The sequence below is a fragment of the Oncorhynchus keta genome, chromosome 14, assembly GCF_023373465.1.
Source record: "Oncorhynchus keta strain PuntledgeMale-10-30-2019 chromosome 14, Oket_V2, whole genome shotgun sequence".
Taxonomy (NCBI): Eukaryota; Metazoa; Chordata; class Actinopteri; order Salmoniformes; family Salmonidae; genus Oncorhynchus; species Oncorhynchus keta.
In genome coordinates, this window is record NC_068434.1 from 35,595,251 (window position 1) to 35,664,516 (window position 69,266).

Consider the following 69,266-nt stretch of genomic DNA (forward strand, 5'->3'; position numbering starts at 1 on the left):
GACAAGGTTAGAAATAATGATTTTTGAAAAATTGAAATAATAATTGTGTTCTTCAAACTTTGCTTTTGTCAAAGAATACTCCATTTGCAGCCATTACAGCCTTGCAGACCTTTGGCATTCCAGTTGTCAATTTGTTGAGGTAATCTGAAGAGATTTTACCCCATGCTTCCTGAAACACCGCCCACAAATTGGATTGGCTTGATTAGCACTTCTTACGTACCGTACCATACGGTCAAGCTGCTCCCACAACAGCTCAATAGGGTTGAGATCCGGTGACTGCTGGCCACTCCATTATAGACAGAATACCAGCTGACTGCTGCTTCCCGAAATAGTTCTTGCACAGTTTGGAGCTGTGCTTTGGGTCGTTGTCCACAGGGTATGGCATGGCGTTGTAAAATGGAGTGATAGCATTCCTTCTTCAAGATCCCTTTTACCCTGTACAAATCTCCCACTTTACCACCACCAAAGCACCTCCAGACCATCACATTGCCTCCACCATTCTTGACAGATGGCGTTAAGTACTCCTCTAGCATCTTTGATTTTTTTTTTGCTTTTCACTAATGTTCTTCTTTGTGATCCGAACACCTCAACTTTGATTCGTCTGTCCATAACACTTTTTTCCAATCTTCCTTTGGCAAAAGAACACAGACACTGGACAATATTTTATTTTTATTGGCCAGTCTGAGATATGGCTTTTTCTTTGCAACTCTGCATATAGAAGGCCAGCATCCCGGAGTTGCCTCTTCGCTGTTGAGGATGAGACTGGTGTTTTGCGGGTACTTTTTAATGAACTGCCAGTTGAGGACTCAAACTAGACACTGTAATGTACTTGTCCTCTTGCTCAGTTGTGAACTGGGGCCTCCCACTCTTTCTATTCTGGTTAGGGCCAGTTTGCACATTTCTGTGAAGGGAGTAGCACACAGCGTTTTACGAGATCTTCAGTTCCTTGGCAATTTGTCTCATGGAATAGCCTTTATTTCTCAGAACAAGAATAGACCGATGCGTTTCGGAAGAAAGTGCTTTGTTTCTGGCCATTTTGAGCCTGTAATCGAACCCACATATACTGATGCTCCAGATACTCAACTAGTCTAAAGAAGGCCCGTTTCGTTTTATTGCTTCTTTAATCAAAACAACAGTTTTCAGTTCTGCTAACATAATTGCGAAGGGTTTTCTAATGATCAATTAGCCTTTTAAAATGATAAACTTGGATTATCTAACACACCGTGCCATTGGAACACAAGAGTGATGGTTGCTGATAATGGGCCTCTACGCCTATGTAGATTTTCCATAAAAAAAATCTTCCGTTTCCAGCTACAATAGTCATTTACAACATTAACAATGTCTACACTCTATTTTTGATCAATTTTATGTTATTTTAATGTACAATTTTTTTTGCTATTCTTTAAAAAACAAGGACATTTCTAAGTGACCCCACACTACCGTTCAAAAGTTTGTCGACGGAGTTCTCTCTGAATATGTTGATGGCCTGTGAAAGCTAATTTTATTTTAATGTACTTGCAACTACACAAAAGGGGTGGACATTGCTAATGGTTATTATGGGAGTATGTGTCTGTGTGTGTTAACATCTTGTGTGTTCCCCCTGCCTGCAGGGACCTGATGGACCGGCTGGTGGACGAGGCGGAGGGCCTGGCAGTAGACGGCTCCTCCTCTGTGTGCTCAGGCGGAGGAGGAGGGGTGAGGATGGAGCCCACCACAGAGCAGCAGCTCAGCCTGCTCAACTCCATCACTGCCAGCGACCTCACAGGTTAGTCAACAGGGTCTCAGACTCTCAACATGGTATGTAGCACAAACTGACCCTCTCCTTCCTTGATAGGCTTGAGAAAAATAGTTACTCTAACTTCAGATATGGCGTTCGGTATTACATTACACAGATTATACACAACAATACAACTTTATGCATTCAACACAAGTCCTAAAAACAATACATAAGAAATCCACAGATAACCAAGTAGTTTATTTATGTTTTCCCATCCCTCAGCCCTGAGTAACAGCGTGGCCACAGTGTGCAGCCCAGCGGAGGTGAGCTGCCTGGACTCGTACGGTTTCCCCCCTCTGGAGAGCCTCCACCGGGGGTCCCTGGCACAGGAAGAGCCCCTGGGCTTCCCCTCCAACGGAGGAGATCCCGACTGTCTCAACATGCTGGATGCTGGCTTCTACCACTCAGACCTGGGCCAGCGGGGAGGGGTGTACGGGGGCAAGGACTGCGAGCGGCCTTCTAAGAGGCTCAAGTTGGCGCTGCCCGACTCTTTCATCAACGACGTTTCTGTGGGTAACCTCGGAGTGGATTTTGAGGGGCGGCGGAACACGGCACACCACCGCATCACCGGCGCCAAGATGGCGGTGTCCGTCACGGACTTTGGGGGCTTGGCGGGCAGTGGGGAGCCCAATGGGTTTATGGGAGCACATGCACGACGTCACAGCACAGCGCTCCAGTCAGAGTGACCACCCCCGCCCCCAGAATCCCTCTTTTAAATCCACCATCCCATGTGTACATAAGACTCACTCACTGGAGATTTTTGTTTAATAATTATATATACACATCTATTTCGTTTTTGATTTTATTTGTGAAATATGACATCAGTGATGTCTTTATCGTATAGAACAAAAAATCTTGATTTCTCAAGAGTTTATATAGCCATTTATTTTCCGCGGCCCTGAGATGTCAGTGTCCATGTAGTGTGGGGCCCAGCCCAGCCTGTCCCGGAGGCTGCGGATAGACAGTTGTGTTTTGTTCCTCATCCCTCACACCTACATCTACAGACGACTTCTTCAAAGCTACGTAATCCTGCCACTCATATACAGTTGCCAAACCAGCTTTGTTCTGGTTTACTAAGTTTGTTCATTATTAAAGTGGTATTTTTGATTAACAATCAGTGTTTACAGGTACTTGCAGAAACCAAGCTTGGTCAAATGTGTTTTGTCCGAGAGGAGCCTGGGTTTTGTACTCAATGCAACGCTCGTTGGTGTTGAGGCAGTGTAGATTTTAACTAGGAGCATATCAGTTGCTAGGATGTTTTTCTCTCCCTCTCGCCTTTGTTTTTGTTCCTGTGGAAGCTTCTTTTGTACTCGGCTTGCTTTTTTCAGACTTTTAACAGTCTGAAGTGGCCAAACCAGAGGAGAATGTTCTAGACTTTTAACAAAATATTATATGATGATTTTCCTCAGTGTTCAGCTGTGACAGAGCTTGCCAAAACATTTTAAACATTTTAAATCTGCCAATTTTATTAGCGGAGTCAAGTGATCAATGTAAAGACTAAAAGGCTGGGTCTGACACCCAACTAATCTGGGCAGTTTTATCTGTCCATCATATTAACTGAAACATGCCTTTATAAATCTGTCTCTTATTGCCCCAGAAATTAGCCAATATCATGACAATATTTTACATTATGACAGAACAGTTTTTGGATTGGCATTATAGCGTTGCACTGAGATGTCATGTGTTCAGCTCCAGTAATGTATATAGTTTCTGCCCTATACTCTTAGCACAACAAGTATTTCTTCATAAATCTATTTGGCCCCAGTTGAGTGCTAATTGTGCTGTTTGCATGTTCATCATGGAGCTTGATCAATCTGCAAAAGTTAGGGTTTATTTTTTTCCCTCTACTGTATTGTTCATTATTGAAACTACTTAAAAGGCCCGCATAAGCTTGTTAGCAGTATTATTTCTTTATTTAAAGCCACTTTTTGTCCTTTTCTGCAACTTCCACTGTACTGACTGGAGGATGCCTTGTATTAACCAGTCCATAATTTAATGTCCAGTTGCAGTCTAACAGAGATTCTATTTCTCTAGACTGAACTAATTGTGAATTGTTGCGTGTTGGGGGGGGGGGTTCATCATTGTCTTTTTAATGTATGCAGTAGTGATTTCTTAATTTACCTATGCATTGTGAATTTGATAATTAGTTGGTTTCAGGGGTGTATATATACTGAACAAAAATATAAACATAACAATTTCAACAATTTTACAGAGTTACAGTTTACAGAAGGAAATCAGTCAATTGAAATAAATGAATTAGGCCCTAATCTATGTATTTCACATGACTGGGCAAGGGCTCACCCGCTGGGTGCCAGGCCAATCAGAATTAGTTTTTCCTCACAAAAGGTCTTCATTTCAGACAGAAATACTCTTCCCCCCAGACTATCCCACAGGTCTGGCAACAGTTCTGGTGGACATTCCTGCAGTCAGCATGCCAATTGCACGCTCCCTCAACTTGAGACATCTGTGGTGTTATGTGTCAAAACTGCACATTTATTGTCCCCAGTACAAGGTGCACCTGTGTATTGACCGTGCTGTTTAATCAGCTTCTTGATATGCCACACTTGTCAGGTGGATGGATTATCTTGGCAAAGGAGAAATTCTTACTAACAAGGATGTAAACACATTTGTGCACAAAATTTAGAGAAATAAGCTTTTTGTGCTTATGGAACATTTCTGGGATCTTTTATTTCAGCCCATGAAACATGGGACCAACACTTTACATGTTGCATTTATAGTTTTGTTCAGTATAATTCTGAATGTCACCCACAAAAGTCCATATATTTCTTACATAAGCATTTACCATACAATAATTCACTATCCTGCGTATGTACAGACGGGTTTTTTGCATTGGTTTTACCTAGCTAGGTGTTATCTAGTTATTCTGTTTCTATGGCAGACATTGGAGTCAGCTGTTTGTTCACCTTGCATTATTTCCCCAAATGTGGACAGTTTCATGTAAATAATTAACTAATAGCCTTAAATGTCTTCATTGACCTCTTTACACTTGTGAATCTGTGTTGATACAAATACTTAAAATTAGATTCCTTGTCAAAAGGCAATAATGTGTCTATGTACTGACATTACGTGTTTTTACATTTTACTGATTGGCTTTTGGTGTTTGGATATTTGGGGGGTTCCCTTGGCAGTGGGAGACAGCAAAACAATGCATGCTAGCTGTGTGACAGTTCTCGAAAATGTACCAACTTAAAAAGGCTTTACCTAAGACGTATTAATATATTATTCAATGTTTCATTTTGAAGTTGCAATCATAATGTACAAATCTCATTTTATTACTCTTCATTTATTTCCTTTACACATTTCTGTCTTTGTCTTGGTGAAAGGGATGGCTTCTGTAGTCAGTATGTTGAAAGCTGCGTCTGGTTCAGAATCAAGCCCTCGTCCCTTAGGTACTTTCATAGATTTGGGCCGTATCCACAAAGGCTCTTATTCATTGTGATCTAAAAGGCCAAACTGATCCTAGATCAGCACTCCTACTCTGAGACGCTTTGTGAATACGGTTGGATAGATGGAACCAAAATGGCAGATGAACTACTACCATATTGCTTATACCTATCCAATGCTTTCAGATACATCAAGTGCCTAGGGGTATGTACCAGACCATTGTTACTCACCATCATCAAAAGTGCAGATGTCGTGGGTGTCTCCAGGCTCTCTCTAGCTTTAGCAGTGCAGTGGTATTTATTTCACCCTATGGTTTGGTATAAAGACTCAGAAATACTGTCTGAATGTAAAGGCCATTGACTAGTAGATTCATATTTTGATTTTACAACCCTGTCCTGAAATCTCATAATGTGATATTTTTTGGAAATCTCTGGAGAGACTTGTGTGTAAGAAAGCACTAATTTCTTTTTATATTTTGTATTGTGTTTTGAAGTTTAATAGTATAAAAAGATATAGCAGTTGTGGTTGTTTAAAAAAATATCTAGTTCTTTGAAGTAAAGAAAACACCTTTTTGTGAATAAAACATGTATATCCAGAAATATAGACAATCAACATATTTACTATCGAATGTTCAAGAGAAACTCGCTTTTGTTTAAGAATTGTACATAGACACTGAATTGTTTTTTTTCTTTGGGATTTGTTAAACATTTTGTATTTTCTGTTCTTTAATACCTGATGTACAGATCCAGAAATAAAGCTCTGGAAAAGGTCTCAAGATTTCTGCTTTACTCAGTTTTATGTGCATTAACTTGTGTGACAGCACAAGTGAATTTCTGCTTTTTGTGGTGGATCTCTCCCCAAAATTGGTCGCCGTCCCATAATAGCCTAATCCCTACACTTGAGCCAAAATTTGCCTTTTGGGCCTTAATATCTTAACAATGTTACAACGTTATAAATGTTGGACACATTACATTTGTCGAACCTGTTAAAGTGCTGCCGTTTCATGGGTTTGTCATTAGGCCTACAGAAATGGCGTGGTTAAATCTTGTTTATTCTGTTGCTTGTGAAATGTCAACTGTCATTGACGTGTTCAAATGGTGGTGAAACGTATTACATTGCAATAGGCTTTTGCACATTTGCAGAGACGTGGCTAGCAGACAGACATTTTTCACAAAGAAAGGGTGAGAGATTGGCTATATCGAACATTCAGAATGACCAGCGCGCGCGTCTTCGGCTTCAAGGGATGTTGGAATCTGCTCAATGCAAAAGATTTCCTTTTCGATTGCAATGGTGTGATATGCCACGGAGAAAAGCCAATAACCGGGGCGTTCCTTGATCAAACACGGCAAAAGAAATGCAATAACCGGTGAGTTCTTTGATCAAACACAGCACTAGGCCACGGGAGAATTACGTGACAAATTCTACCGCCTGGGCTTTGATGTAACGCAAGAGCAGATATTCAGCTCTTATTGTTCAGCACTTTACCTGAGAGATGTCTATAAGGTGCAAGGCAAGGTGTTTGTCATAGGCTGAGGGGGTGTGTAATGAATTGAGAGGCTGGCATTCATTTTGTTGATGAAGATGACCGCACTATATTTAACTGGACATTGGCCTCAGATGTCAAAGCGGTTCTTGTTGGAATTGACAAGTTGACCTTCCTTAAAGGTCAAAGCCTCCTGCAATCTGCGGGATCCAGAGTGAAGGATCAGGGGCGCCGCCAGGGATTTTGGACCCCATGAAAATATATCACATTGGACGCCACCATCACAGGCCACACCAATTGCTGTAAACACAGACCCCCAGAACCCAATCAACCCAACTCCAACTTGGCCAAGATAAAGCAAAGCAGTGCGACAAAAACAACAACACAGAGTTACACATGGGATAAACAAATGTACAGTCAATAACACAATAGAAAAATATGTATACAGTGTGTGCAAATTAAATAAGGAGGTAAAGCAATTAATAGGCCAATAGTGGCGAAGTAATTACAATTTAGCAAATTATACTGGAGTGATACATGTGCAGTTGAGGATGTCCAAGTAGAAATACTGGTGTGCAAAAGAGCAGAAAAACAAAATACGGGGATGAGGTACGTAGTTGGTTGGATGGGCTATTTACAGATGGGCTGTGTACAGCTGCAGCAATCGGTAAGCTGTTCTGACCGCTGAAGCTTAAAGTTAGTGAGGGAGATATGTCTCCAACTTCAGTGATCTTTGCAATTCGGTCCAGTCATTGGCAGCAGAGAACTGGAAGGAAAGGCGGCCAAAATAGGTGTTGGCTTTGGGGATGACCAGTGAAATATACCTGCTGGAGTGCGTGCTATAGGTGGGTGTTGCTATGGTGACCAGTGAGCTGAGATAAGGTGGAGCTTTACCTAGCAAAGGCTTATAGATGACCTGGAGCCAGTGGGTTTGGCCAAGAATATGTAGCGAGGACCAGCCAACGAGAGCATACAGGTCGCATTGGTGGGTAGTACATGGGGCTTTGGTGACAAAACGGATGGCACCGTGATAGACTGCATACAATGTCCTGAGTAGAGTGTTGGAGGCTATTTTGTAAATGACATCGCTGAAGTCAAGAATCGGTAGGATAGTCATTTTTACAAGGGTATGTTTGGCAACATTAGTGAAAGAAGATTTGTTGCGAAATAGGAAGATTTAACTTTGGATTGGAGATGCTTTATGTGAGTCTGGAAGAATAGTTTACAGTCTAGCCAGACACCTAGGTATTTATTGTTGTCCACATATTCTAAGTCAGAACCGTCCAGAGGAGTGATGCTGGGCGGGTGCGAGCAGCGATCGGTTGAAGAGCATGCATTCCATTTTACTAGCATTTAAGAGCAGTTGGAGGCCACAGAAGGAGTGTTGTATATGGTGTTGAAGCTCATTTGGAGGTTTGTTAACACAGTGTCCAAAGAAGGGCCAGATGTATACAGAATGGTGTCGTATGCGTATAGGTGGATCAAAGAATCACCCGCAGAGCAAGAGCGACATCATTGATATTTACAGAGAAAAGAGTCGGTCCGAGAATTGAACCCTGTGTCACCCCCATAGAGACTGCCAGAGGTCCGGACAACAGGCCCTCCGATTTGACACACTGTACTCTATCTGAGAAGTAGTTAGTGAACCAGGCGAGGCCGTCATTAGAGACACCAAGGCTGTTGAGTCTGCTGATAAGAATATGGTGATTGACTGAGTCGGAAGCCTTGGCCAGGTCGATGAAGATGACTGCACAGTACTGTCTTTTATCGATGGCGATTATGATATCGTTTAGGACCTTGAGCGTGGCTGAGGTGCACCTGTGACCAGCTCGGAAACCATGGTTGGTGATCTGTTTGTTCACTTGGCTTTTGAAGACTTTAGAAAGGTTGCTGCGGGGGGTGCAAAGCTGTTGGCCGGGGTTGGGGTAGCCAGGTGGAAAGCATGGCCAGTCGTAGAGAAATGCTTATCGAAATTCTCGGTTATCGTGGATTTATCATTGGTGACAGTGTTTCTTAGTCTCAGTGCAGTGGGCAGCTGGGAGGTGGTACTCTTATTCTCCATGGATTTTAGTGTCCCAAAACTTTTTGGAATTAGCCTTTGCTTTCCTAACTGACTGTGTATTGGTTCCTGACTTCCCAGAAAAGTTGCATATTGCGGGGACTATTCGAAGCTAGTGCAGTACACCACAGGGTGTTTTTGTGCTGGTCAAGGGCAGTCAATTCTGTAGTGAACCAAGGGCTATATCTGTTCTTAGTTCTACATTTTTTGAAAGGGGCATGCTTATTTAAGATGGTGAGGAAAGCACGTTTAAAGAACAACCAGGCAAATGTGCTAAAATCAACAGCAGATTTTTGAACTAAGTACCAATTAGAAAATAAGCAGCTGGGAAAGTGGAAATGGAAAACAAAATGGAAATGGAACGGTCTGATGGTGGCGCTAGGGGAAAGGTCAAGTTGTCACCAAATCAATAGGGTTCTTCCACTTGGGGTCTTGATTGTGCACAACAAATGTTATGGCAATCCAGCCATTACTTTGAGATATATCTTGTTCTCCGTCTGTTCTGTCTTGTTCTCAGCCTGTGGGCATCATGCGTGTTGTGATTCAATATCCAAAGCGATGCCATTTAATAACAGTTGTCACTGGCCCTTGCTCAGCCTTACTCACCAAGAGTCCAGCGTTGAGCCTTCTTGCTAGCAAAGTCACTGATCAAGTCTTTGAAGTCCAGCTTTCTAGCTAACTGACTTTCAATGGACAGCATAGCAAGACTGCAAAGCCTGTCCATAGTGGACCTCAAATAGTTTGTAAAAAATCAGTTGTAGCTTACTGAAAGCTCTCTCACCACCAGCAACAGTCACAGGCAGTGTGCAAAATATACGTAAAGCAATGCACACTTCTCCAACAATGCTTTGCAGCTGCATCATACAAATTGCGTTCAGGAGACCAAGAGGGGAAAGTGGCAGCATATACAGTGTTCAGGTGTCTTACTTCATTTTGAAACTCAGGTGTGAGACCTCTGAAATACATGATCAGTGGTTGGCACACAGAAGGGACTTTATCCTCACGAATCTGCCCAACTTTCAGAACAGCAGAAAAGGATTCTACAATGTTTGCAGTGGTGTGGAACCTAGTGTCCAAGTCACTTATGATGTTGTCCATAGCAGTAAAAAACACTGTGTTCGGAAACACCATTGCTGCACTGCCCTGAGCTGTCGCCTCTTCAGAGGTGTCATCATGGAATCTCTTCCTTTTCCTCTGGTGGCTGTGTTCCTAAATTGAGGTGCAACATTCATTTGCGTAGCAATCAGTGTTGCCTCAGACAGGAGAGACCCCCATCCATCTCTAAGAGACTGCATCTCTTCCTTTACGGCTCTGATATTGGCTGCATCTGTGTCAAGTGAGATTTTTCCTGTGAGATTCCCATCCTCAATGTATTGCAGTACCTGCAATTATGCCAATTGACATGTCACTCAACACAATGCTGCTCACCTCCTTCTTCGGTTGGGAGTTGGGCTGGTTCAGGGGGATGGGGAGACAGAGCTGGTTCAGGGGTATGGGGATGGGGAGACAGGGCTGGTTCAGGGGTATGGGGATGGGGAGACAGGGCTGGTTCAGGGGGATGGGGAGACAGGGCTGGTTCAGGGGTATGGGGCGATAGGGCTGCTGAGCCTGAAGCTGCATCTGTTGGGCCTGGCACCAGGCAGGGACAACTGATTTAGTATGAATAGCTTGGTTCGCCTGCATTGATTAAATGTTGGCTAAAAGAGGAGCGAAATGTAAACACTCAGAATTTTCTGTGAAGATATTAAGTAACTAACTAGGGGAGCAAGAGTAGCCTATTTCAATACAGAGGCTCTCTGGGTGTTTACTTTTTAATTTTTTACAGACAGACAAGACAGACGGACGGACGGACGGACGGACGGACAGACAGATTTGGTTTGCTTAATAAGACATTTTAAATGATTTTTACTTAAGTATATTTTTTTAGCAGTTACATTTACTTTTGATATTTAAGTATATTTTAAACCAAGTACTTTTAGACTTTAACTCAAGTAGTATCTTACTGGGGGTCTACTTTTACTTGAGTCATGTTCTATTAAGGTACATTTATGTAAGTATGAACATTGGGTACTTTCTCCACCACTGTTTTTACAGGATTCCTTTGAATTGGTACAGACTTGACAGGCTGGACGGACTCATTCCCAGACAAACAAAAAGGAGAATCAATATTTTCTCTGGTAGGTACAACCTACCTGGCACCCCGATCAAAAAACAACCAAGTCAAAACCGTTACATAAAAAATGGTTTAAATTCAACTAATGCAAGAGCCTTTAACTTCCATCATCAACTAAGTAAAATACATTGGCCTAAAGCCAACTAATAAAAATGTATGTTCTTTCAATCACAATCTCTCTACTTCACCTGTCTGCCTCCCTTTCTATCTGTCTTGACTTGAGCTGGTGAAGTATCAACTAGCCTATTCCGGGCCCTCAATTTCCTGTGCCAGTGAGCTCGGGACAGACGGCAGTTTTTTAATGACATTTCCACTGGATACATGGAATCATCAGATCATGATAAACAGACTTCGTTGACTTACTGTGTGGGGTGAAGAAAAAAATCACTGAGAAGCTCAGCTTATTAGTGGTGGACGTGGCGAGTTAAATCAATCAGAATCTCCAAATGGGCACTTTCCTACATTTGTGTGCAGCAGGCTAACTTTATCAGGACAAAGAACCCAGACACAAGCACATTGCTCACATGGAGCATTCCAAACAAAAGACAATGAAACAAATTACAAAACTCGTAAATGATGGTTATGAAATAAACCAAAAGTTGTTTCTTACAAGTGTAGTAGGTTGTGAACTCTGCAAACAACGTTTACATTTACTAGGCCTTTTGAGTCATTTAGCAGATGCTCTTATCCAGAGCGACTTGGAGTTAGTGGATTCATCTTAAGATAACTAGGTGGGACAATCACATATCACAGGCATAGAAAGTACATTTTTCCTCAATGTAGCTGTCAGAGCTAGGTGGGAAGATGGGCAGGCACTCTGCTGTACTAGCTTCAGGGGGAAGCTGGTTCCACCATTGGACAGATAAAAGCTTGGACTGGGCTGAGTCGGAGCTGCCCTTCCGTTGGGGTGGAAGGGCCGAGAGACTTGAGGTGGCAGAACGGAGTGCTCGGGTCAGGGTGTAGGGTTTGAGCATAGCCTGAAGGTAGGGAGGGGCAGTTCCTCCTGCTGTTCCGTAGGTAAGCACCATGGTCTTGTAGTGGATGCGAGCTTCAACTGGAAGCCAGTGGAGTGTGCGGAGGAGAGGGGTGACATGAGAGAACTTGGGAAGGTTGAAAACCAGGCGGGTTGCAGCGTTCTGGATAAGTTGCAGGGGTTTGATAGCACAAGTGGGGAGACCAGCCAACAGCGAGTTGCAGTAGTCCAGACGGGAGAGGACAAGTACCTGGATTAGACCCTGCGCCACTTCCTGTGTGAGGGGAAAGGTCGTACTCTACGGATGTTGTAGAGCATGAACCTGCAGGAGCGAGTCACTGCTTTGATATTTCCAGAAAACAACAGGGTGTTGTCCAGGGTCACGTCAAGGTTCTTTGCACTCTGGGAGGGCGACACTGTAGAGTTGTCAACTGTGATGGAGGTCTTTGAGCGTGCAGGCCTTCCCTGGGAGGAAGAGCAGCTCCATCTTGTCGAGGTCGAGCTTGAGGTGGTGGGCCGACATCCAAGCTGACATATCTGCTAGACACGCAGAGATGCGTTTCGCCACCTGGGTGTCAGAAGGGGGAAGGAGAAAAGTAGTTCAGTGTCATCCGTATAACAATGATAGGAGTGACTTGTGTATAGAGATAAGCCAAGTGACTTGTGTATAGAGAGAATAGAGGGCCTAGAACCGAGCACTAGGGGAACCAGTAGTGAGAGTACGTGGTGCAGACAGATCCTCTACACGTCAACTGGTAGGAGCGGCTTGCCAGGTAGGATGCAATCCAAGTGTGCATAGCCTTAGACACCCAGCCCTGAGAGGGTGGAGAGGAGTATCTGGTGGTTCACGGTGTCAACGGCAGCAGATGGATCTTGGAGGAAGAGAACAGAGAAGAGAGTCAGCTTTGGCAGTGCAGAAAGCCTCCGAGACACAGAGAAGAGCAGTCTTGGTTGAGTGACCCGTCTTGAAGCCTGACTGGTGTGGGTCAAGAAATTTGTTCTGAGAGATGAGAAAGCTGATCAGACTGCAGTGTTTTGGAAAGAAAATAAACAATGTAATGGGAAATTTATCAAAATAACAACATTATCTTGACACATATTGACACTTTTCACTGACAGCTGCAAGTCAGCTAGTTCTATTGCCGCTCACGCTGCCCAAATTGGAGGCTTCTCAAATAGGCATTTTTTATAAGAAGCTAATGATCCTCTGTGGCTAAGTCATGCTCCCTGGTGAAGTATTTTGAATGTTTTTATTTAGAATTACATAATTTTGGCAAAACATCCATTTACTCTAGAGGAAGCCAGCATCCGAACAGTGCACTGTGCCCCTGCCAACTTTCCTTTCCAATTCGCAAGTAGCTGAAACCAGAGATCTGTATATAATGACCAGATGCTCATGTCTCCATCCTAACAATGTTAATCTTTGTCCCAAAGTTGGTTGGCGCGCAAGTCCTTTCACTTCACCACCCCTGCTGAAACTAGCGAGCGAAACGGCACCCCTCTGTCTCACTATATGTAGTACATGTATCTGAAGCTGTATAGTATGACATGCCATAATCTTTTTGTCAAGACACATATTGAGAGGCACCACTTCACTCACACAGATGTTTCATCTGACATTGATGAGTCTTACGGTCAAATAAATTATCATTATTTTGGACGGGCAAGCATGTACGGTAGGGAGGGCCAGGCCCCTAATGGCCCGTCCATAATGCCAACCCTGACTGAAGGGGCAAGGAAAGAAAAGAGCCCTTGATTTTCTACATTCTAGGGGTGAAATTCAGTCTGGTCCTTGTTTGGATGTGGTATCATAAAAATGCAGAGCAAAATGTGCAACTAAGAAAGCAGCTTTGAATATGGACAACAATAGTGTAGAGATGGGAAAACTTACTGGTCAATTACAAACTAATGTACAGTGGATCATGCCAACATTCACATCAACCTTAAAGGATTTAATTAAGTGAAGGTGTGAAATAATGGGCAATGAATGAGGTGGGTGCTGAACAAATAAATTGTGATATAATTGAGATTTACTGTAATTGCTTTTCTTCAAAGACATACAAATTAAAAATGTCCATTGAAATAAATATCTACACAATCACATCTTTAAAAATATACTTTATTTGTACAGTTTCAGTTATTATAGTATTATTCTGTGTCTGATGAGGTGTGGCAGCAGGTCCTCTCTTGTTGGGGAACAAAATTAGGCAAAAACACAAACTGATTTCCACAGGTAAGGACTTAACATCACTCTGGTCCACCACGCTGGAAAAGATAAAACAAAAGAGTTGGTGGTTAGTGAGATCTTCCCTGTATTGCAAGACTCGGGTAACAACAGTTAATGCACTTTGAGTACTCAGAATGCCTTCTCTAAAACTATGGGGTAAACCAAAAGCAGAGATCTAATTAATGTACAGGCCCAACCCATGAGTGTAACTGCACGTCACAAAAATATCACCCCTTTCAGTATTTGTATGAACACTTTTTAAAATAAAAAAATACAAGAATTACAGCACTTCTTCAGTGCCCCAGCTAGGCACTCACCTGAATATAGTCCATCTCATCTGTTTCCAATGCCCTCCTGCGGTATCTCTGGGGAAGTTCCTTCACTGTGGCCACACTGTCTGGGGTTCCAGAGAGTAAAGTGACAGGTCTGGGGGGTCTCGATAACAGCGGCGGTGCTACAACTGGAGGTGAACTAGGAGAGCCGACTGCTAATGTTTTAAGAGTCTCTTGGACTGAAACAGAGGAAAAGGTTGTTTTAAAACATTAGCCGAATAGGTAGCTTTAAATCAGTGATGTTATTGTTTTAGACATCCAGTGTTTATCCTACAACTATTTCCAGCAGTGGCAAATTAAGTGTGTGTGTGTGTGGGGGGGGGGGGGACAGTTTAAGGCCACCCTCTTTGTCACAGAGACAATTCTTGTTTTAAAGCCAATTTCCTGCAATTCTACACATTTGTCATGGGCCTGAAATAAAAATAGCAGTTTCAAATCAAATTTCCTGCAATTACACACATTTTGCCATGGCTTATTCTATCTGTGACTCAAAATCAATGGGGGCCCCATGCCATACTATATTTGGAATTTCAGATTCTTCTCAACGGTCTCATTTTTATTTGGGTGATCGTTCGTTCTCAGGGATTCTTATTTAAAAAATATTACTCCATTATCCTTTCTGAATACTTTCTGGTTCTAGTCATTTAAGTATACACTGAAAGTTCCCATCCAGTGCACCGCTGCTAAATGCATAGAGGTGAAACACTGGACATCCTTTGTGTTATGTCATTTTATTCATTACTCATATCACTATTTTATAATGAAATTGGAAAGGACTAAAACAACCCCTTACTAAAATACTGGGGTTGACAAAAAAGGGAAAACAAGTCAGTGTTTCCATCTTTGATTTGAAAAGTGCCTGAAAACAATACCCAGGTTTTTCAACAACAAAATGTCAAACCGATAGAGGAAAACGTTTTTTAAGACAGAGAGCTACAGAGAAATAATTACAATTGTACATTGTTTTACGCAGTTTCTACCGTCTATCGAGTTCAAGTTAATACAACCAAAACAATATTCAACCAACAGGCTACATTTTGACTAACAACGCACAATTGCATACAGTAGAGTTGTCCCTTAACAGACAACGGGTGGAATGTCCTCTTCAATAGGGTTAGCACTACCCATGGACGAAAAAAATAACAATAGGTAATGCAACATCACACTGGCAAGTTCTTACTCACCACTCAGCCTGGGGACCCCCTCTCTGCTGGGAAACTTCATTAGCGGAGCATGAGGTTTCACAGCCTGAAAGGTAGTCGAAAGAAAACAGACAAGTTACTCAATCACTTCAAGACTTCTCTTTTGCAGCCAGACAATTCTATATTGCTACCATATAGCAGTAGGCGAACAAAATGTTTATCATTGCCTTGAATAAACTGCCAGATAAGTTGGGTAGCTAGAGTAGACACTGACAGTGAGAACTACTGATCAGCGAACGTGCTATTTCTAGCCTTAGTTCAACGACTAACCGTGTATGACTATGGCAGTTAACATGGCATTAGTTCGTTTGAACTGAGTGAGTAGACAGTTACGAACATGTACATGATAGTTAGTAGCTAGCTACGTGCTCAAGCTTTTGAATTGCATGCAGACCAACAAGGGCATTAGCATGGGTAGCTAGCTCGTTAGTTTGGGGATGCACAGCAAGAACAAAGCGAAAACAAATGTCGTTGACTTCTGAACTCGGAAATCGCAACTTGCATTGACTATTGAACTTTTAAAAGTACTCACTTGAGTTACAAGTGTTGTTGCAGAGCGATAAATATCCAAGTTTGACAAGCGTACCTGTACCACCCGTCCAACTGCAGCCATTGTGCTACTGACTTTGCCACCCATGTCCTCGCGGGTCTTCTTCCGGGTGAAAACAATCCTCAGTTCCTAAAAGTACCAGAAGAGGGAGTTGTCATGTGAAAATGGAAAACGACTATGTCCGCAGTATATAAACCATAGGTTTAGAACAACGGTATGTGATAGGAGACATTCTACTGCATGGATGCTAATGTGAGCTATCAAAAATGTAACGGGGCATCGGAGGATAACACCATCCCATTCAGAGTAAAATACACAATAAAACATATCTTAGACATGTATACGAATTTCAAACCCGGCCAGATCAGATCTAATGTCTTAAAAAGTTGAGTTAATTGTCTGTAACATACAATGTCTTACCTTTGGCTTGATGCTGTCAGCTGAAAGTAGGTTATATTATTCGAAAACAAAATAAACGTTCAGGTCAGTTTCCCAGGCCATTACTGTCAAACCATGACGTTTGTTTCCACCGAGTTGATTTCTAAGAATAGCACAAGAAAACCGTTCTTAATCGGATAAAATGCTGGTAGCAGACAAATTCCATCAACCAATTTGAGCTATTCAGTGCCCATTGAAAATGAACCTCGTTTTACATGTTAAAATAAGCACTATAGACAATGGTGAACCAAATGACAAACGCAGCTAGCAAAGGCATATAACCTTCATATCTATCGTTCAGTCAGCCTAGAGATTGCTGAAGGGGGCGGGGGGGTTGCTGAATAATTATCTGGTCACGTGATTAGTGGTAACTTCCGAGCGGTACATTCAAAGGTCGCACCAAGAGCCTATCATACAGCCTAACATGGACTATATAGGGAATAGGGTGCCATTTGACACAGCCACTGTTTTATCAAACAGCTCCTCCTAAACTGGCTTTGAGGAGAAAAACAAATATTATTAGCACTACCCATTGATCTACTTTGGGATAGATTTCAATGCGTTTGCATTGTTTGTCAAAAATGTCAGTCACACAAACCAGAAATGGGTATCAGTTGGTTACCCACTGATGTTGTAATTACACTGCACCTGCCAATGGAAAAAAAAACATGTAAATGCATGTTTTAAGCACAACTTGATGTATAGAGTGGGGACTGTATTTTGTTTCCCAGAGCAATGAGGGAACTGACCAATCGTAGCCTAGACCTTTGTTCAAAGATGAAGACACTTCAGCAGGTGGGTGCATCTGTTATCAATATTGTTTGACAATGGATGTTTTCACCAATCTGTGTGACCGTAACTAACAACATAAATTAGAACAGAATGTTTATTGCTTTCATCATAAAAATGATGGTCATTGGCTTGGTTCTGCTGCTGTATTGTGTTACCAACTGTTGTGGATTTATGGAATGTTATTTCTGACCTCTTGTTTGCTTTGTCAACAGGAATCATGAGCTTCAGGACCAAATCACAGACCTACAAAAAGCAGAGGCTAGGTATTTCATCATCCACACTATGGATGCTTTACCATGGAGGATATGCAGGAATTCACAAAATGTTATTGAAGATATTCAATCACCTTTTAGTTCATGTTTTCATACTTTGCCCTGTAGTTCAGGTGGAGCAGAGAACTTAATAAAAAAATGAAACTCCTTCACACATATTTAAATAGTTTGCATTTTATTTTTCTCCTCTGCAGATCCAAAGCGTCTCACGCATGAGAAGATGGATGAGTTGAAGAGGGAGCCGCCCTGAGGCGAAGTACAGAAACATCCTGCAGAAATACCAGAAGATGGCCACCATCACACAGAATGTCCTGCGGGTAAATGGGCATTTTTCTATCTTTAAGAATACATGTATTTTTATTCTTAAGATGTGTCCCAATCTCTTTTTTTCTGAAGTGTGCACTCATTCACTTCTTCTCACAAGTCTAAAAGCATTGGATTGGTGGAGTCATGGGCTAGTGGGAATTTCCACCATATTTCTTATGCCAGTCGTTTCCTTTCGAACCAGTAAAGGGAAGTGAACTACTGCACACTTCGGGAGGAAGAGGATATCATTGGGACACAGTCTTAGTGCAAAGAGAATGACAGCATATGACAGCACCTGTTTTTGTTATGTCAAAATCATGTTGCGATGTTTTCTCCAGGGGATAATCATTGCCAGCAAAGTGAACTGGCGAGATGACCCCAAACTGAGAGCCATCGCCATGACGTTGGAGGACATTCCCATCTTTGAGGAATGAGCAGTCAGCATGGAAGGAAAATAAATTGTAACATTGTTTAAGCATAATGTGTACAGTTATCAGAAGCTGTAGTGAGAGAGAAGGAACAAAGTGTTGATATCACAGTAATGTAAAATCTTAAAAATCTGATCTTAAGAGCACTTAGTAAAATACATACATAATACACTACATCAGAGATGGACATTTGTACTGCAGTTGCACTGCATTTTGTATTGACCTTAACTTGAGTTTTTATGAATAAATCTACTAATCACCTGTTTGAAATATAATAGTTATTCTATTGAAATTATGGAAAATAAATTATGCATGATGAAACCACAGGAGTATGGCTCTGCCAGTAGGTGCAGTACAAACTAAATCGGCCACCGTCTCTACCATTCTAATTACTGCAGAAGTAAAACGATTTCCTGTAGACTTGACACTCAAGTTACAGTTCATATAATGAAATCAGTCAATTGAAATAAATTCCTTATGCCCTAATCTATGGATTTCACATGACTGGGAATACAGATACCTTTTTTAAAAAATGGGCCGCACAATGGGACTCGGGATCTCGTCACGGCATTTCTGTGCATTCAAATTGCCATTGATAAAATGCAATTGTGATGGTTGTCCATAGTTTATGCCTGTCCGTACTATAACTCCACCGCCACCATGGGGCACTCTTTTCACAACGGCGACATCAGCAAATCGCTCCAAATCAGATGCCGATTGACCATGCAGTCTCTTTTAGAGGAAATCATCTGCGTTTCGGTTCGACGCACTAGCATGTTTTTACTGAAACACATTCATTTTCCATTCTAAATTCAAATCTGCTGCTATTGGAGCTTACGAGTTGGGCCTCTGAGTTGGATCTGTCTTCGTGTGTGTGGAAATGGTATACAGTGCCTTCGGAAAATATTCAGACCCTTTCATTTTTCGACAAAATATTAAATATTTTTTCCCTAGTCAATCTACACACCTTACCCCATCGTGACAAAGCAAAGTCAGGTTTTAGACTTATGCTAATTTATACAAATAAAATATCATTTAAATAAGTATTCAGACCATTTACTCTGTACTTTGTTGAAGCACCTTTGGCAGTGATTACAACCTCAAGTCTTCTTGGGTATGACGCTACAAGCTTGGCACACCTGTATTTGGGGATTTTCTCCCATTCTTCTCTGCAGATCCTCTCAAGCTCTGTCAGGTTGGATGGGGATTTTTGCTGCACAGCTATTTTCAGGTCTCTCTAGAGATGTTTGATCGGGTTCAAGACCGGGCTCTGGCTGAGCCCCTCAACAACATTCAGAGATTTGCCCCGAAGCCACTCATGCGTGGTAATGGCTGTGTGCTTAGTGTCCTTGTCCTGTTGGCAGGTGAACCTTCGCCCTAGTCTGAGGCCCTGAGAGCTATGGAGCAGGTTTTCATCAAGGATCTCTCTGTACTTTACTGCATTCATCTTTGCCTCGATTCTGCCTGGTCTCCCAGTCCCTGAAAAACATCCCCACAGCATGATGCTGCCACCACCATGCTTCACCATAGGGATGGTGCCAGGTTTCCTCCAGACGTGACACTTGGCATTCAGGCCAAAGCGTTCAATCTTGGTTTCATTAGACCAGAGAATCTTGTGTCTCATGGTCTGAGAGTCTTTAAGTGCCCTTTGGCAAACTCCAAGCAGGCTGTCATGTGTCTTTTACTGAGGAGTGGCTTCCGTCTGGCCTCTCTACCATAAAGGCCTGATTGGTGGAGTGCTGCAGAGATGGGTGTCCTTCTGGAAGGTTATCCCATCTCCACAGATGAACTCTAGAGCTCTGTCAGAGTGACCATCGGGTTCTTGGTCACCTCCCTGACCAAGGCCCTTCTCCCCCGATTGCTCAGTTTGCTCAGACGGCCAGCTCTAGGAAGAGTCTGGGTGCTTCCAAACTTCTTCCATTTAAGAATGATGGAGGCCATTGTGTTCTTGGGGACCTTCAATGCTGCATATATGTTTTGGTACCCTTCACCAGATCTGTGCCTCGACACAATCCTGTCTTGGAGCGCTACGGACAATTCCTTCCACCTCATGGCTTGGTTTTTGATCTGACAACTGTGGGACCTTATAAAGACTTGTGTGTGGCTTTCCAAATCATGTCCAATCAATTTAATTGACCACAGGTGGACTCCAAATCACATTGATTAACGGAAACAGGATGCACCTGAGCTCAATTTCGAGTCTCAGACCAAAGGGTCTGGATAGATATGTAATTAAGGTGTTTTTTTATTTTTAATAAATCAACAATAATGTCAACCTGTTTTTGCTTTGTCATTATGGTGTATTGTGTGTAGATTGCTGAGGATATTTTTTTATGTACTCCATTTTAGAATAAGATTAACGTAATAAAGTGGAAAAGGTCAAGGGGTCTGACTACTTTCCGAAGGCACTGTATAGACAGTGTGTTTAATTCAAATCAACTATATATGCACTGAGCTTGCTTTATGCAAAAACATTGCAGCCTGCACATAGAAAATATCCTGATAAAAATAAATATCCTATAAATCACATTGTATCAACTATTAACTTACAACATTCTATAAAATAATTCTGGGCCCTCAGTTTCCTGCACCAGTGAGCTCGGGACAGACACAGCTGTAAGCTATTTGCGCAAGGAATAAGAAGTAATCAGGTAGGCCTATTTTAAGATGTTTCAACTGGATCAGAGCATGACATTTTTCCCTTTCCTGTTGAGTTATCGAAAAGGAGAGTGCTGTAAAGATTTTTCAAATACACTGAGGAATTAGTCATTCTCAATGGATGTCAAAACCAGATCTGGCCAAAGCCAGAGTGTTCTGCAGAAGATATTGTTCAGTGAGAAGTGAGCCAGGAGCATAGACAGACGACTTCATGGTGTAAGTGGAGCTGGACTATTCTACTTATGAGGGCGTTATATTTTGTTTTAATGTTACGTTAACTAGTGATTCTTCATGTCATAACCTTCATAATGTCTTCTGTCCAGACTTCACGTATTCAACTCTGCTGGGATCCACTTATCCTAAGCAGACGTTACTGCTGAGGACTTGGTGCAGGAAAGTAATATTGTGGAAACCTATCTAATTTTTAAACCTCCAGTGCTCTTTAAGGAATGGCAACTGGAAGCTGTTATGGACTGTTGGATGATGACAACACTCATTGGCGAGATCAATGCAGCAAAACACCATACTGGCTTACCCCTCTGGACTACCTTCGTTATGCCTTTTCAGTGAAATGTACATATTTATTAAGTGGTTACGTGTATAGCTACCCAAACTCCTTGGTCCGGCCAAACGCTACGCCACACCCGTGGTCGTTAACCTTCTTCTCCGTAACGAGTCTGGGTCTGAGTACCTCGCAAATTTCGCAAACACATTCTAACCGTTCTGATTGGATCCAGAAAGTGGTGGGTTGGGCCAGAACACATGGGTAAAGCAGCGTTTAGAAAATGAGTCATTGGCTTTGATACTCTGATTGGTTAGAGATGACGCAATCGCTGATTACTTTTTGAATAACACCACTCATTTTGACTTCAATGATGGCAGTCTGACTGAAGTATGTAGTGAACAGAGCAGCGTAATAATTCTGTTAAGAGTCATCAGGCAAGTGTACAGCTAACACTCATACATAAAATAGATGCACTACAATGTAGTTGGTCATCCCTAAGTATCAGTTGAACCTGACACGTGCTTGGTTGTAATGGACAGGTTGAAAAAAATATTTTGTCAGCTGTCTGACTTTCAGGGTTGTTGAAGAGCCTTGAGATAAGAGTTTTTGAAACAGTGTTGGTGTATTTCAAGAAGATCAGCAATTTATGACTTCTTTACCACCACAAAACAATACATACTGACTTACTGTATATCTCTATCTTAAAGATGTAGCTACAACTACGACAATATTCAAACTGGGCCATTGCTACGCTGTAGGATCCCCCCTGGTGTCTCCCTGTGCGGACTGTCCTCACGATGAAGCTGAAGTCTGCCTCTAGATGGCGCTGCTGGTGTCACTGACTACACTACTGCTGAGTGACAGGGCCAGAGTCACCACAGTCTCCCTTCCTGGCAACTTTTGCTGTCTCTCTGGGCCCTACAAACACAGAACATCACACTGCTTACTAAGCAGACAAATGTAAAGCCTATCATTATCAACCACTGTCAGAGCCTTTACTACCTATGTATGAAGACTGAAAAACAAACATTTTCATCATACACACAGGGCTAGTCAGCCCTGTCATACCAGACCTACATCCTTTGTCGTATTTTGACCACATGCATTTCTTTCAGAGCTCAAGGGAAGACTAGAGGTTCTAATGCCATATAAAGAATTCAACGTCACCACACGTCAATTCATTGGTGCAGGTCAAAGTTCAAATCAAAACAGGTGGTTCTTTATTGAGCCAATGTTACATCTGGTGCAAACACTGAGTAACATATGCAGCAGTAGGTCAGTGGTTTTTACTATACATTTGTTAGTGGTTTTATTTTTATTTTTTTACAAAGTGAGTGAAAAATGACTTCACAGTATAAAAGTAAAAGGGGTAACAAATTAACTGGGGTCGCCACAAAACATGAACACAACTGAATCAAACTAGACTGTTCTTTGAGGAAAAAACATGGATACAAGAGGGAGGAAAGACAACATGAGAAGCACAGCTTGATTTGACACCTCTCAATTTCAGAGGAGCAAGAGAAAGACTGGTCCTACAGAGTAACATCTATATGCTGTAGAGTGTTAACTGAGGAGTGACCCAGCCACATGCATGATGGAGGCCAACAAACAGAGTGGCACACACCAGAATCCAAAACACTGGTATCGTAGAACCCTAAAGCACAACCAACATGGAGAGGTCTATGATGAAGCAAAGTCAACGGCCGTTCAATTGAAAGAAATACGGGAAAAAAGATAAGTAAATAAATAAAATAGAACAGGAAAAAAACAGAACATTTTAAATCAGGAAAAAAAAGGGATCCCAGGTTGCATTCCCCTCCAGTTGTTTCTGGTGGCATCCGTGACCCTGATTTGGAAAACAAATGAGTCCTTTCCTTTGTCTTTTCACAGGCGGTTGTGACAGGGTGAGACAGCTGTGTTAAGTACACTACAATGCAAAAAGTATGTGGACACCTGATCGTCAAACATCTCATTCTAAAATCATGGGCATTAACATGGAGTTGGTCCCCCTTTGTCATGCTGAAACAGGAAAGGGCCTTCCCCAAACTGTTGCCACAAAGTTGGAAGCACAGAATCGTATAAAATATCATTGTTTGCTGTAGCGTTAAAATTCACTGGAACTAAGGGGCCTCGCCGGAACCACTAAAAACAGCCCCAAACCATTATTCCACCTCCAAACTTTACTGTTGGCACTATGCATTGGGGCAGGTAACGTTCACCTGGCATCCGGCAAACCATTTACGTTCGTCAGACTGCCAGATGGTGAAGAGTGATTCATCACTCCAGAGAACACGTTTCCAATACTCCAGAGTATGATCTTAGGCTTGTGTGCGTGCGGCTGCTCGGCCATGGAAACCCATTTCATGAAGCTCCCGACGAACAGTTCTATTACTGACGTTGCTTCCAGAGGTCGTTTGGAACTCGGTAGCGAGTGTTGCAACAGAGGACAGATGATTTTTTACACGCTTCAGCACTCAGCGGGTCTGTTCTGTGAGCTTGTGGCCTACCACTTGGCGGCTGAGCCGTTGTTGCTTTTAAATGCTTCACAAGAACAGCACTTACAGTTGACCGGGGCAGCTCTAGCAGGGTAGAAATTTAACAAACTGACTTGTTGGAAAAGGTGGCATCCTATGACGATGCCACATTGAAAGTCATTGAGCTCTTCAGTAAGTCCACAAATCCACTAATTTGAAGGGGTGTCATTACTTTTGTATATATAGTGCATCTAGTGTATATGTTCCTGTATGTGCTACTGCCCCTCCACACACCCCTCCCTGGCCTGGTCTACAGCAGGGCACGCGGCCTCTTAGGATTGATCTGCTTACTGGCTTGTTCTTCTTCCTGGAGTGACGAGCGGAACGACTTGACTTTATCTGAGGAAAGAGGAGCACAGACAGTGGATTAGATATTATTGTTTATCAAAAAATACCATGATTCACATTAATAAAAGTGAACCTACGAATAAATGTCAACAGTGATCTGCATAGAGACAAACCAACAAAAGATTGAAAAAGAACCTCAGGAGGTAAATAATACAAATGCTGTCTTGCATAGGCCAGGAGTTCAAATTCTCGCTCATCCCTAAGAGATTTTCTTCCATCAGACAAACGGTACCATATCACTAATAACATTTATGTCCATGCCTACCTCTGAGCTCCGTGAGGATGTCAATCTTCTGATCCAGGATCTGCTCCAGCTGAGTGGCGTAAGAGTCCACATCATAGTCCACTTCCTCAGTCATCTCCAGCAGAACCTTCTCATCCTCCAGCCACCGGATAGACTCCTGCAACACACACATTAGCATCTCACTTACTCATCTCATCTTCCCACTGAAACATATTCCTTAATCAATTATTTTGCTCCTATAGAGTCAGCATCACATTAGTTTGAAGAACCTGATTTAGAGCATTTCATGGATAGTGGCGCCACACTTCACAGGACCTCAAGCTTGCAGATTCATTCATCTCAGAGTTCGAGCCTCCTCACTAACTATATGTGAAAGGATCTAAGAGGAGCCAGTTATTAATGTAGCCTGACCTGGAAGACAGCTCTGTGGTCCTCCAGCACCTGTTCCTCCATCTCCACCATCTGAGAGACAGCCTCATGGAAGGTTAAGAGCTGGGGGGACACCTCCTCCAGCTGGGGAGAGAAAACAGTCAAGACACACAACCAGCATCACCAGACACAACACCTCTATTGGGGAAATGGATGCAAATGCATGCACACAGTAAGAAAACCATTGAGGATAAATGCTGTGTGTGAGCATAGGAGTGCATTAAGAGTGTAGCTTACGTTCTGCTCACAGAGCAGTTTGAGGTCATCTCTCTGGGGGGAGCTTCCCAGGTGGTCCCAGTCATCATCCAGCTGGTCCACCACATGGATGTTGGGCCGGACCCCCTCTATCACCTGATTAGTGTCCACCGTCAGCTCCTTCACTCTGTGGGTCAATCAACACCTTCGGTCAGCTAACAAACTGCTGCTCAGCCCAGTTAAGTACACTACACTCAACATGGGCATCTTCACTAAGGGCCCAACATTCAGAATGATGCAGGTAGTCACAGTCATTTCTAAGTATATTAAGTCATGCAAGTTCTATGCAATACATTTCTGACTGAATGTTTTGGCCCATTGAAAAGATGCCAAGACACCATCATGACACCATGCACAGCCAACGGGATTCCATCTGTGTCTTATTGGTTGCCTTTAACTCTAGCCAGCAGAAAGACACTCCATTTTAGTACACAGTGAAACTGTGCCTTTTATTTTTTCCCTTGATGAAACCAAATTAAGCAATATGAGAATAGCTACGGTTAGTCAAATTCGGAGTGCTTGTTCAGTTGTTCCCCACTAAAGTATCTCTAACTGATAATGCTATAGAACCTGTTTCAACGGGGCTCTTGCATGTTAGCCATGTTTTGCACGAGAATGAGTGACAAGGAGTTGGCATGATAGCACAAATATACTAGTACTCAGGCTACTTGCATGTAGAGCACAATGAGTGCTGTGGACAGTCCATAAGGCCAGGCCTGTTTACACTGCTAGAATCTGGGCTTGTATTTAATGAGGTGTGACTGAGCTGATAAGGTCCAGTACAGTGAAAATGACCTTATTGACCTGTGTCTGACCCATTGACTGACTGGGTGGGGACTGGGATTACTACTGTAGCAGTGGGAGGTGGAACAAACCGGCTGGTCTCATTGCATCTGTGGCATGTATGTACTTAGCCACGGCATTATCCTCTAACACAGTATAAACTGATCAGTCAAATATTAGGTGTTAACCCATAAGAGTCTAAGCCCTGTAAGCCGGGGGAGGGTACTACTAAGCTATATGGAATTGTTTTAAGGTCATACCAAGGATCACATTGCTTTTGGATTTTGAATTTTAAGACTCCTTGAAGTATCAAAAATATATACAAAATATTTATGGGAAAATATTTTTGGCCTGCTATTAGTGCATACAATCGCATTTAATAACAGATTCACTACATTGAACAGATAGTCTCCCCAAAAAGTCTAAAGGAAGTTTGTTCTGAAGTGTCTGCCCAATATCTGAGAGTTAAGACATTTCAGGAAAAAAAAAAAAAAAAACATTTTTACTACTAAGCTATATGGAATTGTTTTAAGTAAGTCATACTTATTATGGATTGAGAGTGTTACCCATCTAATAGAAAGTTGTTTTTGTTAATGGGAGCTTCTCTCATGCAAATTCAGTTGAGTATGGTGTACCGCAGGGCAGCCGGCTAGGGCTAGTATTGTTTGTTTTTACAAATTATCTTCAACTGACCTTGAATAAAGCCTGTGTGTCTACAGTTGAAGTCGGAAGTTTACATACACCTTAGCCAATACATTTAAACTCAGTTTTTCACAATTCCTGACATTTAATCCTACCACTTTATTTTAAGAAGGCGAAATGTCAGAATACTAGTAGAGACAATGATTTATTCCAGATTAGATTTTTTTCATCACATTCCCAGTGGGTCACACTCAATTAGGATTTGGTAACATTGACTTTAAATTATTGAACTTGGGCCAAACGTTTCAGGTGGCCTTCCACAAGCTTTTCACAATAAGTCGGGTGAATTTTGGCCCATTCCTCCTGACCGAACTGGTGTAACTGAGTCAGGTTTGTAGGCCTCCTTGCTCGAACACGCTTTTTCAGTTCTGCCCACAAATTTTCTATAGGATTGAGGTTAGGGCTTTGACATAAGAAACTAGCTCCCTGGTATTCAGAAAATACCCGAGCTCAGAAGCAAGCTTCCAGAAAATTGGAACTGAAATGGCACCACACCAAACTGGAAGTCTTCCGACTAGCTTGAAAAGGCAGTACAGTGCAGTATCGTAGAGCCCTCACTGCTGCTCGATCATTCTATTTTTCCAACTGAATTGAGGAAAAGAATCCAAAATGTATTTTTGATACTGTCACAAAGCTAACTAAAAAGCAGCATTCCCCAAGAGGATGGATTTCACTTCAGCAGTAATAAATTCATGAACTTCTTTGAGGAAAAGATCATGATCATTATTAGAAAGCAAATGACAGATTCCTCTTTATATCTGCGTATTCCTCCAAAGCTCAGTTGTCCTGAGTCTGCACAACTCTGCCAGGACCTAGGATCAAGGGAGACACTCAAGTGTTTTAGTACTATATCTCTTGACACAATGATGAAAATAATCATGGCCTTTAAATCTTCAAGCTGCATACCGGACCCTATTCCAACTAAACTAATGAAAGAGCTTCTTCCTGTGCTTGTCCCTCCTATGTTGAACAGAATAAATGTCTCTCTATCCACCGGATGTGTAGCAAACTCACTAAAAGTGGCAGTAATAAAGCCTCCCTTGAAAAAGCCAAACCGTGACCCAGAAAATATAAAAAAACTATCGACCTATATCGAATCTCCCATTCCTCTCAACAAATTTTGAAAAAGCTGTTGCGCAGCAACTCACTGCCTTTCTGAAGACAAACAATGTATACAAAATGCTTCAGTCTGGTTTTAGACCCCATCATAGCACTGAGACTGCACTTGTGAAGGTGGTAAATGACCTTTTAATGGCGTCAGACCAAGGCTCTGCATCTGTCCTCATGCGCCAAGACCTTAGTGCTGCTTTTGATACCATTGATCACCACATTCTTTTGGAGACTGGAAACCCAAATTGGTCTACACGGACAAGTTCTGGCCTGGTTTATCTTATCTGTTTGTCTCTGTGAATGGTTTGTCCTCTGACAAATCAACTGTAAATTTCAGTGATCCTCAAGGTTACGTTTTAGGACCACTATTGTTTTCACTATATATATTTTACCTCTTGGGGATGTCATTCGAAAACATAATGTTAACTTTCACTGCTATGCAGATGACACACAGCTGTACATTTCAATGAAACATGGTGAAGCTCCAAAATTGCCCTCGCTGGAAGCATGTGTTTCAGACATAAGGAAGTGGATGGCTGCAAACGTTCTACTTTTAAACTCGGACAAAACAGAGATGCTTGTTCTAGGTCCCAAGAAACAAAGAGATCTTCTGCTGAATCTGACAATTAATCTTGATGGTTGTACCGTCATCTCAAATAAAACCGTGAAGGACCTCTGCGTTACTCTGGAACCTGATCTCTTTTGACTTACATATCAAGACTGTTTCAAGGACAGTTTTCCCCATTTACATAACATTGCAAAAATCTGAAATTTTCGGTCCAAAAATGATGCAGAAAAATGTATCCATGCTTTTGTTACTTCTAGGTTAGACTACTGCAATGCTCTACTTTCCGGCTACCCGGATAAAACAGTAAATAAACTTCAGGTAGTGCTAAATATGGCTGCTAGAATCCTGACTAGAACCAAAGAAAATGGATCATATTACTCCAGTGTTAGCCTCCTTACACTGGCTTCCTGTTAAGGCAAGGGCTGATTTCAAGTTTTACTGCTAACCTACAAAGCATTACATGGACTTGCTCCTACCCATCTTTCCGATTTGGTCCTGCCGTACATACCTACACGTACGCTACGGTCACAAGACGCAGGCCTCCTAATTCTCCCTAGAATTTCCACGCAAACAGCTTGAGGCAGGGCTTTCTCCTATAGAGGTCCATTTTTATAGAATGGTCTGCCTACCCATGTGAGAGACGCAGACTCGGTCTCGACCTTTAAGTCTTTAATGAAGACTCATCTCTTCAGTAGGTCCTATGATTGAGTGTAGTCTGGCTCAGGAGTGTGAAGGTGAACGGAAAGGCACTGGAGCAACGAACCAACCTTGCTGTCTCTGCCTGGCCGGTTCCCCTCTCTCCACTGAGATTCTCTGCCTCTAACCCTATTACAGGGGCTGAGTCACTGGCTTACTGGTGCTCTTCCATGCCGTCCCTAGGAGGGGTGCGTCACTTCAATGGGTTGAGTCACTGACGTGGTCTTCCTGTCTGGGTTGGCGCCCCCCCCTTGGGTTGTGCCGTGGTGGAGATCTTTGTGGGCTATACTCGGCCTTGTCTCAGGATGGTAAGTTGGTGGTTGAAGATATCCCTCTAGTGGTGTGGGGGCTTTGCTTTGACAAAGTGGGTGGGGTTATATCCTGCCTGTTTGGCCCTGTCTGGGGGTATCATCGGATGGGGCCACATTGTCTCCTGACCCCTCCTGTCTCAGCCTCCAGTATTTATGCTGCAGTAGTTTGTGTCGGGGGGCTAGGGTCAGTTTGTTATATCTGGAGTATTTCTCCTGTCTTATCCGGTGTCCTGTGTGAATTTAAGTATGCTCTCTCTAATTCTCTCTTTCTTTCTCTCTCTCGGAAGACCTGAGCCCTAGGACCACGCCTCAGGACTACCTGGCATGATGACTCGTTGTCCCCAGTCCACCTGGCCATGCTGCTGCTCCAGTTTCAACTGTTCTGCCTGCGGCTATGGAACCCTAACCTGTTCACTGTTTTACTATTATTTGGACATGCTAGTCATTTATGAACATCTTGGCCATGTTCTGTTATAATCTCCACCCGCCACAGCCAGAAGTGGACTGGCCACCTCTCATAGCCTGGTTCCTCTCTAGGTTTCTTCCTAGGTTTTGGCCTTTCTAGGGAGTTTTTCCTAGCCACCGTGCTTCTACGCCTGCATTGCTTGATTTTTGGGGTTTCAGGCTGGGTTTCTGTACAGCACGTTGGTACCCATTTCCTCCAGCATCTTCACAAGGTCCTTTGCTGCTGTTCTGGGATTGATTTGCACGTTTCACACCAAAGTACTTTAATCTCTAGGAGACAGAACGCATCTCCTTCCTGAGTGATATGACAGCTGCGTGGTCCCATGTTTATACTTGCGTACTATTGTTTGTACAGATGAACGTGGTACCTTCAGGCGTTTGGAAATTGCTCCCAAGGATGAACCAGACTTGTGGAGGTCTACAATATTTTTTCTGAAGTCTTGGCTGATTTCTTTTGATTTTCCCATGATGTCAAGCAAAGAGGCAATGAGTTTGAAGGTAGGCCTTGAAATACATCCACAGGTACACCTCCAATTGACTCAAATGATGTCAATTAGCCTATCAGAAGCTTCTAAAGCCATGACACCATTTTCTGGAATTTTCCAATCTGTTTAAAAGGCAGTCAACTTAGTGTATGTAAACTTCTGACCCACTTGAATTGTGATACAGTGAATTATAAGTGAAATAATCTGTCTGTAAACAATTGTTGGAAAAATGACTTGTGTCATGCACAAAGTGGATGTAACCGACTTGCCAACACAATAGTTTAACAAGAAATTTGTGGAGTGGTTGAAAAACAAGTTTTATTGACTAACCTAAGCATATGAAAACTTCAGACTTCAACTGTATATACGCTGATGACTCAACCGTATACATGTCGGCTGCAACAGTAAAATAAATAACAGACACTTAACATAGAGCTCCAGTCAGTTTTAGAATGGTTAACTAGTAATAGGCTTGTGCTAAATATCTCAAAACCCAAAAACCTTTTTTTGGGACAAATCACTTGCTCAACGCTAAACCTCGTTTAGATCTAATATTGAAAAATGTGGCTATTGAGCAAGTTAAGGAGACTAAACTGGGTGTAACCCTAGATAGAAAGCTGTCATGGTCAAAACAGACTCAATGGTTGCTAAAATGGGAAAAGGTCTGTCCATGATGGGGCATTCCTCTGCCTTCTTGACATCTCAATTGACCAGACAGGTCCTACAGGCCCTAGTTTTATTGCACCCGGAGTACTGCCCAGCTGTGTGGACATGTGCGGCAGAGAAGGACATGGGTGAATTGCAGTTGGTCCAGAACAAAGCAGCATGTATCGCACTTAGATGTACGTTGAGGGAAAGTGTCAGTAATATGCATTTCAGTCTCTCCTTGCTCAAAGAGGAGAGATTGACTGCATCACTATTGGTCTTTGTGCAACGGATTGATCTGTTGAATGTACCGAACAGTCTGTTCAAGCAGTTGGCACATAGTTCAGATACTCATCGGTACAACACAAGACATGCAACCAGAGGTCTCTTCACAGTCCCAAGGTCCAGAACAGAGGCTGGGTAACACACACTATTAAATAGAGCCATGACTACCCATTTTTTTTAATCAATAAAATAACACCTTACTGCACAAATGGGACTGTGAAGAGACAGAACCTTTAATATATCTTGTATTGTAATTTGCACTGTACTATGCATTAGACCTAGATATTGTGTGTATGTACTGATATGTAGGCTGTGTGTGACATTTTAAATGCATCTATTTCTGTACTGTCATGTTTCATGTGGACCCCAGGAAGAGTAGCCAATGCTTTTGCAGCAGCTAATGGGGATCCTAATAAATACCAAATATCAAGGATAATTTTGCTATATGATTTTGAATTTTAAGACCCCATTAAATATTAAAAAATAAGTACATATATGAAACAATTATTTGATGAAAAGTTGTATTTGGCCTTACCGCTATTAGCCCATACAAACACATTGAATAACAGATTCCCTACATGGAACAGATAAGCGCCCCCCCCCCCCCAAAAAAAAACTAAAAACTAAAGGAAGTTTGTTTTGAAGTGTCTATCCTATATCTGAGAGACATAAGATCTGGAAACATGTAATTTGTTATGCATTTAACCCCTTATTCACTAAACAGTCTCCATATATACAGTACTTCCATATTTTTTCAACTGATACCGGTGGACCTTCAGACGAGTCTTGTGAGGCCTGTGGGCATCCTAGAGCAAAACAACTTCAGACGAGTCTTGTGAGGCCTGTGGGCATCCTAGAGCAAAACAACTTCAGACGAGTCTTGTGAGGCCTGTGGGCATCCTGGAGCAAAACAACTTCAGACGAGTCTTGTGAGGCCTGTGGGCATCCTAGAGCAAAACAACTTCAGACGAGTCTTGTGAGGCCTGTGGGCATCCTAGAGCAAAACAACTTCAGACGAGTCTTATGAGGCCTGTGGGCATCCTAGAGCAAAACAACTTCAGACGAGTCTTGTGAGGCCTGTGGGCATCCTAGAGCAAAACAACTTCAGATGAGTCTTGTGAGGCCTGTGGGCATCCTAGAGCAAAACAACTTCAGACGAGTCTTGTGAGGCCTGTGGGCATCCTAGAGCAAAACAACTTCAGACGAGTCTTGTGAGGCCTGTGGGCAGGCAAAACAACTTCAGGGGCATCCTAGAGCAAAACAACTTCAGACGAGTCTTGTGAGGCCTGTGGGCATCCTAGAGCAAAACAACTTCAGACGAGTCTTGTGAGGCCTGTGGGCATCCTAGAGCAAAACAAATTCAGACGAGTCTTGTGAGGCCTGTGGGCATCCTAGAGCAAAACAACTTCAGACGAGTCTTGTGAGGCCTGTGGGCATCCTAGAGCAAAACAACTTCAGACGAGTCTTGTGAGGCCTGTGGGCATCCTAGAGCAAAACAACTTCAGACGAGTCTTGTGAGGCCTGTGGGCATCCTAGAGCAAAACAAATTCAGACGAGTCTTGTGAGGCCTGTGGGCATCCTAGAGCAAAACAACTTCAGACGAGTCTTGTGAGGCCTGTGGGCATCCTAGAGCAAAACAACTTCAGACGAGTCTTGTGAGGCCTGTGGGCATCCTAGAGCAAAACAACTTCAGACGAGTCTTGTGAGGCCTGTGGGCATCCTAGAGCAAAACAACTTCAGACGAGTCTTGTGAGGCCTGTGGGCATCCTAGAGCAAAACAACTTCAGACGAGTCTTGTGAGGCCTGTGGGCATCCTAGAGCAAAACAACTTCAGACGAGTCTTGTGAGGCCTGTGGGCATCCTAGAGCAAAACAACTTCAGACGAGTCTTGTGAGGCCTGTGGGCATCCTAGAGCAAAACAACTTCAGACGAGTCTTGTGAGGCCTGTGGGCATCCTAGAGCAAAACAACTTCAGAGTCTTGTGAGTCTTGGGCATCCTAGAGGCCTGTGGGCATCCTAGAGCAAAACAACTTCAGACGAGTCTTGTGAGGCCTGTGGGCATCCTAGAGCAAAACAACTTCAGACGAGTCTTGTGAGGCCTGTGGGCATCCTAGAGCAAAACAACTTCAGACGAGTCTTGTGAGGCCTGTGGGCATCCTAGAGCAAAACAACTTCAGACGAGTCTTGTGAGGCCTGTGGGCATCCTAGAGCAAAACAACTTCAGACGAGTCTTGTGACGCCTGTGGGCATCCTAGAGCAAAACAACTTCAGACGAGTCCCAAGATGCTTGTGGGGGTTGAAGAGAAAAACGTAATAGTTCGTAGGCCAAACCATTCAGAAGCTACGGACAATTTTGTGAGAAGACCGATTTTCGGGATGTCGCAGGGTCTGACAAACACCTTTCTAGCTCTGTCACCTTCCACCACAGATGTGGAAGTCTTATATAGGTGGATGTGGTGGATTGAGACGCACCCACGGCCAAAAAACATCTCTATCTTAAAACAGACAGATTTTTAAATGGGGATATTTGGATTAAGCTTCCGCGGGGGGCATGGACATTGACCTTAGAGGGTTAACTAATAGGGCTGACTGTTTATGGTGTCATGTATCATAACAGATTATATTCAACCAAGTGAAAACACCAAGAAATGATTTGATCAAATGCACACAGACACACACACGTTGTGTGTTATCGTCCATGAGAGTGTATGAGAAGAACAGCAGCATTCCACAGTTAGCACAACCTCAGCACAGCAAGAGATGAAAGGAGAAGCGCATGCCAAGGATGAAAGAACGTGTCATGGAGATGAAATAAAAGGGGAAGGAAAAGAAGACGTGTGAACAAGTCCTCCACAGAGACTGGTGAGAACGATGGAACAAAGAAGAAGTGTTTAATGTGTATATTACAACTAATATATGCATACAGGAAATGCATGTAGATAAGTGTATGTGTGGGCAAAAGAAAAGTTACGTGTGCAGTGTGTGTGTGCGCGCACGCAATGGGAAAGTGCTTGACCTGCTGGGAGAGGTAGCAAAGTCATCATACTCATAGGTGGGCGAGAGCTCCGAGAGCTCCGAGAGCTCCGAGCGACTTCCACCGCCCTGTGAGAAGGGGATGTCTGAGGGACTGATCCCAAACTCCTTTACTCTGCACAGCACCAGGCCCAGAGCAGGAAGAGGGGAGGAGGAGCAGGAAAGACGAGAGAAGAGACGAGGGTCAGGACACAGAGCTACAGACAAGAGTTATTTTCCATTCACCATCACCACAGCGGCACTCCTTCAGTCTTTCACATATGTAGCCTACATCTGATCAAACTGCTGCAGGCAGATATACCCAATTCTGTCTATTGAGGCTCAGAAGTATTATCTGCCCATAGCTAAGCACAACAACGCTGCGTAGAAGAGCACAGTGAAGACCTCAAGGTCATTACTACACCTTGTGGGTGTGATCAGTTACCATAGAAACCTAAAGGGAGAGTGGTCAAAGAAGAGGTTCCTATATTCCTTTTCCCCCCAGACTAGAGTTCTCTGCAGATCGCAGCTGGAAAGCACAGGTGTACGAGACAGATTCCCACGGCCAGCTGTAACGTGTGTGCCCACCTGTTAGCGTAGCGTAGCGTGTTGAGGGTGTTCTCACAGGACGTCATACCAGGAGAGATAGTTGCTATCTGGATGGGACAAGAGGTAAGGAGAAACTCAGTGGCGGTAAGGGAAGTACAAAGATCTAGTAAGGAAGCCTGTCTTTTGCATAAAGTGTGTTTACTTTCAAAGTGAGGAGAATATACACCCTGTATACTGACCTCTACATGGTCAGTGTAGTCATAGGCCCGGGAATCTTAAAAATAGTTTATTTTAATAGAAGTTATTCATAAAATCAGAGATGACTGAGCCCAATGCCAGTGAGGAGAGTGAAATCACTAATTACCAAATCCAATAACTAATGATGAACTCACCATGCATGTGCGGGAGTTCTCCCCTATGAAGGAGTCTCGGAGGACCTGGGTGAGCTTGCTGGCCCTGAACGGAGTGTGAGGTTTGTTCCGCCCCAGCGCCCTGATGCACTCCTGGTAGGGTTAAAGAGAGACATGATGAGCTACAGTCGGTCTACTGCAAGGCCTGACTGGCTGGCTGACTAACAGATATACACATACTGAGAGAGGGGGACAGGAAAAATGCAGTTGACCATTTCTATAACATTAAGTTATTTCCAACTAGGACTGCTAGTTCTGCTCGGCTGAATCAAAAAAACATGTCAGACAGCACATGATGGAGCTGTAATCGCTGATGGTACTACCAATGGTACTACCAATATTACAAGTTATTTCTTGTGTATTTCGCAGCTATCCTACTCAAACTACAATCAAGTGGGATGGAACAAAACAGAGATGGTGACCAAATCTAAATGGTGACCAATACTAACAAGTTATTTCTCCCTCGCACATAGAAATAAACCCCACTTCCTTTTACAAGTTTTAACCAGGGTTATGCTGCTGTTGTTGCCAACTAGCAGGGAAGGGCTCATCAGGGCGATAGATTGAACCCAGACTGAACCCATTCATCACCACACTCCATTCTCAGCTGCGCGACATACACTCAGTGGACAGTTTATTAGGTACCCATTCACGAAAATGGTTCACACCTACAGACAGTTATTCAAGTGGCCATGGCTTGCTATATAAAGCTGGCAGACAGACATCGAGGTATTCAGTTAGTGTTCGATTGAAATGGGCAAAACCAGTGACCTAAACGACTTTGAACGTGGTACAATCGTCAGTTCCAGGCGCGCCAGTTCCAGTAACTCAAAAACAGCCGGCCTCCTGGGCTTTTCACACACACACACACACACACACACACACACACACACACACACACACACGCACACACGTCTAGGGTTTACCGAGAATGGTGCAGCAAACAAAAACCTTCCAGTAAGCTGCAGTCCTATGGGAGAAAATAGCTTGTTGATAAGAGGTTGAAGGAGAATGGCAAGAATCGTGCAATCTAACAGGCAGGTCACAAACAGGCAAATAACAGCACATTACAACAGTGGTGTGCAGAACGGTATCTCTGAACACACAACTCGTCACTCCGTGTCACGGACAGCCGATTGCAGCAGACGACAAAACCGGGTTCCACTCCTATCAGCTAAAAACAAGATCACAAACACTGGACAATTGAGGAGTGGAAAAACATTGCCTGGTCCGACTAATCCCGGTTCACGTTGAGTCATGTAAAGGTATGGGGAATGTTTTCCTGGCACACGTTAGGTCCCTTGATACGAATTGAGCAACATTTCCATGCCCTGAAGAATTCAGGATGTTCTGGAGGCAAAGGGGGGTCCAAGCCATAACTAGATGGGTGTACCTAATAAACTGGTCAATTTGGGCTCTCTGTCAGATTCCTCTGCAGCTCCCGCTGACCTCTCTCTTCTGACCTTTAGTGCCAGCAGGCTCTTGTTGATCTCGGCTCCCTCCAGGCGTGTCTGGCGGTCAGCGCTGGACGTGTCGGCACCCCTCTCATTCCCCGCCAAGTCGATCAGGGAGAACTTGCCGTGCATTTTCCCCTTCCTCCTTAGAATGATCTGGAACACTGCATGGCTACGGGACGAGTGGGCGTTGGCCGAAGTCTGACCTGACGTTCTGAGAGAGACAGAAATGGAGAAGTACAGAGAAAGAGGGACAGAGACAGAGTTTAAATGTAATGCACAATAAACATTGATCTTTAAAATGTTATGTCATCACTTAGGGAAACTCTGGGATGTTGCACAAATACCTGCAGCTGTTGCCCACTTCTATGAGTTTGAGGACGTCCTCTGTGCATTTGACGTCTCTCTCATGCAGCCCCACCACCTGCACCTGCTGCTTCCCATCCTCCAACACCCGGAGCTTAGCCTTACCGTTCAGCAGGTCAAACACCTATAGGACCGGACCACACCATAACCACAGACTTCTAATACACTCAGCTTGGCTTTATGCTTCAACAGGTCAAAGACCTACACAACACAAGCAAAACCCCACATTTTCAGGTCAACAGACCACAACCACACACAGGTGAACAAATGACAACCATCCTCTAACACCTGTAACTACACACGTTTAACACAACCATCAGATCAAATAACTACACAACCACAATACAGCCACAGTCTGGTCAAACGCCTATAAGACCACAACACAACCACACATGGTCAACTTAACACAAAACTAGTTTGTCACTCTGTCGACATAACCACCCACTGGATCAATACACATACCTTCCCATTACAGTCCGGGTCAAACACAAGTTGATGCTCAATAAACAAGTCATTAAATCACTTGCCTTTCCACTGTAGATTTCAAAGAAAGTTGCGTACACCTGAAGTTCTAACTTCCTGTAACAGGGTTTCTTCAACATGACAAACACATCCCGAGCTGAATGAGGACAAAGGGGAAATATAAAGAGTTTTACCATTTTAATATGATCTGAGCAGTACACCACCAAACCTCATAATAGTCCACTAAGAATCACTTGCCTGCTAATGCGTAAATTCCTTTAGAACAATCCTGGTTCTTTCCAGAAAAATCTCCACCCATAGTCTGAAAAACAAAGACCTCAATATTCACAGTTCTGCTCGTAGGTTGGAAGATGAATTTAAAAAATGTCTAGGCCTTTAAGAAATGGAAATGCAACAACGATTGTACACACTGAACTTGGATGTCACTGATGTATGTTATTGTTAATTGAGTGCTGAAATAACTGGCACGAATCAGCAGCCGAGATGAGGAGGCTGGTGTGTGTGTGTCTGGCTCACATGTGTTTTGCCACTACCAGTCTGTCCATAGGCGAAGCACGTGGCCATGCCCTTCTCAAAGATAGTCTCCACCAGGGGCCTGGCAGTAAACCTGTAAGGGAAACACACACACACACATCCAAGCATCAGTGCATGTGTGTAAACACACTGTCTAGCAAAACACACACTTGAACACACACACACACACACACACACACACACACACACACACACACACACACACACACACACTCTGTCTGACCTGTAAACCATTTCATTGGTGGTGCTGTCATCGAAAGCGTAGTCGAAGCGGAAGGTCTGGTTCTCCAGGTAGCGTGTCAGGTCCACCTTCTGCTTGGGCTCATGGACCATCACCACATCCTTACTGGGGATGGTGATCACATCCAGGTCCCGTATGGTCAGCTCTGGAACACACACGGCCATGTTAACGAAAGGATACAAAGAAGATAGTTTCCCTGAGCGCGGGCCATAAGGAAATACCTGAAAATGACAGATTCGGACCGTCCAAAGGCTCATTGTAGGGAAACTCATGATCCGTTCCTCATCTATGATTGAAGGCTCTGTTTGATGAAGGTAGTCCTCCTTACCTTTCTTGTTGAGTGGACGTTTCCTCACACAAACACATATTCTGTGCTCTTCAATCTGACAAAATAAAAACAAATTGATAAGGCCGTTGTGGGTTATCCTCTATTTGGACAGAGAGAGCAGTGTCGTCTGTACCCACCAGGTCTGCGGTGGACAGCGGCCGGTAGTCCAGGCTGGCACGGAAGTCTCTGATCATATACAGGATCTCATAGTTCGGGACGGTGGTGTCCACCTCCTGAGACGGAAAGAGTTAAGATACTGTTCAATGTATGCATTCATTCATTTTTCGAGTAACCACAAAAGACAATGTTTTCAACGACTAACGTGGCTATAGAGGTTAAATAAGTGAGCCAATTCTCTCATTTTATAAAATAAAAAAGGTATTCGAGAAGATATGGAGGGAGGGGGTCAGAGGATTCCCCTGTACCTGTGCTTTCTTCTCTCTCAGCTCCTGTTGTTGTATCCGTCGTCTCTCCCTCTTCTCCTGCAGTTTCTCCACTTCCTTCACACAGTTGGACTTCCTCCTCGCTGCCACAGAGGAACAAAAAACACAGGCAGAAGGAACAGGAAAGGCCGTCACAAATGCTGCCTTTCACAGAACATACACACCCTCAGCCTATCTGAAAGGGATCTCTTCCTCTCGCCATCTTCTGGCGTTTCCCTTAACTCTAGGGCTGTTCAGACAGAGTGGTGTCTGGCTGGGGGACTGGGCCTAGCTAGCACCCAGGGGGACAGCAGCTCTACACACATGGCCTCCAGCTCTCAAAGTCTGCATCTCTAAAGGGCTTTATGACAGATCCTGCAGCTCCCTGCTAACAATTCACATTACTATACTATTACACTAGTACAGGGCTCTTCTTGACTGACAAACCACTGATAGAACAACAGTCAAATCACTGCTTCTTGACTGGGGAAAGCTGAGACATGAGTACATAGGGGACTTTCATTCTAGGTTCCTCAAAAGTTCAATAAATCCCCCCCTCACATTAGTTTGACTCTGAAACGCACAGAAACACCCAATATGATTATTAGAACATAGAAACCCAAGTCATCACTTGAACACCCACATCGGATTAAGAAAAGAGGGCAGTATAAAATGAGGGTCAGTAATCCCTTCTGATTCCACCAGACCCAAAGATATCCGGCTGAGCACCACTGCAACCATTACTCCAGCATACAGCCCATCCGAACGCCTGCAGGCTTGTCATTCAAAGCAGAGAGCAAAGATGAATAATCTGCAGTAATCTGGGGGAGCAGGGCCAGGTCAGAGACAGGCTAGGCAGGCCGGCGGGAACGGGATTGAGAGAGCGCCATGAGATTGTCTTTGTCTCTGATTCCACTGGTGGTAGCAGATAACCACACAAAGGGGGAGTGGAAGGAAATTCAAAATACAATTGTTTCTGCTCGGACCTACTGAGGGAAAACTGCAGTGTCAAAGGCTACTGTGTGTGTTCGTGTGCAGTGTATTCGGAAGGTATTCAGACCCCTTGACTTTTCCCACATTTTGTTACAGCCTTATTCTAAAATGGATGAAATAGTTTCTCCCTCATCAATCTACACACAAAAGCCCATAATGACGAAGCAAAAAGAGGGTTTTAGAACGATTTGCAAAAGTATTCAGACTCTTTGCTATGAGACTTGAAATTGAGCTCAGGTACATCCTGTTTCCATTGATCATCATTGAGATGTTTCTACAACTTGATTGGAGTCCACCTGTGGTAACTTCAATTGATTGGACATGATTTGGAAAGGCACACACCTGTCTATATAAAAAGGTCCCACCCATTGACAGTGCATGTCAGAGCAAAAACCAAGCCATGAGGTCGAAGGAATTGTCCGTAGAGCTCCAAGAAAGGATTGTATCGATATCCCATGATGACAAAGTAACAACAGTTTATTTTTTTTGCAAATGTATTAAAAATAAAAAGCTGAAATATCACATTTACATAAGTATTCAAACGCTTTATAAAGTATTTTGTAGAAGCACCTTTGGCAGTGATTACAGCCTCAAGTCTTCTTGGGTATGACGCTGTAAGCTTGGCACACCTGTATTTGTAGAGTTTCTCCCATTCCTCTCTGCAGATCTTCTCAAGCGCTGTCAGGTTGGATGGGGAGCGTTGGTACACCGCTATTTTCTACCCTAAAGGCCTTTTTGGTGGAGTGCTGCATAGATGGTTGTCCTTCTGTAAGGTTCTCCCATCTCTACAGAGGAACTCTGGAGCTCCTTCAGAGTTAACATCAGGTTCTTGGTCACGTCTCTGACCAAGTCCCTTCTCCCCTGATTGCTCAGTTTGGCCAGGCGGCCAGCTCTAAGAAGAGTTTTGGTGGTTCTAAATTTCTTCCATTTAAGAATGATGGGAGGCCACTGTGTTCTTGGAGACCTTTAAATGGGGATCTTACATTTTTTTTCATACTCTTCCCCAGATCTATGCCTCGGCACAATCCTGTCTAGGGCCCCTACAGACAATTCCTTCGACCTCATGGCTTGGTTTTTGCTTTGACATGCACAGTCAACGGGGGGGACCTTATATAGACAGGTGTGTGCCTTTCCAAATCATGTCCATTCAATTGAATTTACCACAGGTGTAATCCAATTGTAGAAAGTTGTAGAAACATCTCAAGGATGATCAATGGAAACAGGATGTACCTGAGCTCAATTGTGAGTCTCATAGCAAAGGCTCTGAATTATTTGTAATACATTTTCCCAAAATTTAACAAACTGTTTTTGATTTGTCATTATGGGGTATTGTGTGTAGATTGATGAGGAAAAATATGTATTTAATCAATTTTAGAATACGGCTGTAACGTAACAAAATGTGGAAAAGGACAAGGTCTGAATACTTTCCCAATGCACTGTATGTACAGTACCAGTCAAACGTTTGGACACACCTACTCATTCAAGGGTTTGTCTTTATTTTTTAATATTTTATACATTGTAGAATAATAGTGAAGACATCAAAACTAGAATGCCAAGAGTGTGCAAAGCTGTCAAGGTTGTGGCTGCTTTGAAGAATATCAAATATATTAAGATTTGTTTAACACTATTTTGGATACTACATGATTCCATATGTAGTTTGATGTCTTCACTTTTATTCCTCAATGTAGAAAATAGTAAATAAAGAAAAACCTTTGAATGAGTAGGTGTCCAAACCTTTGACTGGTACTGTACATACAATGCCTTCAGAGAGTACACACCCCTTCGCTTTTCCCACATTTTGTTGTGTTAAAGAATTAATTTTAAATTGTTTAATTTAAACGTGTCAATGGCCTACACACAAAACCCCATAATGGCCGTGTTTATATATTTAGAAAAATAAAATGTCAAAAATGTATTAATTCATTAATTAAATGCCAAAATGTCTTAAGTCATTAAGTATTCAACCCCTTTGTTATGGCAAGCCTAAATAAGCTCAGGAGTAAAAATGTGCTTAACAAGTCACATAAGTTGCATGGACTCATTCTGTGTGCAATAATAGTGTTCGACATGATTTTTGAAGGACTACCGCATCGTTGTACCCCACACATACAGATCATTTTAAGGTCCCTCAGTCGAGCAGTGAATTTCAAACACAGATTCAACCAAAGGCCAGGGAGGTTTCCGATGCCTAGCAAAGGTGCACCTATTGGTAGGTGAGGCCAATGGTGACTTTAAGACAACTACAGTTTAAAGGCCGTGATAGTTTTCTCCTGAGGATGGAGCAACAACATTGTAGTTACTCTACAATACTAAAATCAAGTGAAAAGGAAGAATTAAAAAAATATTACAAAAATACACCAAAAAAAAAAAGTGTCAAAGAATGTAGCTTTATATCCTGAATACAACGCATTATGTTTGGTGCAAACCCAACACATCACTGATTACCACTCTCGTTATTGGGTATGCTTATCATATGCAAAGACTAGGGTTTTTTAGGATAAAAAGGGAATAGAGCTAAGCACAGGCAAAAGCCTAGATAAAAACCTGGTGTTCAGACTGCCTGCCAACAGACACTGGAAACAAATCCAGCCTTCAGCAGGACAGTAACCTAAAACACTCGGCCAAATATACATTGGAGTTGCTTACCAAAACGACATAGAATGTTCCTGAGTGGCCTAGTTATAGTGATTCTAACATGTATTGCCTCGAATCAAATCAAATTTTATTTGTCACATACACATGGTTAGCAGATGTTAATGCGAGTGTAGCGAAATGCTTGTGCTTCTAGTTCCGATAATGCAGTAATAACCAACAAGTAATCTAACTAAAAATTCCAAAACTACTGTCTTATACACAGTGTAAGGGGATAAAGAATATGTACATAAAGATATATGAATGAGTGATGGTACAGAGCAACATAGGCAAGATACAGTAGATGGTATTGAGTACAGTATATATACAGTATATACATATGAGATGAGAATGTAAACAAAGTAGCATAGTTTAAGTGGCTAGTGATACATGTATTACATAAGGATGCAGTAGATGATATAGAGTACAGTATATACGTATGCATATGAGATGAATAATGTAGGGTATGTAAACATATTAGGTAACATTGTTTAAAGTGGCTAGTGATATTTTACATCATTTCCCATCAATTCCCATTATTAAAGTAGCTGGAGTTGAGTCAGTGTGTTGGCAGCAGCCACTCAATGTTAGTGGTGGCTGTTTAACAGTCTGATGGCCTTGAGATAGAAGCTGTTTTTCAGTCTCTCGGTCCCAGCTTTGATGCACCTGTACTGACCTCGCCTTCAGGGGTGTGAATAAATTAGATATCTGTATTTAATTTTCAATACATTTGCAAACATATCTAAAAACATGTTGTTTTCTCCTTGCCATTATATAGTACTGTGTGTCTAGATGGGTGAGAAAAAAAATATTGAATTACATTTTTAATTCAGGCTGTAACAACAAAATGTGAAATAAATCCTTTCTGAAGGCACTGTATGTATCAGTGGAGGCTGCTGAGGGGAGGACGACTCATAATAATGGCTGGAACAAAGCAAATGGAATGGCAACAAACCATGTATGTGATACCATTCCACTCCAGCCATTACCACGAGCCCGTGAGTGTGAGTGTGAGTGTGAGAGTGAGTGAGTGAGTGAGTGAGAGAGAGACTCAGTGGAATTTAAAAGGGGACCATAGCAGCGCTATAATCAGTGTTTTCTGCTGTAAATCCAGAAAGCCTGTCTGCTGGCTGAATTACATTTATACTTTCCTATTACAGCTTTGAATATAGCGGAAGCCTTTAAGGTGAGTAATAATCACAAACTACAGGTTCTTCAGAGGCAAGCGGAAGGGTTCCACGACAACATAAACCATTGGGGTTGGGAGAGTTGATACATACAAAGCTGTCCAAACTCCTTTCTTGTCAGATGATGCATTGACGCTTCTGCGATACACATATGATCAACAAAACTTAGAAATTCAGGAACATCAAGTATTTTGGTAAAATTCTATAACATACACACATGACACATGAAATAACAAAAAAAGTCCCAGTGCTTGTTTAAGAAGGTGAAAACGAAGAGGGTGAGGGTGAAATAACTCAAAATGTAAATCCTCCATAAATAGATGTAGGTAGTTCCTACCGTTAGCTAGCTGTTGGGCTGTCTGGGCCTGGGTGGGCTGGGCTGGCTGCTGGACAGGGGGAGGGGGAGCAGGCTCTAGTTGCTGGGGCTGAGCTGGTCTGGCCCTGGTCGACACCACTGTGGAACCCAGCACAACAACAGAGGTCAGAGGTTAGAGTTATATTATACACATCAAACATGGCACCCAAGACAAATAAAAGAAAAACTGTCAATGGTCACTCAGAACACCTCTGTTATCCCTGGACGGAGTGTCATTCTTAGTGGGTGCTATTGTTCGTCGGTTCTACAAAAGAAAAAAGATGGGAGGTAAGATAAACACTTAGACAAAAATAATTGAAGTACATGAGGATTAAACAGTAGTCAGGGCTTACGAGAGAGATTTCACCGAGCTTGCTAGAACACAAGCCTGAAGAGTTGAACACTTCTAACTCACATGACTGCAAAATAAGGGTTATAAAAATTGACAAATACTGAGAATCAGAATACTTCTTATTACTGGAGCATCCATTGTTCTGTTCAGTGGTTCTTCTGCCACTGAGGACACTCACTGCACAAGCAGACTTCATGGTTATACTAGCAGTCCATAACAGAAAACAAAAAAACAAAAACTGAGCTCACCTTGGGGATCTTGTTGACCTTCACAGAGGTCGGTGTTGGTGGAGGCGGGGTCTCTGGGCTGGGGGCAGTCTCCTCTTCTGGGGCCACGTCTGGGTTTAGTGCAAATATACTCTCCAAGTCAATCTGGACGGAGAGAAGAGTGTGTTACTGTAATTGTAGATAACTGATACAGTCATTTCTCAACATTTCCACTAGTCTGTTCTCTTTACCCTTCTGGTGTGTGTGCGTGTCTGTCTGTGGGGTGTGGCAATGAAAGTGTGGACTGTCAATGTCTCCTAATGGTCATTACCACACCTTCTAACAGAAAATTGTACCAATGTCACTGGAACTTCCTGCGGAGTCCACCACCAGTTGGTTTCACCCTTTTTAATTATCCTTCGAGCCATATTCTTCAATGTCAATATTCAGCAGGAGAATTAACACAATATACTTTACATATCATACCACGGTACTACTTGGCTGAAAGGACAAAATAGAGTATGCATTGTTTCTCTGTAATGCACAGAAATAACCAACAGCTACGAAGTTCATTCTTCCACTCTGTTTGAGCTGCTTTTGAAAGCAAAAGTCCAACTGAAAGCATTACAGGCATTGTTTAATTCAATTTTTCATAATAGCATGTTAGGAGGACTGATGGTTTGGTTAGCTGAGCTAGAAAGTGAAGAATGTGCCCATGTTACAGTGTATAGAGGGCAGGGAGGCACATCTGTGTAGCTCAGAGGAGCAGAGCAGTTAGAAAAGAAACATCTGTATTCAACAGCAAAGCTCAGGAAATATGACTGCTGTAAGGATTTCTGAACTCATGTATATTCAGGGCAGAGAGTGTTGTCTGGCGGAACTGTAGAACATGCAGGAAGACTGATCTCCAAAGCTCTACAATGTCTTCAGATGCATTATTCATAGAGCTCATTGCCTAAGAGCTGAGTGGATGCCAGCTGTGCGAGCCCCTAGCTAGGCTTCTTTACCTCTTTCCCTTTTGTGTCTCCATTTTCTATCCACTCCACGGTGACGCTCTCATTGTCTTCATTCAACGATGTGACCATGGCTTGGTGTATTCGTCCTGTAACAGAAAGCACGTGTGGTTGGTCATTATCTAAGGTCATTTCCACGTAAAATGATCCATGAGCACCAACATCTGAGGTTCATAGGTGCATGTCAAATTGGGTGTCTATTTTTCAGAAATTAAAGGTATATATACATTTTTCAACCCTTTTCCATCATAAAAAATTAAATAAACAAAGGCTTTGATTTCTGGTCAAACAGATATCAGAAAAGTCTTAAAAGTTATTAGAAATACATCAACAGACAATGTTGAAGAAGCCTGCCAACTAATATCAACACTCATATTTTGTTTTCAGTAAGTTTAATAAACATTGCCCTGTGCTTTGAAATTCTTTTCAAATTCCTAAAACTTCTTTGGGCTAGGGGGCAGTATTTTGACAAGCGTTTTGACAACAAACGTGCCCAAAGTAAACTGCCTGTTACTCAGGCCCAGATGCTAGGATATGCATATAATTGGTAGAGTTGGATAGAAAACACTCTGAAGTTTCTAAAACTGTTAAAATAATGTCCGTGAGTATAACATAACTGATATGGCAGGCGACAACCCAAGGAAAATCCATCCAGGTAATGGGATTGTTTTTATGTGAGTGGTTTTCCATTGAAAGCCTATTGACTATATAGGGGTTTAGCCCAGATTGCAGTTCATATGGCTTCCACTAGATGTCAACAGTCTTTACACATGGTTTCAGGCTTGTTTTTTGAAAAACAACAAAGTGGTCTATGGAATCATGCAGTATTGGTTTGGGCGCGTGACTGTGCACGCTCTTCGTTCTTTTTCCTTTCTATTGAATATGCTATTGTCCTGTTGAAATATGATAAATTATTTAGATAATTGACAACCTGAGGATGAATTATAAACACCATTTGACATGGTTCGACAAACTTTACCGGAACTATTAGGATGTATTTGTCTGCATGTTTTGACCGCCTATAAGCCAGTGGATTACTGAACAAAACGCACCAACAAAACTGAGTTTTTGGGTTATAAGGAGGGACTTTATCGAACAAAACAACCATTTATTGTGTAGCTGGGACACTTTGGATTGCCAACAGAGGAAGATCTTCAAAGGTAAGCGATTTATTTTATCGCTATTTCTGACTTTCGTGACGCCTCTGCTTGGTTGGAAAATGTTTGTATGCTTTTGTAAGCGGGGCGCGGTCCTCAGATAATCGCATGGTATGCTTTCGCCAGTAAATCCTTTTTGAAACCTGACAAATTGGCTGGATTAACAAGTTAATCTTTTAACCGATGAATAACTTGTTTTTTTATGAATGTTTATTATTACTACTATCTTTGTAATTTGGCGCTCTACATTTTCACTGGATGTTGTCGAGGTGTGTCGCTAGCGGCAAGCCTAGCCCAAGGTTAACAAAAACCCACATAGCTTTAAGATATTTTCTAATTTCTCTCCCTCGTGGAGGAAAATGAAAGTTCACAGAAGTAACAAGTTATCCTAATTAGTTATGTTTTTACTGATATCAATTTTGTTTATGATTTATTAAGTGATTAAAACAAATGTCACTGAATTTACCCTATTGTTTTTACACTGTACTCAAACTTGTGAACCATAGACATCTATGATTGGTTCAGATTTGGTCTGGTCCAACCAAAACTGGTCTTGTTTGGGGGCAGAGGTCATTAAAAAAATAGCCAGTGTGTAGAATAATACACAAATATGCAAAGAAGGATATTGCATATTTATATACGTGTACCTATTTAGGATACATCACCATGAAGAGAATGACAATCATATCCATAATTATGCATTTTTGTTTAGTATAGATCAGGGACCATGATGAAATCAGTCACCCTTTCCCTGTCCTCCCTCCCAGCTGCTGGTCTAAATACACACAACACAGGCAGCATGAGCTTAGCCTGCTCCATAATCACCAGCAAGCTTACTGCTCCCTCCACCATGTCTTTGTGAGGGCCTAACCCTGGTCCCTGACACAAACATTCCCTGCTCACTCTGTTCGGGACGACATGTTCCGGTATTTATTATTTAGAGCCCTGAGCTCTATGACGCTCTAAGTCTTCTGACTGTTCTCTGGTGGGTTCTACCCGTGCAATGATTCTACTTCAGCACAAGCACAGTGTAGGCTAAATAAACGACTCAGTAAGAGAATAAGGAAACCCTTTGGCTGACTATCATTGCGAAGATTTGAGTTGACTCTCATATCAATGGCACGCGAGACCCATAGGTAGTAAGTAGCAAGTGTCAGTGATGTAAAACAGCCTACATCCCACTGGCTGAGAGGAGGCAAGTCAAATGTGGAACACGTGGTCAGATGTCTGTGTAATAAGACCGTAGGAAGTTATGCACGTCAGTTCACCATCATGTCTTGCCCTCCGCAACTGGATCCTGAACTTTCTGACGGGAAGTTCCCAGGTGGTGAGGGTAGGCAACAGCACAATACGGAGGCGTCTCAGGGGTGCGTGCTTCGTCCCCACCTGTACTTCCTGTTCACGTACAACTGCGTGGCCGCGCGCGACTCCTACACCATCATTAAGTTGACCGACGACACGACGGTGGTAGGCCTGATCACCGACGACAATGAGACAGCCTATAGGGAGGAAGGAGACCTCTCCCTCAAAATCATCAAGACAAAGGAGCTGATCGTGGACTACAGGAAACGGAGGGCCGAGGGGACTGTTGTGAATGGGGCTGTAGTGGAGCGTGTCTCGAGCTTCAAGTTCCTTGGAGTCACCATCACTAAGGACTAGAGGTCAACCGATTAATCGAAATGGACGATTAATTATGGCCGTTTTCACGTTTTCATATTCTTTGCGGATTTGTTTTTTTCACCTTTATTTAATCTTTATTTAACTAGACAAGTCAGTTAAGAACACATTCTTATTTTCAATGATGGCCTAGGCCTCGTTCAGGGGGAGAAAGACAGATTTTCACCTTGTCAGCTCGGGGGATCCAATCTTGCAACCTTACAGTTAACTAGTCCAACGCAATAACGACCTGCCTCTCGTTGCACTCCACAAGGAGACTGCCTGTTACGCAAATGCAGTAAGCCAAGGCAAGTTGCTAGCTAGCATTAAACTTACCTCATAAAAAAACAATCAATCATAATCACTAGTTAACCCCACATGGTTGATGATATTACTAGATATTATCTAGTGTGTCCTGTGTTGCATATAATCTGACTGAGCATACAAGCATACAAGTATCTAAATATCTGACTGAGCGGTGGGGTAGGGAGAAGCAGGCGCGTAAACATTCATTCAAACAGCATTTTCGTGCGTTTTGCCAGCAGCTCTTCGTTGTGCGTCAAGCATTGCGCTGTTTATGACTTCAAACCTATCAACTCCCGAGATGAGGCTGGTGTGACCGAAGTGAAATGACTGGCTAGTTAGCGCACGCTAATAGCGTTTCAAACTTCACTCGCTCTGAGCCTTGGGGTGGTTGTTTCCCTTGCTCTGCATGGGTAACGCTGCTTCGATGTGGTGGCTGTTGTCGTTGTGTTGCTGGTTCGAGCGAGGAGAGGGACGGAAGCTATACTGTTACACTGGCAATACTAAAGTGCCTATAAGAACATCCAATAGTCAAAGCTTAACCTGTTAATCCTACCCCCTACTTTTTCGAACATTCTGTTAAAAATCGCACAACATTTCAGCGCCCTGCTACTCATGCCAGGAATATAGTATATGCATATGATTAGTATGTGTGGATAGAAAACACTCAGACGTTTATAAAACTGGTTAAATCAAGGCTGTGACTATAACAGAACGTGCGTTTCATCGAAAAGCGCAGGAAAATCTGATCACTGAAAATGGAAATATATATCCATGCGCGACTTGAACCCATTGATAAAGGTGAACCACATTTAATGGGGCTGAGGTTGCAATACCTACAGCTTCAACACGTTGTCTAGAGTCTTGTCATTTGCCTAGGCTTTGTTTCTTGGTCAAACAGACGCAAGGCAACGCATTTCCTCCCGGATATTTTGGTTGAGAATTACCCGGACATTTTTTCCAGACGGACAGCTAAAGAATATACTTTGCCTCGTGATCAATTTGATCGCTTATTAACGTTTAATAATACCCAAAGTTGCATTGCAAAAGTATTTCGAAGTGTTTTGTGAAAGTTTATCGTCAACTTTTTTAATAAAAAAAAATGACGTTACAAGACGCTGTTTTTTTCCGTTTATCACAGTCTTCATAGATCGATATCTAGGCTATATATGGACCGATTTAATCGAAAAAAAGACCCAATAGTGATTATGGGACATCTAGGAGTGCCAACAAAGAAGATGGTCAAAGGTAATGAATGTTTTATATTTTATTTGTGCGGTTTGTGTAGCGACGACTATGCTAATTATTTTGTTTACGTCCCCTGCGGGTCTTTTGGGGTGTTACATGCTATCAGATAATAGCTTCTCATGCTTTCGCCGAAAAGCATTTTAAAAATCTGACTTGTTGCCTGGATTCACAACGAGTGTAGCTTTAATTCAATACCCTGCATGTGTATTTTAATGAACGTTTGAGTTTTAACTAATACTATTAGCATTTAGCGTAGCGCATTTGCATTTCCAGAGCTCTAGATGGGACGCCTGCGTGCCAAGAGGTTAATGAAATACAAATGGTATAGAGGGAAATAGTCCTATAATATCTACAACCTAAAACTTCTTACCTGGGAATATTGAAGACTCATGTTAAAAGGAACCACCAGCTTTCATATGTTCTCATGTTCTGAGCAAGGAACTGAAACGTTAGCTTTCTTACATTTTACGTAGTTTCTCCAACACTTTTTGCATTATTTAAACCAAATTGAACATGTTTCATTATTTATTTGAGGCTAAATTGAATTTGATGTATTATGTTAAGTTTAAATAAGTGTTCATTCAGTATTGCTGTAATTGTCATTATTACAAATACATTTTTATTGAAAAATTTAAATAAAAAAATAAAATAAAAATGTAAATGGCCGATTAATCGCTATCGGCTTTTTTGGTCCTCCAATAAATCGATATCAGTATCGGCGTTGAAAAATCATAATCGGTCGACCTATACTAAGGACCTATCATGGTCCATACACACCAAAACAGTTGTGAAGAGGGCACAATGCCTCTTCCCCCTCAATATTCTGAAAATATTTGGTATGGGCCCTCAGCTCCTCAAAATGTTCTACAGCTGCACCATTAAGAGCATCTTAACTGGCTGCATCGTCGCTTGATATGGCAACTGCCTGGCATCCGTCCGCGATGTGCTACAGAGGGTAGTGCGTACAACCCAGTACATCACTGGGGCTGGGCTCCCTGCCATCAAGGACCTCTACTTTGACGTCAAGGCTCCCGAGTGGCGCAGTGGTCTAAGGCAGTGCATCTCAGTGCTAGAGGAGTCACTACAGACCCTGGTTCGATCCCGGGCTGTATCACAACTGGCCGTGATCGGGAGTCCCATAGGCGGCGCACAATTGACACATCGTCATCCAGGTTAGGGGAGGGTTTAGCCGGGGTAGGCAGTCATTGTAAAATAACAATTAGTTCTTAACTGACTTGCCTAGTTAAATAAAGGTTAAATAAATACCAGGTGGTGTCAGAGGAAGGCCCTCAACATTGTCAAAGACTACAGCCACCCAAGTCATAGACTGTTGTCTCTGCTACCGCACGGCAAAGGGTACCAGAGCGCCAAGTCTGGGACCAAAAGGCTCCTGAACAGCTTCTACCCTCAAGCCATAAGACTGCTGAACAGTTAATCAAGTGAAAACCTGGACTATTTGCATTTGCCTTTTATTTTTTGCACTGGTCTATGAATACTCACTGGACTCTACCCACACATACTACACTGACACTCCAACACACACACAAATGCATATTGATGCCACACATATATACTTTCAAACTACATACGCTGCTGCTACTCTGTTTATTATCTATCCTGATTGCCAGGTCACATTTACCCCTAACTACATGCACAAATTACCTCATACCCTGACTCGGTACCAGTGCTCTTTGTACAGTGCTGTGGAAAAGTACTTGCTCTCTTCTTGATTTCTTATTATTTTGCACATTTGTCACACTTAAATGTTTCAGATCACATTTTTATATTACACAAAGATAACCCAAGTAAACACAAAATGCAGTTGAAGTGATCATTTTATTTATTAAGGGAAAAAGCTATCCAAACCTTCATGGCCCTGTGTGACAATGTAATTGCCCCCTTGTTAAATCATGAATTTACTGTGGTTAATCACAATTTTGGAAAGCTGAGTTCAATTTCACTAGCCACACCCAGGCCTGATTACTGCCAGACCTGTTGAATCAAGAAATCACTTAAATAGAACCTGTCTGACAAAGTGAAGTAGGCCAAAAGATCTCAAAAAGCAAGAAATTCAGGAACAGATGAGAAACAAAGTAATTGACATCTATCAGTCTGGAAATGGTTACAAAGCCATTTCTAAAGCTTTGGGACTCCAGAGAACCACAGTGAGAGCCTTTGTCCACCACTGCTGACCATGAACCAACTGATGGCTCGTCTCACATCTTGATGATCCCCAAGACTTTTGGGAAAATATTCTGTGGACTGACGAGACAAAAGTTGAACTTTTTGGAAGGTGTGCGTCTCGTGACATCTGGCGTAAAAGTAACACAGCATTTCAGAAAAAGAACATCATACCATCTGTCAAATATGGTGATGGTAGTGTGATGGTCTGGGGCTGCTTTAGGACCTGGACGACTTGCTGTGATTGATGGAAGCATGAATTCTGCTCTCTAACAAAAAATCCCGAAGGAGAATGTCCGGCCATCAGTCCATGACCTCAAGCTGAACCGCACTTGGGTTCTGCAGCAGGACAATGATCCAAAACACACCAGCAAGTGCACCTCTGAATGGCTTAAAAAAAACTAAATGAAGGTTTTGGAGTGGCCTAGTCAAAGTCCGGACTTGAATCCGATTGAGATGCTGTGGCGTGACCTTAAAAAAGCAGTTCATGCTCGAAAATCATCCTGCAAAGAAGAGTGGGCCAAAATTCCTCCACAGCGATGTGAAAGACTCATTGCCAGTTATCGCAAACACTTGATTGCAGTTGTTGCTGCCGAGGGTGGCACAACCAGTTATTAGGTTTAGGGGGCAATTACTTTTTCACATAGGGCCATGAAGGTTTGGATAGCTTTTATCCCTTGAATAAAATCGTCACAACTGCATGTTGTGTTTACTTGGGTTATCTTTGTGTAATAATTACATTTGTTTGATGATCTGAAACATTAACGTGTGACAAATATGCAAAAAAAATAAGAAATCAGGAAGGGGGCAAATACTTTTTCACAGCCTCGTTATTTGTATTCGTACTTTTTAACTAAGCATTTCACAGTAAAGTCCACACCTGTGTTATTCGGCGCATGTGACAAATAAAATGTGATATCTGCTCTAGACAAACTTCTGGTCAAGAGGGATTAGGTCCAACTTTACACACAACAATTGGTGTGTTTCTATGTAGCCTGAATGCCATGGTGTAACTGTATTACTTCCGTCCCTTTCCTTGTCCCAACCTGGGCTTGAACCAGGGACCCTCTGGACACATCAACCTGCCTCCCATGAAGCATCATTACCTATTTCTCCACAAAAGACAACGCCCTTGCAGAGCAAGGTAAACAACTACTTCAAGGTCTCAGAGCGAGTGACGTCACTGATTGTAAAATTACTAGCTAGCCAATTCACACCGGTTACATTGACATGCAGTCTTGATTTTCTTAGCCCCTGTTAGTTAGTGTCTTGCTACATAGACTGTGTGTGTGGGATTCTGACAGCTGTGTCTCCAGAAATCTGTACGGTAGAGCTGGACCAGAGCCAGGTAGCAGGCTGTTAAATCCCATGGTGGATCATCAGGGTGGTTGCCAAGCTACCCTGGCAACAAAAGGCGAGACTGGACACCCGACCTCAGACAGACAGCGTTATATTAAGAGAAGGGACACATGAAAGGTGACAGAGCCCAGTTTTCAGGAGGATTTGACGAGGACACACACCTTAGGAACAGAAACCACCAACTCGCCCTGATTGAAGGGAGCATGGGCAACAGCCAGCAAGCATATCAAAAGTCTAGTAGTCACTAGTCACAGTGAAACAAGTCCACATTGACCAGACTACTAGTGGATATAGGCTGTCTTGCTGGGAGAACATACCAAAGATTGAGTGACAAAAAGTTGGCATGCTATAGGGTCATTGCATTTGATTTCAAATCAGTTTGACCGCACCCCTTTTGATTTGAATGAAACTTTCTATACATATTTTGCCTGAAATTGACTTTTCAGACCTGAATGAGGGTATGAATACATCCAGTTAATCATGTTCAGCTGTAGACATGTCAACATACCGTTGAATGGTACCCTGTCCCTGTGCACTGACTGCAGTGCCATACTCTGGCTCTTAGTTCTATTCCAAAGGTCATTAACTGACAACACAGGGCTGAAGGATGTAAATTGCATCTGCTTGCTTTGTTGCAAGTTGCAACAGTACATTGGCTAAGTTTGACCTTGGGTCTCTACTCTACTTCAGCCATAAGGTCAACAGACACAGCAGAGCCTCCCAGGGCATGATGATGACAGAGACAGAACCCCAGGTAAGCTGCAAAGGGCACAGTGTCACATTCAGAAAGAACCTCAGTCACTGACTTGGGGGAACAAATCATAGGGGAACGGTTTACCCTAAATACTGTGGGGTGAAAATGTGACAAACAGCCTACACCATGTTCGCCGCGAATGGAGCATGCGGTCCACCCTACACCACCAGCTCTAAGAACACACCTGGAAGCTGGTTGCATCATGCAGAGAGGCCAGTCTAACCTGTTACAGTGTAGTCTATGGACTCGTATATCCATATTTTCAGTTCTTTCAATTAGATGATACAATGCAGCTGGCTCTCGAACTTCGCTTCTGCCGAGTCCATAGGGGTGTTGCAGCGATGGGACGAGACTGTAACTAACAATTGGCTCTCACGAAATTGAGGCAAATGTGCAAAAGAATGTATGAAATATCCCTCCTGTTGACCAATCACAGACAAAGGGACTTGGATTTCGGCTTGCCTCGATAAAAAAATATTTGGGCACGAAGAGCTGAAAAAACCCTTGCCGAACACCAGAACCAACAAAAACAAAATATGCTAACTGTTCCAAACTGTTTCAGATGGGAAGCATGCAGGTGCCTTAAAGAGCAGAGATGAGACTGGCTGCATTGTTAACCATGTTTGGCCACTTTAGTGCTGAAACCTGGCTGAGTGGGTGTGTTGACACCACCCATATGTTTAAGGGGGGTTACACTGCTTAGCAGGAGGAACAAAGCCCTGAACACATTAGTTTCACTCCCATAACAAAGACTGTGTCAGAATCTGAATCTGTCATCATGACATCAACGGGGAAGAATTCCACAATCTTTACTTTACTGACTGCTAGGTGCTAAGCATTCCCTTGTTCCAAAATGAGGAATCCATCTACTTTGAAAGACACTGAATGGGGATAATTTCATGCAGAAATGGGTACAATAGAGTAGATAATCCACAATGAAGATTAAATATATCTTATTCCATTGAAAAATGGCCAAAGTTTTTCCTGTCCAGGCTGGGATTAAAATTAATGCTGGTGTCTGATACACCCTGCTCAGTTAAAATACTAGTAGACTGGACTGTAATGTAAACATAATTTAGGAAGGCAAGAAGAGTGAAATGGATAGTCAGCTATCATTATGGCAGGCAAGCCGTATTTTGTGGTTGAGTGTTTAATCTGAGCCTGTTTTCAGATACAGTCCCCTTTAAAATATCCGATCTCAGGCCTTTTTAAAGTGAACTCCGGGATAAAGAAAAGCGAAAGAATTCAACCTCTCTTTGTATTCACATTGCCCTTGCCTTTGAATGAGGACTCAACTCTTTTGCCAGTTCACTTCACCTATTTTGTGGTCAGAGTCCTCTCTACATTCACATTGCTATCTTTAGAAAGGAACCAATAACTTTTTCCCAACATTCACACAATGCATTCTGGATTTTTACAAAATGCAGGAGAAGCCATTCCATCAGATCATGCTATCTAGATATACCTACTTACATTTTGGAAGACAATAGATTGCATTTAGTTAAAAGATTAGACGTAATAATTAGAATACGATAATATTAACATGTAAATATTATTGGTAACAGAATAAATAGCAAAAGATTAAGGCAGATTAAATAATAATAATAATAATAAATAATACAATTGTACACTCAATGTAGGCTACTGTCCCTTTAAGAGATAGAGCAAACCACAAAATCAATGCTATCTGGGATCCTTGGGACATCTAAAACCAAAAACCGAACCCCTACCCCAACCATTTTAAAATATCAACTTCAATGGGGTAACGTCAGAGTTGGGATGTCCCAAGCCGGATAGGAAGGACCTTGATTTTGTACTCTATGTTATGACAAAATATATCTACTCACACTATTCAAACCCAATGATCTAATAAATAGCGTATGAAGCTCTCTTAGCCCAAAGATCACATATGGCAAATAAATCATCTTTACATTGTGTCAGTAGAAAACTCAACACATTTTGGAATTTCTGTGGATCCTTGACAATTAGTTCGGTCCCTTTTGGAGGGGTCTCAGTTCCTTTGGAGTGTTCACACTGCACAAACAATTAAGCGAACTGCACTGAGTTCACAAAAATTGTCTGAAAGTGACCATGTGTGAACACACACTTAGAGCCCATCACTGCCTTGCTAATGGTAGGCCTCATGATCGAGAGGAGATTCCTCCTGGCATATTCCAGAGAGCTGCCTACAACAGATGGGGTGGTTGTTAATAGGTTGAATCGGGCTTCACCAGCCGCCAACCCCCCACGACCACCACAGAGAGGGCAATCCGTACTCACCATGCCACATCAGTCAGCCTGCCTATGGTACGTATGCTAGGCTAGATAAGACACTTCCCATTCAGGCCGGGGGGGCTAGACCTAGCTATGATGCACTCAAGAATAATGCACACCATTATAGATGAACACCAACGTAAACCACAACAGTCTAATTCACAATAAACCGCAACCCTCTTTACCCAGAGTTTGTAGTAATCTGAAGGGATATGGTGGTTCCTGCATGTTGCTGTGCTACACCTCAGAACAGGAGGAGCCTCATGACTCTTTACTCGGTTTTGGCTGCCTGTAATCACCACAGTACAATTGATGGTATGGAGATGCTAGAATGAAGCTGGCATTCAGACAGACAAATCAAAATAACAGCCTCTTTCTCTCCCCTTCCCATGACATCTCAAGCTCATCTTGGTTTCACTGCAAACCTACTCCATGTTATAAGATCAAGTTGGTCTTAATATATAAAACAGCAAGTCTCCTTGTCCTCTGGATTTCACAGAAAAATAATGATTCCACCTGGCTGGTTGTCAATATGATCTTTTTACGACCATTGCTTGCCTACTAGCTAACATCTATATACATGACATGGCGAGACAATCAATAGTACTTGCCCAACAATTAATTAAAAATATCGCCTTATCAGACCATTAACTTACTATTTTCCAGGTGGCTGAACGGTGTTACTACTGTAGATAGAAAGCTAACAATATTGCTTGGCATAGCAAAGAATTTTCGACCAACCTTACGTACACATTGTTGGATTCCTTCATGGAGCAAAACATTGATTTAATTTAATAAATGTAACATTTCTTAAATTCAAACGAACACCCTGCAACTAGAAATGGACGTTTAGAAGACATTCGTTGTCTTCCAAGTCGGCTTCACGTTAGTATTGCCAAGTTAAGGTTGGTCGAAAATAATCTGTGATAGCTAACAGTACACCAAACAGTACCTAACCTGTAACAGCTAAATGTGGAGCCTCACATTACGTTTGCACGTTAGAATCTGCTACTTAGACAAAACCCCGGTTGATTACCGTTATACCCACCAATAGACCTATATGTAACTTAGCTAGTTATGCTAACTATGACACACGGATAGCGAATATTAGTATATATACAATAACTAGCCAGTCATGTACGTACACGCCAAGTAGTTATCTTAACTAACGTTAGCTACGTTAACTAGTAAAGTTCACCAGACTGGCGTTAAAATACCTAGCTACCGTAACCTTTAGTTACATCCGCGGCAAGGCCTTTAGCTAGCAACAAGCTGCTAACTTTAACTAATGTGGTAATTTAGACATAACTAACTACAGCAACCATATCGTTAACCAAGTTAGGCTGCTATAACAACACATGCTAGTTTAATTGATACGCATTCAGATGAGCTAATAGGTTATTAATGTGCATTGGTTGTCTAGTAACGTTGGCTAGCTCGTGAGCTAACGTTAGTTAAAGTTAGGCTAGCTAAATTGACTAACGTTAGCTAGCTACTCAATAAAGCCACCCCAACTTTGCAGCTGCCTCAGTCTCGGCGTCTACGGTTGCTGTGTGTTCACCACAGCAACACAAAAGCTTCCCCAACAACTCCCAGTGAGCGAAATGTATCGAGAACTTACCATCGCTTCTCTTTATTTCAACATATACGCCAACGATGATCTTTCCAAAACTATCCGCCATTCTTCATCAGTGAAGAGAATATTCAGAAAAATACAGCTAGTCTGTTTGTGTTTGAAATATCCAAAATTTTGACCGGGAGAGGAGGAAGCCGACAGCAGCAAGATAGGAAGTGATCAAACTGTGTAACTACGCATGCTCAGAGGTGCCTTGTGTAAGGTGTTGACCAACTTCAGGTTTTCATCCATTCCAAATTCAAATTAGGCCTACTGTACAGGTGAATGGTGACATACGATGAATCACCAACGATTATAGATATACTAACAAAATACATGTCTCTCCGCCCTAACGATGGGAGTCGTTGTACACAAAGCAACAAGTCAGGTTGTCTAGCTCCCGCCTATCCTTTATTTGGATTGGTACATACATCTTAATATTGTTATCTATTTTTGAATATTCGACGAGGGTCGTTGACGTCAACCGCTTGTACAATGGAGAGAGACCCTATCCTACTAGCCGCATGTCATTAATATGCATAGCCATCTCCGATATAAAGAGTTTTTTTCTCAAAGTTGCCGGGAATGCGCTTGTAAATTAAAGAGTCAATCTGTGATTTCTACATCCATTTTTGAACTTTTAAATTCATGATATATAGCCATTGATTCTTGAATAATATTACTTACAAATGCCTCATGATCTTAGTTCAACGGTCTTACCCCATCAGAACCCAAAATATAAGCTTGTAAACAATGTCATTGTAAACAAACACTGTATGTCATGATTAAAAATATCCTTTTGATATCATAGATTTTCAGTCCTTGGCGCATCCATTGCTCTGTCTTTGAATTTGAGTGTTTACATTTCTCCAGCCCCATCCCTCAGCTGTTTACCGAAAAAGTGGTGGGGTGTACGCTTTATTATTGTTTGAACAGCAGATTGCCCCTTTAAACAATCTGTGATGTTGTTGATGTTTGTTGAGCAACAAAATGTATCAATGGTGTTGACATACAGTGACAAGAAAAAGTATGTGAACCCTTTGGGAATACCTGCATTTCTGCATAAATTGATCATAACATTTGATCTGATCATCTAGGTCACAACAATAGACAAACACTGTCTGCTTAACCTAATAACACACAAAACAATTCATATATGTTTTCATGTCTTTATTGAACACACCGTGTAAACAATCACAGTGCAGGGTGGGAAAAGTATGTGAACCCTTGGATTTAATAACTGGTTGACCCTCCTTTGGCAGCAATAACCTCAACCAAAAGTTTTCTGTAGTTGAGGATCAGACCTGCACAACGATCAGAAGGAATTTTGGACCATTCCTCTTTACAAAACTTTTTTAGTTCAGCAATATTTTTGGGATGTCTGGTGTGAACTGCTCGCTTGAGGTCATGCCATAGCATCTCAATCGGGTTGAGGTCAGGACTCTGACTTGCTGCACGTCTGAAGTTTGCAAAAGTGCACCTGGATGTTCTACAGCGCTACTGGCTAAATATTCTGTGGACAGATGAAACTACAGTTGAGTTGTTTGGAAGGAACACACAACACTATCTGTGGATAAAAAAATGCACAGCACAACACCATCAAAACTGTAAAAGTATGGTGGATGAAGCATCATGGTTTGGGGCTGCTTTGCTGTCTCAGCACCTGGACAGCTTGCTATCATCGGCAGAAAAACTAATTCCCAAGTTTATCAAGACATTTTGCAGGAGAATGTTATACTATCTGTTTGCCAATTGAAGCTCAACAGAAGTTGGGTGATGCAACAGGACAACAACCCAAAACACAGAAGTAAATCAACAACAGAATGGCTTCAACAGAAGAAAATACGCCTTCTGGAGTGGCCCATGTTTTTTTGGACAGCAGTGGCTTCTTCCGTGGTGTCCTTCCATGAACACCATTCTTGTTTTGTGTTTTACGTATCGTAGACTCGTCACCAGAGATGTTAGCATGTTCCAGAGATTTCTGCAAGTCTTTAGCTGACACTCTAGGATTCTTCTTAAGCATTCATTGAGCATTCTGCGCTGTGCTCTTGCAGTCATCTTTGCAGGACGCCACTCCTAGGGAGAGTAGCAACGGTGCTGAACTTTCCCCATTTATAGGCAATTGGTCTTACCATGAACTGATGAAAATCAAGGATTTTAGATATACAATTTTTAACCCATTCAAACTTTATGCAAGTTAAGAATTCTTAAACTTACAGTGGGGCAAAAAAGTATTTAGTCAGCCACCAATTGTGCAAGTTCTCCCACTTAAAAAGATGAGAGAGGCCTGTAATTTTCATCATAGGTAGGTCTTCTGAGATCTCTTTTGTTCAAGGCATGGTTCACATCAGGCAATGATTCTTGTGAATAGCAAACTCAAATTCTGTGAGTGTTTTTTATGGGGCAAGACAGCTCTAACCAACATCTCCAATTTCGTCTCATTGATTGGACTCCAGGTTAGCTGACTCCTGACTCCAATTATCTTTTGGAGGCCATTAGCCTAGGGGTTCACATACTTTTTCCAATCTACACTGTGAATGTTGAAATTATGTATTCAATATAGACAAGAAAAATAAAATAATTAGTGTGTTATTATTTAAGAACACTATGTTTGTCAATTGTTGTGACTTGAAGGTCAGAAATCCAGGTTATTCCAAAGGGTTTATTTTCTTGCCACTGTACCTTTTAGAAGTCTTCTTTGTATAAATTCCAGTCAGAGGCAGCATCCCTTTTCATTTGTGCAGCATTCCCATTCAGAAGGGCTCCCAGTGGTCTTTTGGAAGGGCAGGATCACAGTTCTAAAGGGCAGCATCCCCGTTTAGACGGACAGCATCCCCGTTCGGAAGGACAGCATCCCCGTTTAGAAGGACAGCATCCCCGTTCGGAAGGACAACATTCCGATTTGGATGAGCAGCATTCCCATTCAGAAGGGCTCCATCATCTTTTGTAGGAGCAGCATTCTCTTTCAGTGGCTCCTGCTCATCTGGGTTCTGCACATCTGCGTTCTGGGGTTTAAAGTATGGAAGAAGAAATTAAGTGTCACGACTCCCACTGAAGGTGGTTCCTCTCCCTGTTCAGGCGGTGCTCCCTGTTTCGGGCGGTGCTCCCTGTTCGGGCGGTGCTCCCTGTTCGGGCGGTGCTTGGCGGCCTACTAGCCATCATCGATCCATGCTTCCTTTTCTGTTTGTTTTGTCTTTGGTTCATTCACACCTGGTTTTTCATTTGCTTTCATTTCCGTGTGTATATTTACCCCTGTTTCCCCGCTTAGGTTTGTACGGGATTATTTTCTTGTTTCTTGTGGAGGCTTTCCTCAGTGTATTTCGCGTGTGTTTAGTATAGTAGGTGCGTTGTTTATTTGCGCTTTACGGGAGTACTGTTAGTTCCCATTGTCTTGGGCGTTGTTTTTGGGTATTGTACTGTACCGTTTTTTTGGATTTGCCCTTTTTAAAATATACGCTACACTGACATCTCTGCTCTCCTGCTTTTGACTCCTTACCTACCTACCTTCAGTGCGTAAACGCAACATTAAGAGAGAGTATGGAGGTGTAAATCACAGAATGAACTCAGGAGACAGCAAAGGAGTGAGATTATGGAGAGACAGCTAGTGCCATCCGAGTTATATTCTTTATGTAACATATTCTTTATGTACCCTGCTGCTCTTTTGTCTCTGTAGAGAACATCATAATGCATGTTGAATGAATACCCATGTAAATGAACAGCAATATGTATTTCGATGGAATGTACTCTAGGTAATGCAATATCACAATGTAACAGTAATGGTTTTAGAACATAGTGTCACAACAAAACGTAAGAGCAATAGAAATGGTTCTGAGAAAACATTGCGGCAAGGTTCTGGTAATGTTGATGCACACACTATTAAAAACACCTATAACTTTAAGAGAGTTGTTATGGTGTGACGTTATTACATGATTGTTCCAGTAACGTTCCCTAAACATTCTTCAGCAATCATGTCTGGATTCAATTCAATTCGTTCTGAGAAAACATTACTGGAACGTTCCCGCTAACGTTAATGGAGATGTCATCCGAGACACCTATCCAGGTATAAGATCTTAATTTGATCAGTTTCTCAAAGCAGGAAAAGAATCCTGCATCAACAGGAAATGGGAATTACCATGGATTATAATGAATGGATATTTCTGTATGGGTTGATACATTCTTTCATTGAAAATGGAAATTACAAACATGAGCATCTTTTTAACCTCGAATAAACTACAAGCTTTCATTTCATGCAGCGCAGGAACATTTCTCCTGCAACACAGTGGTCAAATTAAGATCCTGTATAGGCCTAACAAGCAATTATGTGTACTGATGACAACAAACTTCCTCCAACAGCACTAGCAGAACTAAAACTGGGAAATAATTTATACATTATTTTAGCAATAAACACATCTATGCTGTACATACCTACACGTACGCTACGGTCACAAGACGCTTGCCACCTTATTGTCCCTAGAATTTCTAAGCAAACAGCTGGAGGCAGGGCTTTCTCCTAAAGAGCTCAAATTGTATGGAATGGTCTGCCTATCCATGTGAGAGACGCAGACTCGGTCTCGACCTTTAAGTCTTTAATGAATCTCTCAACCTTTTAGTCTGGCCCAGGGGTGTGAAGGTAAACGGAAAGGCACTGGAGCGACGAACCGTCCTTGCTGTCTCTGCCTGGCTGGTTCCCCTCTCTCCACTGGGATTCTCTGCCTCTTACCCTATTACGGGGGCTGAGTCACTGGCTTACTGGTGCTCTTCTATGCCGTCCCTAGGAGGGGTTTGTGCCGTGGGGGAGATCTTCGTGGGCTGTACTCAGCCTTGTCTCAGGGTAGTAAGTTGGTGGTTTGAAGATATCCCTCTGGTGGTGTGGGGGCTGTGCTTTGGCAAAGTGGGTGGGGTTATATCCTGCCAGGTTGGCCCTGTCCGTGGGTATCGTCAGACCGATCCATCCTGTCTCAGCCGCCAGTATTCATGCTGCAGTAGTTTATGTGTCGGCGGCTAGGGTCAGTCTGTTATATCTGGAGTACTTATCCTGTCTTATCCAGTGTCCTGTGTGAATTTAAGTATGCTCCCTCTAATTCTTTCTCTCTCCCCATCCATTTCAAGGGGCTTTACTGGCATGGGAAACATATGTTAACATTGCCAAATCAGGTGAAGTAGATAATAAACAAAAGGGAAATAAACAATAAAAATGAACAGTAAACATTACACTCACAGAAGTTCCAAAAGAATAAAGACATTTCAAATGTCATACGCCTCTCTCTTTCTCTTTCTCTTCTCTCGGAGGACCTGAGCCCTAGGACCATGCCTCAGGACTACCTGGCCTGATGACTCCTGGCAGTCCCCATTCCATCTGGCCGTGCTGCTGCTCCAGTTTCAACTGTTCTGCCTGCGGCTATGGAACCCTGACCTGTTCACCGGATGTGCTACCTTGTCCTGGACCTGCTGTTTTTGACCCTCTCTCTCTACCGCACCTGCTGTCTCTAACTCTGAATGACAGGCTATGAAAAGCATACAGACAAATTTGTCCTGAGTTGCTGACCTGTTGCACCCTCTACAACCACTATTATTATTACTATTTGACCCTGCTGGTCATCTTTGAACATTTGAACATATTGGCCATGTACTGTTATAATCTCCACCCGGCACAGCCAGAAGTGGACTGGCCACCCATCAGAGCCTGGTTCCTCTCTCGGTTTCTTCCTATGTTCCTGCCTTTCTAGGGAGTTTTTCCTAGTCACCATGCTTCTACATCTGTATTTCTTGCTGTTTGGGGTGTCTGTATAGGACTTTGTGACATCAGCTGATGTAAAAATGGCTTTATAAATACATTTTATTGATTGATAGGTCTACTTTAATAAGAATCTAGAAACATATGCCAGACTAGAGAAAACATTTCGGTGAAGTGTTAAACAGTAGCCAAAAAACAGTGGAGTTATTATCAAAAACAACTGAAACAAATTTTCAGTCAGTAACCATGTGCATTATGTTCAATATAATCTGTCTGTACACAATGTAAGCAAAATCTGGTTTAACAACAGATATTTTTTTATAAATTCCACTGCAAACATTGTGTGTAACATGGTCTTTTGTTACTGCATTTTAGAGGGCCAGAAAGTCATGGTAACATGCAGGGGTTGGAACCGATTCGAGGAACAGAACTAAAGTGATCTAAACTCAGCACAAAAAGAAACATCCTTTTTTCAATACCCTGTCTTTCAAAGATAATTAGTAAAAATCTTCATTGTAAACGGTTTAAACACTGTTTCCCCTGCTTTTCCATGAACCACAAACAAATAATGAACATGCATCTGTGGAACAGTCGTTAAGACACTAACAGCTTAGAGACAGTAGGCAATTAAGGTCACAGTTATGAAAACTTAAGACACTAAAGAGGCCTTTCTACTGACTCTGAAAAACACCAAAAGAAAGATGCCCAGGGTCCCTGCTCATCTGCATGAACGTACCTTAGGCAAGGAGGCATGAGGACTGCAGATGTGGCCAGGGCAAGAAATTGCAATGTCGGTACTGTGAGACGCCTAAGACAGCGCAACAGAGATACAGGACGGACAGTTGATCGTCCTCACAGTGGCAGACCATGTGTAACAACACCTGCACAGGAACTGTATATCCGAACATCACACCTGAGGGACAGGTATAGGATGGCAACAACAACTGCCCGAGTTACATCAGGAACGCACAATCCCTCCATTAGTGCTCAGACTGTCTGCAATAGGATGAGAGAGGCTGGACTGAGGGCTTGTAGGCATGTTGTAAGGCAGGTCCTCACCAGACATCACCAGCAACAACGTCAGCTATGGGCACAAACCCACCGTCCCTGGACCAGACAGGACTGGCAAAAAGTGCTCTTCACTGACGAGTTACAGTTTTGTCTCACCAGGGGTGATGGTCGGATTCGCGTTTATCGTTGAAGGAATGAGCGTTACACCGAGGCCTGTACTCTGGAGCGGGATCGATTTGGAGGTGGAGGGTCCGTCATGGTCTGGGGCGGTGTGTCACAGCATCATCGGACTGAGCTTGCTGTCATTGCAGGCAATCTCAACGCTGTGCGTTGCAGGGAAGACATCCTCCTCCCTCATGTGGTACCCTTCCTGCAGGCTCATCCTTACATGACCCTCCAGCATGACAATGCCACCAGCCATACTGCTCGTTTTGTGTATGAATTCCTGCAAGACAGGAATGGCAGTGTTCTGCCATGGCCAGCAAAGAGCCCGGATCTCAATTCCATTGAGCACGTCTGGAACCTGTTGGATCGAAGGGTGAGGGCTAGGACCATTCCCCCCAGATATGTCCGGGAATATGCAGGTGCCTTGGTGGAAGAGTGGGGTAACATCTCACAGCAAGAACTGGCAAATCTGGTGCGGTCCATGAGGAGGAGATGCACTGCAGTACTTAATGCAGCTGGTGGCCACACCAGATACTGACTGTTACTTTTGATTTTGACCCCCCTCCATTTCTGTTCATCACATGTCTGTGGAACTTGTTCAGTTTATGTTTCAGTTGTGGAATCTTGTTATGTTCATACAAATATTTACACCTGTTAAGTTTGCTGAAAATAAATGCAGTTGACAGTGAGAGGACATATTGTTCCAAAACAGAACCATTATTTTAAAAGCATGGGAATTGGTTAATAACATTATTTTATGTTTCGGGCATTTTTTTTTTCAGTCACACAAAAAGAGCAACAAAGCGCCTATGTAAAGCCCTCACTCTGTCACTCAGAAACTGACTGCCAGCTGAAAATCTTTGCCAGTGTGTGTGTTAGCCTACACACTATCTGCCCCGCCTCCCTCCGAAACATAGTCTACTGTAGCTACTGAGGTTACAAACATGATTCAGAAATGAAGGAAATGCTAGTTAAATATATTATAGTTATCACGTTTCACATTGGATTTATTAAGTACAAAAAAGTAAGATGTGTTTTTATTTTAATTCTGGTGCCGCTCTTCACAATTGCTTGTTAGCTAGCCGTCTAGCTCTGGTTGTCACGCCCTGACCTTAGTATTCTTTGTTTTCTTTATTATTTTGGTTAGGTCAGGGTGTGACAAGGGGTGGTTTGTTGTGTTTTGTCCTGTTGTAACGGCAGATCTCCCCTTCTTCTGAAGAGGAGTAAGGATCGGACCAAGATGTGGAGTGGTAAGTGTTCATAACTTTAATCAAAGAAAGCACTGAACACTGAATACAAAAATAACTAAAGAACCGTGAAGAAACAAAACAGTACCGTGTGGCGACAAACACTGACACGGAAACAAACACCCACAAACCAACAGTGAAACCCAGGCTACCTAAGTAGGATTATCAATCAGAGACAACTAATGACACCTGCCTCTGATTGAGAACCATACTAGGCCGAAACAGAAACCAAACATAGGAAAACAAACATAGACTGCCCACCCCAACTCACGCCCTGACCATACTAAATAAAGACAAAACAAAGGAAATAAAGGTCAGAACGTGACACCTGTCTAGGGTTTTTGTATGTTTATGGGGTTGTTAACTAGTCTAGGTGTTTTGTATGTCTATGGTTGCCTAGATTGGTTCTCAATTAGAGGCAGCTGTTTATCGTTGTCTCTGATTGGGAACCATATTTAGGCAGTCATATTCCTTGGGTAATTCGTGGGTGATTGTCTGTGTTAGTTGCCTGTGTCTGCACTTATCAAATACATCGCTTCACGTTCGTTTTGTTGTTTTGTAAGTTTAAGTGTTCTTCGTTTCATTAAATAAGAAGATGTATTCATCTCCTTTTTTTGTTTGTTTTTTTGTTGTTGTTGAATTTTACCCCCTTTTACTCCCCAATTTCGTGGTATCCAATTGTTAGTAGCTACTATCTTGTCTCACCGCTACAACTCCCGTACGGGCTCGGGAGAGACGAAGGTCGAAAGTCATTTGGGTTTGGCCCGTCATTACTTTCCTGGATTAAGATTGTGTATTCGTCCCCAGTGGCTTCTGTTCGCACCAACAATGTTACCTCCAGCTACTTCCCTCTCCACAGTGGGGCCAGGCAGGGTTGTTGTTTATCCCCTTTCCTATTTGATATAGCTATTGAGCTTTTTGATATCGCCCTGCGGGTGGAGGAGAGGATTAAGGGAATATTAAGGGGCGACATAACTCACAGTGTGTCCTTATATGCAGACAATCTTCTTTTATACATCTCTAACCCTGTGGAGTCTATACCCTATCTCTTGGACATGCTACAAAGTTTTGGGAAATTCTCTGGTCATAAGTTAAACCTAACAAAAAGTGTGCTCCTCCCCATTAATCAGTTAGCAGAAGGGATTGGGTATGACCATTTGCCTTAAGGTGGAGCATCAGGTCTTTACTTATTTTTGGAACTTCAAAACCCTCCTGGAGCGCACTAAGCAGGATTTAATAAGGTGGTTGTCTCTTCCCATTAAATTAGCAGGTCACAATAGCTATGTTAAAATGAATGCATTACCTAGGTATAGACCTAAGGATTTCTGGGCGTATTCCGCCCAGGGAAAGAATCGGGCCCACTCTCTCTGCCAGTCCTGGCATAGACTCCTCAGGAACCTCCCCAGATTCTAGTTCGGTACCCGGGAGTGAGGCTGACCGTGACCCCCAGTTTCTCCATGAACGCGAGACGATGTCCTCCTGAAGGCCATAGTGCCGGAAGACCTGCTGGAACAGTGCCTCAGCAACCTGGAGAGCTGTGAGGAGACCAGAGAGAGGAATCAAAACCTGCATTATTTTGAAAATCTGTCCACAACCACCAGAATGGGGAGGGGAGATCCGTAACAAAGTTAATGGACAGATGAGACCAGGGATCCTGAGGCACGGGAAGGGGAAGGAGCTTCCCTGCTGAGGCGTGCCAGGGGGACTTAGTTTGAGCACACACAGAACAGGAGTTGATGTACTGAATAACATCCTGCGCCAAGGTGGGCCACCAATACTTCTCGGAGAGATATTGGATAGTATGGGTGATTTCAGGATCTCGACGACAGCTGTGTGTGCCCAGGTCAACATCCACTATCTTATCCCCGTGGGAATGTAGATGAGCTCAGTAGAACAGGTAGTGGGTGCGGGTTCCCTCTCCAGAGCCTGGTGAATGTCCACATCTACGTCCCAGACCACAGGAGATACGACATGAGATGGAAAGGGATAGCAGGTCCTCCGGCATTCGGGTGACCAGTCTGTGATTTTCATCCTCGACCATGAGATTGTGGGGTTAAGCGTTGGAGCCATGGGAGGCCGAGGATGATCTTGTGAGCTGATGCACTACTGATGAGGAAGGGAATATTCTCCTGATTGGACTTCAGGGTGGGGGTGAGTGATGTGGTGATGTGTGTGATCGATTATCAAGAGCTTGGACCGGAAATGGACAATAAAGTGCCCTGCGGCACCGGAGTCCACTTGCTGTAGAAACAGTACCTGAGGGACAGTCAGCTATCGACACGAAAAACGGACTGGCAGAAAATGATGAAGATGGAATACTCACACCTGCCCCAGGGGGTGGAAGATCACGTGACAGTCCCTCTGCTCTCGTGAAACCCGAGTTGGGACGTACCAGACACTGCTGAAGCTGGTGTCCTCCTTGACCACAATAGGGACAGAGCCCAAGCTGTTTCCGTCTATGTCGTTCAGCCGCAGGGAGGCCTCCACGGGCTCAGGCTCTGATACAGAGTGGTCAATGAGGGAGGGAGAGAAGTGATGAGGGTACTGACATTATTCCCAAAGTAGGTTTTCCAAACAGATGGCAAT

General features: G+C 42.7%; 3 protein-coding genes and 1 long non-coding RNA gene across 11 annotated transcripts in view; 2 read left to right on the forward strand and 2 right to left on the reverse strand.

Moving 5' to 3' along the window:
• LOC118393313 (mesoderm induction early response protein 3-like) overlaps nt 1-5,951 on the forward strand; it is an 18,677-nt gene extending 12,726 nt beyond the window's left edge. For all 4 annotated transcript variants that reach the window (XM_035785875.2, XM_035785877.2, XM_035785876.2 and 1 more), the window contains 2 exons: nt 1,611-1,765; nt 2,000-5,951. In XM_035785875.2, the coding sequence (XP_035641768.1) occupies nt 1,611-1,765; nt 2,000-2,463 (619 nt within the window). In that variant the 3' untranslated portion in view covers nt 2,464-5,951. The remainder of the gene's footprint in view (nt 1-1,610; nt 1,766-1,999) is intronic.
• An 8,020-nt stretch (nt 5,952-13,971) lies between these two features.
• Nucleotides 13,972-16,930, reverse strand: LOC118393314 (alpha-ketoglutarate dehydrogenase component 4-like). Of its 2 annotated transcripts, none has more exons than XM_035785881.2 (5): nt 16,602-16,930; nt 16,218-16,310; nt 15,614-15,677; nt 14,415-14,608; nt 13,972-14,135 (listed from the first exon to the last, which is right to left on the reverse strand). In XM_035785881.2, the coding sequence occupies exons 2-5, from the start codon at nt 16,266-16,268 to the stop codon at nt 14,118-14,120; spliced, it is 327 nt and encodes a 108-aa protein (XP_035641774.1). In that variant the 5' UTR covers nt 16,269-16,310; nt 16,602-16,930; the 3' UTR covers nt 13,972-14,117. The 2 variants fall into 2 exon arrangements, with proteins under 2 accessions (XP_035641774.1, XP_035641773.1); XM_035785880.2 differs by having other exon boundaries at nt 16,164-16,310; nt 16,602-16,907.
• An 82-nt stretch (nt 16,931-17,012) lies between these two features.
• Nucleotides 17,013-18,652, forward strand: LOC118394238 (uncharacterized). The gene is made up of 4 exons (XR_004827696.2): nt 17,013-17,414; nt 17,624-17,674; nt 17,878-18,000; nt 18,328-18,652. It is a non-coding gene; the product is annotated as an uncharacterized LOC118394238 (long non-coding RNA).
• A 4,125-nt stretch (nt 18,653-22,777) lies between these two features.
• Nucleotides 22,778-58,914, reverse strand: LOC118393315 (kinesin-like protein KIF2A). 4 transcript variants are annotated; one of them, XM_052461618.1, is made up of 21 exons: nt 58,530-58,914; nt 45,971-46,065; nt 45,006-45,128; nt 44,616-44,670; nt 44,388-44,504; nt 39,243-39,343; nt 38,955-39,050; nt 38,818-38,872; nt 38,472-38,634; nt 38,231-38,321; nt 37,952-38,015; nt 37,759-37,850; nt 37,213-37,355; nt 36,875-37,079; nt 35,394-35,504; nt 35,041-35,108; nt 34,487-34,588; nt 25,373-25,517; nt 25,118-25,219; nt 24,728-24,863; nt 22,778-24,453 (listed from the first exon to the last, which is right to left on the reverse strand). In XM_052461618.1, the coding sequence occupies exons 1-21, from the start codon at nt 58,588-58,590 to the stop codon at nt 24,365-24,367; spliced, it is 2,214 nt and encodes a 737-aa protein (XP_052317578.1). In that variant the 5' UTR covers nt 58,591-58,914; the 3' UTR covers nt 22,778-24,364. The 4 variants fall into 4 exon arrangements, with proteins under 4 accessions (XP_052317578.1, XP_035641776.1, XP_035641778.1 ...); XM_035785883.2 differs by having other exon boundaries at nt 34,457-34,588; XM_035785885.2 differs by lacking the exon at nt 34,487-34,588 and having other exon boundaries at nt 58,530-58,904.
• Nucleotides 58,915-69,266: the final 10,352 nt, after the last annotated feature.

What these genes read in the sequence shown, in the direction of transcription:
- LOC118393314 (XM_035785880.2), bottom strand. Translation starts at nt 16,268, where the DNA reads ATGGGTGGCAAAGTCAGTAGCACAATGGCTGCAGTTGGACGGGTGGTA. An exon ending in CAACAACACTTGTAACTCAA is followed by an intron (nt 15,678 to 16,163) that starts GTGAGTACTTTT and finishes ACTACCTTTCAG; the next exon opens with GCTGTGAAACCTCATGCTCC. An exon ending in GGGGGTCCCCAGGCTGAGTG is followed by an intron (nt 14,609 to 15,613) that starts GTGAGTAAGAAC and finishes CCTCTGTTTCAG; the next exon opens with TCCAAGAGACTCTTAAAACA.
- LOC118393315 (XM_035785883.2), bottom strand. Translation starts at nt 58,590, where the DNA reads ATGGCGGATAGTTTTGGAAAGATCATCGTTGGCGTATATGTTGAAATA. An exon ending in TTGAAATCTACAGTGGAAAG is followed by an intron (nt 37,356 to 37,758) that starts GCAAGTGATTTA and finishes CCGGTCCTATAG; the next exon opens with GTGTTTGACCTGCTGAACGG. An exon ending in ACGCTACGCTACGCTAACAG is followed by an intron (nt 34,589 to 35,040) that starts GTGGGCACACAC and finishes GGTGCTGTGCAG; the next exon opens with AGTAAAGGAGTTTGGGATCA.